This window comes from Dipteris shenzhenensis, chromosome 33 (genome assembly GCF_047967505.1).
Source record: "Dipteris shenzhenensis isolate YYH24624 ecotype China chromosome 33, Dip_SZ_1.0, whole genome shotgun sequence".
In the NCBI taxonomy this organism is placed as follows: Eukaryota; Viridiplantae; Streptophyta; class Polypodiopsida; order Gleicheniales; family Dipteridaceae; genus Dipteris; species Dipteris shenzhenensis.
This window is the reverse complement of record NC_141628.1, coordinates 27,367,031-27,427,978: the sequence shown is the minus strand read 5'-3', so window position 1 is coordinate 27,427,978 and position 60,948 is coordinate 27,367,031. Positions and strand designations below refer to the sequence as shown.

The 60,948-nt window shown below is 42.8% G+C and overlaps 1 protein-coding gene across 2 annotated transcripts; it reads right to left on the bottom strand.

The window, feature by feature from the left end:
- Positions 1-4,260: 4,260 nt before the first annotated feature.
- On the bottom strand, positions 4,261-33,642 carry LOC147879908 (aldehyde dehydrogenase family 3 member H1-like). Of its 2 annotated transcripts, XM_087371688.1 has the most exons (11): positions 33,275-33,642; positions 22,831-22,923; positions 21,328-21,396; positions 20,979-21,075; positions 6,939-7,145; positions 6,212-6,327; positions 5,977-6,081; positions 5,592-5,764; positions 5,189-5,279; positions 4,930-5,079; positions 4,261-4,704 (listed from the first exon to the last, which is right to left on the bottom strand). In XM_087371688.1, exons 1-11 carry the CDS (start codon positions 33,467-33,469, stop codon positions 4,468-4,470), a joined length of 1,533 nt encoding a protein of 510 aa, XP_087227814.1. In that variant the 5' UTR covers positions 33,470-33,642; the 3' UTR covers positions 4,261-4,467. The 2 variants fall into 2 exon arrangements, with proteins under 2 accessions (XP_087227814.1, XP_087227815.1); XM_087371689.1 differs by lacking the exon at positions 22,831-22,923 and having other exon boundaries at positions 4,262-4,704.
- Between the last annotated feature and the right edge of the window lie 27,306 nt (positions 33,643-60,948).

Sequence of the window (60,948 nt, the reverse complement as noted above, 5' to 3'; positions counted from 1 at the left end):
GCAGGAAAAAAGTTGGTTTTGGAAAGGGGTAAAAGGGGGGGAAAAGTAATTTACATGGAAAGAAGAGAAAAAAGGATAGTATGTGTGTGTGTGTAGTCGGCCAGTCCACAAACCCACAACAGGCCCGTACTTCACAATCTATGTAAGGGTAGTAGTCCACACTATAGATTGAGATGGACCGCTGCCCATACATTATTTAGGTAAAGTTCTATTAGAAGTGTCTCATATATGCATAATTTCAGGACTTTATTTGGAAAATATTACATATCTAACGAACGTCTGTTCTTCATTACTTCCAAATGGCTGCTCATGAAATCTCCCTCCAGGAACTTTAGAATGATGCCTCGGCTTCTTTTCATCTTAAGCTCATTGTCTTTGCATTTTTTCATCAGCTTTCTAATTTGTACAAAAGCACTAAAGTTTTCATCTTCTGAATAAAGTATCGGTATTACTTGTGAGAGGATGACCCTTTGTGAAAATGACCTTGGTCGATTGCTATCTACCCAAATAAATTGGCATACTTTGTAATCCAAGTCTTCAAACTTATCATACTTGTTAGTTAGGGCTACCCGTTATCACAATGTACTACCTAGGGTCTTGATACTCTGAGTCTCATAGACCCTATCCCCCTATATAAAGAGACCACCACATGCCCCCATCTAAGGCCTATCAAAGGCCATTCATCTTGAACCATTGCCCACTTCCCCTCCTTTCGCTTTAGGAGGGTGTGCCTCTCTGCAAAAATTCGACACATTCCTGCATCTAGATCAATATTGGGAAATAAAATAGAATGATCCTAAAATAGAATCATATAGATCAATATCAAGCAATAAATAGAATCGTATTAAAATCAAGAAGCAGGACCTCACACACTCGTCCTTTCATTGAAGTCCCCAACTAGAAGGAATTCCCTACAGGGCAAGAACCCATGATGTTTGCATGTAGGGTGGTGTACAGTGCATGAGGGAAATAGCAAACAACAATGAAGAGGTCCTATCGAGATATGTGTCGAACCCTAATAGTAGAAATTTGTAATGTGTGTCCCATTTCTTGATAGAGATCATCCTCATGAGAGATGACCTATATGCCATTGCCACTCCTCGTGATCACGAATTCCACCAATCTCCCATAGCAGACTATATCTCATCCTGTGTATGACTTAAGAAATTCCATGGATCTGACCATAAGGTACCATTATAGTTTTGAATGGTGCAGGTCAAGGTCTTGCTACTCTTAGTCTCATTATACCCATCCCCCTATGATGGGGACCACTAGATGCCCACTTCGGGGAATCCATCTTGAACCAATGCCCGCTTCCCCTCTTTGTGGGTGATGTACTACTATATGAGGGTGTGCCTTTCCTTTACCTATAAGGGTGTGAGGTCCTCATCCATATGAATCTAGGGGTGGTCTCGTAGCGTGATCAACATATGTAATGCTATGAGGCAAGCTTGAGTGTCTTTGAATTAGATTACAAGAGGTGGTTCCTAGGTGGGGTCACACCTTATGTGCCATGTGCCTCCGATCCCATGCTCTTGGAATCCTAGGGTGAAAACACAAAGCTAGTCGTGTCATCAATGGCAGTGGTGGAGGTACGAGGAATCCTCGTAACTCTGATGTTGTGAGCCTTCCTAGCTCTTTGCTATTGCTTAAGAGCGATGGCCAAACAGTGGCCTTTTCAAGCTCTTGTGTTGCAGCATCAAACCATCTAGTGGTCTCCTTGATGGCCAACTGTATGGTGGCTATTTGTGTCTCCAATGCTGGCCAACTACTCAAGGCTATCACCATCTGATGGCATATGTCAACAAGCTCCTTATGGAGCTATAACACCTCTTAATAGAGGTTGTGGAGATATCTATCTTGCTCAACCTCTCATGCACGAAGGCAATGAACCTCCATGACAATCTGCTCCTATGGTGGAATATGGTTGCAGTAATGGGTGGATGTGGGAGGGCATGAAGGGGGGCTGAATGAGAGGGAAGGAGATAGGGCCACAGGGGTGGAGATGGAACACCAAGGAGATGGCTGAGGTGGAGATGATAGAAGAGTGAGAGGGGTGGGGGGGACCTCTAAGAGAGAGATGAGAGAGAACCTGTTTGTAGTGACTAATATGGATAGAATTGGATGTGGGAGGGTTAGGGAGGGGGATGAATGAGTGCTAGGGGTGAGAGAGAGAGAGAGAGAGAGAGAGAGAGAGAGAGAGAGATTTGTTACTAACACCCAATAAAGACCAAAAGGATCTATGGGATTGTAGAATGCCAATACGTCAAAATCCAAAAGAGTGCTTATAGCATTCATCCAAGAATTGCAAATTATCAATTCCAATAGAAAGTAGTATAGCAAGTAGCCATCATTTAAGAGGTCCAATTTGCTATAGGGGGAGATGTTTACAAAAGTTGGATTCACTTATTAAGGCTTTTCCCTTCCCTAGACACTGCCACCTTGTTGCCCTTCTAGCATGCTCAACCTTTGTAGACGTGGCATGGGTTCAAGGAAGAGACAAAGAAGAAGAAGAAATCTACATCACATCACAATAGCTAGCACTCCGAGAGAGCCCAATCAAATTCATTGTGTACATTTGCACAAAATTTCAATAGAATCTACAAACTTGAGTGAAAAGTATTATCCGACTTCTGCTCTAACAAAGAAATATTTAACTATAGTTGTGTCAAAACATTATGGTACAAGTCTCACTAACAAGGATAATACGGCAGGTGAGACTTTTGATGGCTTCAATACCACATCATTTCTTGCCGAGTGACTGCTCCAATCACAAGCTGCATTTTTGGCACTACAAATTCCAAGGAATCAAGCTAGGATCGAGTAAAAAAACATTGCCTAACATATGTGCAACTTCGAATAGTTTGGGAAACATTGATTAAATGTATTTACCTAGAGCGTATAATCCAAATTCATTAGTGGTATTTCCCCTTACAACACTTACGTCATACATACTATTCATGATTCTTGTATACAATTAAAAATATGGGCTACAATATGCAAGAGGTATTTTGAAGTCTTTGTATTATGCAGGTCTTTAAATTCTACAAAGACAAGCTTTAACATGATACTCTTGCCTCTCTTCCATTGTATTGATGCCTTTTTTGCCTTCTCTTCAATCTCTTACTTTCGACTCCTCTCTTCTTTCTCTATATAGTTCTTGTCTATTATGAAAAATATTGTCTATAATATGCAATAAAGGTATTATTATGCACGTCTTTAGACAGTACAAAAAAAAACCTTTAACATGATAACTCTCATGTCTCTTGCACTGTATTGATGTCTTTTCTTGCTTTCTTTTCATTCACACTCCTCTTCTTTCCCTTCCTCTGGAACATTATAGTCAAACGTTAATTGTGGAATTCCAAAAAAATAAATAAATTTGTTCTACCCTTTTGTACTTTTCTTGAAAGTGTAGATGTGTATTCCATAATGAATCGCCAAGAGCTGAAATACAAATAATTGTTGTATGTAGATTAAACAATCAAACCATATTGTTAACTAACTTACATAATCTTTAATGTTACTGATATTTCAACGACTCTCCTCTCAATGGTATGACTGAAGCACTCATGGTATGGCTGTAACCTTCAACTTTACTTATACTTCTACTGATGGTATGGGTGAAGCACTCATGCAGATATCTTAGGAGTACCTAGTGTGCCTAAAATGCCATGGTTGCACAAAATTCATCCCATCAGGATGTAGCAACCTATGGGAGGAATTCAAACTTTGGGAGTACAAATCAAAATTTCCATTCACTACCCTCCCTGATGTTTTTGATAGATCTCTCATCCTTAAGCCTATTGAAAATAGAGACAGGGCAAACATGGGCACATGCAAAGGCACTCCATGAGGAGTGTAAATAAATGCATAGACAACAGAAATTCATGGTTGCCTCTCTCTTATTGTAAGAGATCACTCTTGGTTTAGAACCCAAAGGCATTGCATTGCACCAGTCTTTGCAACAATTTCTCATAGAGCTCCTACTAGAGACTAGGAGATTGCCTTTAAAACTCCCCAAAAGACAATGAAAACCAAGGTTTTGAAGGCCTTTGCCTGAGGCATTTTACATCAGATGCACATCCAATGCCTTATAAAACCAAAAACTGTATACCAAAGCATTTCCTTTGGCTTTGCCACCTTGTATACTTCGGTATTAAAATAAAATTTGATCTTAATGGAGCCTAGTGTTGTGCACTCTGCAAGTTTGAATATGTGATCTATTACATCAGAACACACAAAAAGAGAGCCTTGTTTATTGAATAAAAAATTGCCTTCATAAATATCAAATATGAGTGCAAACATAGAATCTTGGAAACCAATTTTCTCTAGCAACATGATTTATTTGTGCTATGCTCTGTGCCTGTCTCTGTTCATAAGTTGAGGCAATGTTAAAGACAAAGAGGACCCATTGCTGTTCCCAGAAAACTCTAGGGAAGTTCTGGACAATCAGTCACAACTATTTCATTTTTTCAAGCCTAACAAAACTAGTAGCACTCTGAGATAGTCAAAACGAAGCAAAGCCCTCAGAATCCTTTGCTTCAGTGGTGTATATGGAGGATATCTCGTTGAAATATCGCTTGAAAATCCCCTGTACACAATTGGTTTCATGTGGCTAAATCCATCAAAGCTATACTTGCCATGATATGCTCCAATTCCACTATCTCCAACACCTCCAAATGGGAGAATGCCTACACCAAACTGCAGTTCAACAGCCACTATAAGAGGCAAACCAGTGCTTATTTTTGGCAGTGTATTGCAATTCAGCCACATACAATTTTGTTATTGAAGTCTATGGGGTAACAATGGGTTTCCTGCCCAAACAGGGGTGTCTTTGAATTTTCTTTTAAAAAATAACTTAGGATTAATGTGCAAAATAAGAGAAGTAAACACAACTCGCAATCATAAGGATGCTCAGAAGCTTACATGCACCACGGCATCGTTCACAATCATGGATCCTGCAGAAGTTTCAGTGGCCACTTTTTCCCTTAATCTCTTGTCATTTGAAAAAAGATATAAGGCCAATGGCTTTGACCTTGAGTTCACAAAATCTATGGCCTCACTCATTTCGTGAATCTACTGACAGCATAAGCAACAAGTTCAAAACATATTTTTTTACAGAAAATGTTTTAAAATAAAAAGAGGAACAGTGCCAACATACAAGCTGCAAGGGCAAGAAATAAACCGTCAAAATTGGGAGTATTGGGCCAAAGATCTCTTCTGTCATTACTGGAGAATCCAATGGAGGATTGAGCAGGATTGTTGGCTCGATGAAGCTGTAAGGACCATAACATAGAGAAAACAACTTGACGATTAAAATACAGCTATTACAAACATATACAATAATACATTCCTGCAATCTAGTTAGGCCCCCTGATTCTGACCTAATGTGGTCAACTTGAAAGAATTCAATTGACAAAACATGATGCAGAAATCAATATTATCTCATACCCAACGAAAAATACAAAATGCCAAAAAGTAACAAAAACTACAGATTCCAGGAAAACTGTTATTGTGTGAAAACGAAATGTTTTTCTAGGGCCACTTGTAAGAAGCTTCCTCATCAGTAGAAAAAGAATAAATCATACAGTGTTGCTTCATCGCATTGACCACCATGAACAATTGTTTTTGTTGTACTTGGATCCTCCAAAACATTCTTAAGACGGAGAAAATGCGGCTTGTTGACAATCCTGGTAAGATCAGGGGATTTCCAGGGATTCAAGCCATAGAAGTCCTTTAGCGTTTTCTTTAATACCGTGATCTTCAACACAAACAAAAAATGATTAAAACAACGCCCATAAATTGTACTTCACCAAATTTGAGGCAAGTTTTACTGCCTCCAATGCCATATACCTACATATACACCAAATCTTAATTGGATGTCAAGGATGTGAAGCAAACAAATCATATCTCAGAAACCACAACTTAGCAAGCAAAGTCACATACACATCAATATAGCCAATGGATTGTTACCAATGATTGAACAATCTCTTCATCAGCAAGGATATAGTCCGGAGCAAGGCATGCCTGACCACAATTGATTCCCCATTTACCACTAGCAATTCGCCTTGATGCAACCTAATGTGGCAAGAAGTAGTCAGAACACATCTGACTGGTAGACAGCATTATCTACTATCTATACAAACCCCCCCTAGAGTAATCCATTTTGACTTGCATGTAGTAAGCTTGCAATGTAGAAGAAAAATACCCCGAAATCAGCTGTCGCATCGACAATGGTCGGACATTTTCCACCCAGTTCTAGTGTAACAGGTGTAAGATGCTTCGCAGCAGCTGTCATAACTATTCTTCCTACTTGAGGGCTGCCTACACAAATGGTAGAAGAGAAACTGCACTTATCAGAGCAGCACTGTGCAATTGCAGAAAATCACAATATAGCATGTGTGGAATGTGTTACCGCAAATGCTTTCCATGAAAGAGAACTTATCAAATAGACTTGCAAAAAACCCACAAATACCTTCATAAGAAAAGAACAAAGCCACAGGAGAGAGAGAGAGAGAGAGAGAGAGAGAGAGAGAGATGATATTAACGTCCACTGAAGACCTAGAAGATCTATGGGACTGTAGAATGCCAATACATCAGAATATATTATCGATTCTAATTAAAAAAAGTATAGCAAGTAGCCATCATTTAAAAGGTCCTATCAGTCATGGATGGAGAGTCTTTCACTTTGATTTACACGATTTGAATTTGCTGATTAAGGCTTTTCCCTTCTCTAGACACTCCCATCTTCCTGCCCTCCCAGAATGCTCAACCTTTTGGGTGTGGCAATGGTTCAGAGAAGAAAGAAGGAATTTAACATCACAGCACAGTAGCCAGCACTCAGAGAGAGAGAGAGAGAGAGAGAGAGAGAGAGAGAGAGAGAGAGAGAGCACTTAAATTCAACACGTGTACATTTGCACAAAATTTCTACCAACCTGTGTAAAAAATCTTATCCCATCTCTGCTCCAATAAAGCCGTACTCTGGGGTATGCCACCTTCCACTACTTTCACTACAGTTGTGTCCAAATATTGGGGTACCAGTCTCGCTAACAATGATGACACTGCAGGTGAAACTTCTGATGGCTTCAATACCACAGCATTTCCTGCCGCAATTGCTCCAATTACAGGATCCAACGCCAGCGCTACAAAATGCCAAGGAATTAAGCTTTGCATCAAGTCAAAAAATATTGGCTAAACATATAATGGTCTGCGAAATAGGGATTTATTTTGTGACTAAATGTACTTACCATAAAGCCTATAAACCATCTTCATTAGTGGTAGATCCCCTCAGAACATTCCATTATACATTGGCACACAACCTCATGTTCTTGTATGTAATAAAAATAGGGGCCACAATATGCAATAAAGGTATTATTATGCATGTCTTTAGATTCTTAAGAGACAAAAGCTTTAACATGATACTCGTGCCTTGTTGCATGGAATTGATGTCTTTTTTGCCTTCTCTTCATCCTCTTACTTTCCACTCTCTTCATCCTCTTACTTCCCACTCCTCTCTTCTTTTCCTTTGTCTGGAACATTATGCTTCCCTGTTACTCTTCTTTTTCCTCATCAAATGCATATTGTGAAATTCCACCACAACAAATCTCTGCATTCGACAATAAATCACCAACAGCTGAAATACGAAAAGAGTTGTCTTCTGTAGATTAACCCTTCAACAATCAAACCATACAATTAACTACTTTAATTTTATTGACCCTGCTATCCCTCTCCTCTCAATGGTATTGCCACTTGAAGCACTCATGAAGTATCTTGGTTGCACAGATTCCCATTCCTCTCTTCATCCCATGATGTTGGTGAAATACAAAAAGAGTTGTCTTATGTAGATTAACCTTCAACAATCAAACCATACAGTTAACTATTTTAATTTTATCGACCCTGCTACTCCCCTCCTCTCACTGGTATTGCCGCTTGAAGCACTCATGAAGATATCTTAGGAGTACCGAGTGGTGCCTAGAATACCATGGTTGCGGAGATTCCCATTCCTCTCTTCATCCCATGCGGATATAGCCACCTATGACAGGAAATCAAATTCTGGGAGAACAACATTTCCATTTACTGCTACTACTCATGTTGAAAATCTACACCTGTGAGCCCCAAATGAGGATTGCAATGGGGCTTATACCTATAGGATGGATGGTGTAGACTGTGCCACATGGGCACATGTAGGGGAATTGAGAGAACCTGCCACATGGGCAGCAGACAGGCTGCCATGTGGACAGCGATCGTATGTCCTTCAGGGGCAGCCACATGGGCCACCAAACCCACCAGAGCTGGTTGTCCTACGGTCCTGCATTAAGGCTGCGAATAAGCCCATCATTAGGGCTGGCTGTGGGGCTGAAAGACGCCCAATCATGTGACATGGGCCCGTCTACATTGCAGAGGAACTGGTGCAGAGCCAACAAGGGGCTACATGGAAGGGCCCTTACAGGTCCTGGGAGGGTCTGCAGCAGCCTGGAGCAGGTCTGCAGAGGGCAGAACATGTGCAACAGGGCTGGACCAGTGGCATACTGCCACGTGGCAGGGTGGCCAGCAGCAGCATGCAATGTTAATACACAGACTGTAGTCAGCCCAGCCCATGGCAGGATGGCAGTACCTGCATCTGGTTGGCCAGATCATCAGTCTGGTCGGCCAAACTGAGAAGGCTACAAAGGCTATAAAACGCTGGCCACATGAGGGTGGCATTCTTTTGTTCAATCAGGAGCAGGCCCTCATCCATTTGGGGTAGTCCTTGGTGCATACCTTCAGCAGGAAGAAGAGCACAAGTCTGTAGGAGAGCAGGAAGCAGAGCACAAGTCTGTAAGCAACAGACCAGGGTATGCTTTCTCTTTGTGCATTAATATGGATTTCCCATGTGTGCTGTGGACACAATGTTTCTGCAAATGGAGAGTGAAAGCCTTCCAAACATACAAAGGGGGAATTGTCAAGGCAGAGGCATTCGGAGCCATTTGCATGTCTTCTGAAAATGTTAGTGCCTTGGACTCTGCGGAGATTGCGATACTGAAAAATGCAGGCAACAAAGAGGATCTTCCAAAGGTGGACTATTGGCATGTTATTACTGGATAGGGAACGTGAGGGACTCACATTACCTTGGTTGGCTCAGGATATATACCTGAGTGGAGCTCAATGAGAGCTTGGTTCCATAGGCAGCTGGGAGAGGTTCTAGAGCTTCTGAAAAGGGATCAGTTGGTGGAGAACTATGTGGAACAGCCATAGGTTCTCACTTTACAAATCCCAAGGGTCAAGGTTGCAGATGCTACTCGAGGATGATTGGGTTGAAACAAACCTAGGATGAAACCTTTTTCAGAAACCAACGTTAAAATCCTACTCTCAACTTTACTCTTTCATAAGCTCTCCCTCTCTCTACATATGCACTAGGGCCCAGGACAAAGCATCGGGCTGGACCCCCCCGAAGGTTTTTATTCATCAGAGAGAAATCGAGTACAAGAGTTCAGCGTAGAGCTGTCTCTACAAAATCCAAAATGTGAATGAACTTACATGAGCTCTTAGGCTCTCTTTTTTTTGGCAACGAGCCACTTGTCAAATTCTACATTACTTTCCTAATTACATGCCACTAAGGGCAACTCTGGAGTCTTCGAAGCACTTGGTCACGCGAACAGCCTCCTAGATTCTTGTTAGGCTCCATTGCGCTTAGGAAAATAACTCTTCCTAGTATCTGCAACAATTCCACCATGGCACCCATTAATTGTTAGCGCTTTTGCATGCAAATAATACACTGTGGACTAATTCTAGTCACGGTGGGCGTCCCACTGAACACATGTGTACACATAACAAATATAAAAATATATATTTATTCTCTGGTTGACCGAAGTCAACGCTCTTGATCATAATTAAGGAGCTTTGACCAAGGGTCGAGGCACCTTAATTATAGTCAAGTCTCTCCAACTGAAGTTGGCACAACTCTCCAACCGAAGTTGGCATATCTTGGTTACCCGTAGTTAACCCTCTTGGCACATGCCAAGTCTCATTGACCGAAGTCAACACTCTCTGACTATAGTCAGCTCTGTGGTTCTCTGGTTAACCGTAGTTAACCCTCTTGGTAATAAACCAAGTCTCCCCGATCGAAGTCAGGCTTACTTGACCGGAGTCAAGTATCTTTGACCGTAGTCAATTCTTTAACCATTAAAAGAACTCTTTGACCATAATTAACACATATGAAAACTCTTTAATTATGATCAGATAAATGGTCAGCTGTACTTTGACTTAGGATATTTACATTGTGGTGACATCCCCTCGGCTTCTATTCAGTTGACCTCAACTGAAAAGCTTCCTTGTAAACATCCAAAAGCTGTGGATGGTCGGACAACATGTCTTCATCCATCCACTTGGCATCCAATGCCATATAATTCTTGAATTTTACAAGATACCTGTAAAACTCCTTGCCCTGAGGGCCTTTGCGTACAGTATGGTACACAATCTGCTCTGGCTGAAGGACCTCCTCTAGCTTATCCACTTCTGGTGGATCCTCTGATACTGGCTCTGTACGCTTTGGCCCCTGAAATTTCTTTAGAAGACTCACATGGAATGCATTGTGAATCCTCCAATGCTCTGGCAATGCCAACCTGTATGCAACCTCATTTATTCTTTCTGTAACCATGAAAGGGCCATAATATCTAGAAGATAACTTTGCATACACTTTCTGTTTGCCTTTAAACTTGCGGAGCCTAGCTTTCTCGAACTTTAAAAGTACCCAATCCCCTTCCTTGAGATGTAACTGTCTCCTATGCTTATCTGCAGCTCTTTTATGCTTCTCTTGACACCTTTCAATTGCTGTCCGGACTTGGCTATAAGCTGTTTGGAGGTCTCTCACAAACTGATCAGCTGCAAATATTTCATCCTTGGTCCTTAGGATAGGTGGCAGAATTACCTTCCCATAAATGACCTCAAAGGGGACTTTCCCTGTAGAGCTGTGTACTGTATTATTGTAACCAAACTCTACCAATGGTAGGTACTTTTTCCAGTCTGAACCTTGGTCACCCACGTAGCATTTCAGCATATCCAATGCTGTAGAATTTGCTACTTCACTTTGACCATCTGTCTCGGGATGAAAAGAAGAAGAAAAATTCAGATTCGTCCCCATATTATCAAATAAAGCTCTCCAGAATAGACTGGTCATTTTGGGATCTCGATCACTGACAATGGACTTAGGCATACCATGATGCTTAAAGATCTGTGCCATGAAAAGCTTAGCCATATGATCTGCCTTTATGGTTTTACGAACCGGAATGAAATGAGCTTGCTTGCTAAATCTATCAATGATAGTCCAAATCCCATCATTCCCCGACTTTGATCTTGGCAAATAAAAAATGAAGTCCATTGTAATACTTTCCCACGGTGCCTGAGGCACGGGAAGAGGCATAAGTAGGCCAGGTGCCTTCCGTCTATCATACTTCACTTTCTGACACGTAAGGCATTCAGTAACAAACTGATGTATATCTTTTCGCATCCATGGCCAAAAGAAATACCTCTCTAGTGCTAGAGCTGTTGCTGTAATTCCTCTATGTCCAGCATAGGGAGGTGCATGGCATTCCTCCAAAATCTTTTTCCTCATCTCCTGGAGGCAGTCATCTTTCATTAGATACCCATCTTTCAGGGAATAGTGACTAGTGGACTGCCCCTCTTGCATTTGCTGTAAAATCTCGCCGAAATCTGCATCATTAGCATATTGCTCCCTCATGCCTTCCAGGTCCTGATGATAAGCAATAGTCACATTGTTGACCTGGGGTCTTCGGGACAAGGCATCTGCCACTCTGTTCCGAACTCCTGGAGTATGGACAATCTGAAAATGATACATTGACAACATGTTTGCCCATTTCATATGCTTCTTGGAAAGCTTTGTCTGAGTCAAAAAGTATCTCAGACTTTGGTGATCTGTTTTAACTGTAAAATCTGCACCCAAAAGATAATGCTTCCATGTATGGATGGCATGGATTACAGCCAATAACTCTTTCTCATAGGTTCCCAGATATCTCTCTGCATCCTAGAGTCTCCTGCTCTCATAGGCCACTACATGACCATTCTGAGGCAATGCAGCCCCAACACATTCCCCACAAGCATCACAATCCACATCAAATGGCTAATACAAATCTAGAACTATTAAGATTGGATCTGTGGTCAGCCTCTCTTTGAGTGTGATGAATGCTGTCTTTTGAGAAATTCCCCATCTGAAAGCTACATTTTTCTTAGTAAGATCGTAGAGTGAAGCGGCTATATCCGCAAAATGCCTGATAAATCTTTTGTAGTAAGAACACAAGCCTAGGAAACTTCAAACTTCATGGACAGTTTTCAGCTCTGGCCATTCGTAGATGGCACGGATCTTTGCCGGATCCATCTGTATCCCATCTTTGGATATTATATGCCCCAAGTAATAGATTTCTTCCAGGAAGAATTCACTTTTCTTGCTGTTTGCATAGAGCTGATGATTTCTCAGCTCTTGAAACACTATAGCAAGATGTTCCTTGTGCTCTTCTTCGGACTTAGAAAAGACAATTATGTCATCGAAGAAGGTACCAGTAAGCTGTCTGTAGGGTCAGAAGATATGATCCATCATCCTATTGAAAGTAGTTGGGGCATTTGTCAATCCAAAAGGCATCACCAGATATTCAAACAACCCAAAAGTAGTGCGGAATGCTGTCTTGTGCACATCCTGAGGCTGTATCCTCACTTGGTGATAACCACTCTTTAAGTCTATCCTGCTGAAAACTGAAGCTCCATTTAGCTGATCCAACACATCATCAATGCGTGGAATAGGGAAATTTATTCTTGATGGTCATTTTGTTCAATGCGCGGTAATTGACACATATACAGAACGAGCCATCTTTCTTCTATACTAGCAGTACAAATACTAGCAGTACAGGGGAACAGAAAGGAGAAGAACTGGGCTGAATCAACCCCTTGGGCGACAAGTCCTGCACCTGAGTCATAATCTCTTCTCGCTGAGTTGCACTAACTCTTTATGGGGGCCTATTGGGTGGCTCGCTGCCAGGAATGAGTTCTATGCCATGATCCTCAGGTCTCTCAAGGGGTAGCTCCCTTGGCAAAGCGTCAGAAAAGCAATCTGTAAAATTTTCAAGAAACGGAAATTTATTCTGATCTGTCTCACTTATTTCAGCATGCATTTCCACATCTCTCTCTTTTACAAAAATCATGTAAGCTGAAACTGCAGACTTTATTTCTTTTCCAACCGAACTATTTGATACAATGGGAATAGTTTCCCCTCTATTCCTAGCAACCACACGATATATTTTGCCCCTATGTACAAACTCCAGCACTCTTTCAGGAAGAGTCAACTTCACTACCTTGCGATGAAACCGAGACATACCCAAGACTACATCATGATGTTTTAGTGGAGAAATGAAGAAGTCTTCCTGATCCACATAACTCTGTACATGAAGTCGGAGCTTCCCTATCAAGGGAGCGACTGGCACAGGGTTCCCACAGAACATCTAATCGGCACCCAAAGCCCTGCCCAACTCCTTCGTCTTTATTCCCAGTCTCAGAGCTAGGTCCTCTGATATGAAATTATCAGTAGCCCCTGGATCAAATAAAATCAGCGCTTGCTGGTCTCTAACTTTGCCCCATGATAGCAGCAATTCTCGTTCTTCAGGGTTTGAAACATGACCCAGTATGCCAGGAATTCCTCCTGCCATTGGCTTTTGCGATCCCCGTGGCTTCTCTGCCTCTTTTGCCTTTGAAGTTGAAGGCTTTTCTGAGCACTGGGCAGCCACATGCCCCTCTTTGCCGCACCTGAAGCATTTACCCTCTTTCCTGAAAGTTTCAATCTATTCAGGGGTAAATTGTGCTCTTCCCTTATAGGGCTTTTGCACCTGGTTTCCCCTTGTCTTCTGAGGCTGAAATCCCCTCTTCTAAGCCTTGGGAAACTCTCTTGTTTCCAACTTGGGGGCCACTGGCTTTTTATCCCTCGGCAACCTTGCCTGTAGTCAAGGCACACCAGTAGGATCCTACATGTACATGAGACTAGCCACATTGGCTGAATGCATGAGATTAGATATTTTTTTAATATCTTTGGTGTTCACTTGGGCCTGTATCTTTGGAGTGAGTCCTGCCCTGTACTTCCTGAGTTGAGTCTTGCCAAAAATATTCTTGAAAGGCGAAACTTGCAAGTATGTGTCCCAAAATTTCTAGTTGTAAGACTCAACTGTATCTTGTGCTTCCATATGAATGCTCTCCCAACCCAGAAGGACATGATCCCGAAACTGTTTGGGAATAAACTGTTTATAGAAAGCCTTCTTGAAGTCCTTCCATTTCCTGGGGGCTACATAGTTGGTAGTTTTAGCTATCCACCATGCACTGGCTGTACCAGTCAATGTAAACCAACCATACGAAGCTTTGAGGGCTCATTGAACTTTTCCAGGCTAAAGGCAGCATCAAACTGCATCATGAATTGCATAGCCTTTTCAGCTTGGCCATGCTGACCATTGTAAGTGGCAAATCTTACTGACTTTCCACCGTCCTTGAATTCTTTAGTCTCTGCCTTCCTACTGGACTTCCTCTTCTTCTTTTTCTTCTTTAACTCTAAAGATCCCGAAGAAGGAGGTGATGTCGACGATGAAGAGGTAGAGCTAGAAGAGGAAGACGAACTAGATGAACTGTGATGATGCTTCACCTTCTTCTTCTTGGGAAGAGGACTTACACTTTTCCTCTTTTTACTCACCACCACTTCTTCCTGATCTGCTCTAGAGGGAGGCTTCTTTGGCTTTCCCTAAAAAAGATGATACCATCCTGCAAAACAAGGGATCGCTTGTTGCCTCTCCCAACTGAGTAATCAACTCTCTGTAGGCATTCTCTTTGTTTATCTGTAAAGCTTTAGTCTGCTGTACCTGGTTAGACTCTGCCATTCCCTCATGGAATGATTGGGCATGCTGCTGTGAAGCCATCTCTGCAACTTGTCTGAGATCTGTAACTCTCTCACACACACTGTGTAAGCAACTGATGCACTCAGCTTTTGCTTTTCAGAAAGAAAGTACCTCAACAAGAGGTGTCTTGCATTCACAACTTATGCCAGTGCCGGGCTGTCTATCAACTCAAGGCATAAACTCAAAGCTATGTGCCCCTTTTCTGGCTACTGCAAATGACTTCAAAATGCATCTGTTTTTCCCTCTTTTCTCTGCTCAAAGGCATGCATATTCTTTTTCTGCAAATCTCTGATTTTACTGTGTTTCTGCTGGTTTTCTGACAGTAAAGTCTGACAGATAGGTGAAAATTGATGGCCAAAACTGTCTCTGCAACTGTCCTTTTTTTTTTTTTTGGGGACAGTAACTGGATGAGGTAACCGGCTGGTTACACGAACCAGCTCAGTCCTGTTCTGGTCTGGTTACATTGACAGACTAGTTAGTCTGTAACTTGGCCACTAACTTAACCAAACTGGCTGACTGAGCCAGTCAGACAGTCTGGTTGGGCCAACTAACTGGACCTCTGACTGGGGTTAACTAACCAGAATTAACTTAACCACGGGCCTGCCATGTGTCTTGCCACATCATCTGTTGAACTGTCTGCCACGTCAGCTAATCTGTCCATCTCAGCTGTCTGCCAGCATGGACTGCCATGTCATCCACACGTGTGCCACGTCAGCCTGCCACGTGTCACACAAGCATGCACATCTGCCCAAGACTACCTCTACCATGTGTGTGCCACGTCAGCAGAGATGACATCAGCGCTCCACGTCAGCATCAACGCAGCACCCCTGCAGGCACCATGATGCTGCGCGTGAAGAACAGGAGTCGCCGTGACACCCGTCTACAAAATCCCGGCGGGAAGTGTTCCGTCAACGTGCACCTGCGTGGAGGTGTGTTAGCGCTGTTCTCTGGTGAAGGTGCGTCAGGTCCGTTTCAAGGAGCAAAGCTTCTATCGACCAGCGTAGCTCTTCGTCACCAACAATCTTTGCATACACAGATGGTTCTCTTGGCCTTGTCTGGAATTACGTGGATATAATGCGTGCCCACTGTCGTTGGCTCTCCGTGTCACGTTTGCATGGAGGCATCGATTCTTTTCCTCACAATTAACAGCAGTGCTTTGTCTGCATCAGGCGAAAAGGGGTGTGCGAAGACCAAGGCTGCTGGGCTCTTTGTCTCATGACCTCGCTCCAATCAGCTAGCTTCAGAATCCCTCTAGCCCTTACTACTGGCGCATCTTGCAGGCAGCCCAGTTAAAACTTTGACAGGTGCAATGATCTTCTAATCACCCAAGGACTTCACGTCCACAAACCTTCTTGGATCGTCACAGTTTGAGGAAACTGTGGGACCATGCTCTAATACCAATGAAACCTTTTTCAGAAACCAACGTTAAAATTCTGCGCTCAACTTTACTCTTTCATAAGCTCTTCTCTCTCCCTCTCTCCCTCTCTCTACATATGCACTAGGGCCTAGGACAAAGCGTCGGGCTGGACCCCCCTGAAGGTTTTTATTCATCAAAGAGAAATTGAGTTCAAGAGTTCAGCGTAGAGCTGTCATCCAAAACGTGAATGAAATTACATGAGCTCTTAGGCGTCAAATTCTAAATTACTTTCCTAATTACATGCCACTAAGGGCAACTCTGAAGTCTTCGAAGCACTTGGTCACGCGAACAGCCTCCTAGATTCTTGTTACGCTCCATTGCGCTTAGGAAAATAACTCTTCCTAGTACCTACAACAATTAATAAAAGCGCATCACCATGGCACCCATTAATTGTTAGCGCTTTTGCATGCAAATAATACACTATGGACTAATTCTAGTCACGGTGAGCGTCCCCACTGAACACATGTGCACACATAACAAATATAAAAATATATATTTATTCTCTGGTTGACCGAAGTCAACGCTCTTGATCATAATTAAGGGGCTTTGACCAAGGGTCGAGGCACCTTAATTATAGTCAAGTCTCTCCAACTGAAGTTGGCACATCTTGGTTAACCGAAGTTAACCCTCTTGGCGCATGCCAAGTATTGTTGACCGAAGTCAACACTCTTTGACCGTAATTAGCTCTGTGGTTCTCTAGTTAACCGTAGTTAACCCTCTTGGTAATAAACCAAGTCTCCCCAACCGAAGTCAGGCTTACTTGACCAGAGTCAAGTATCTTTGACTGTAGTCAATTCTTTGACCATTAAAAGACTCTTTGACCATAATTAACACATATGAAAACTCTTTAACTATGATCAGATAAATGGTCAACTACACTTTGACTTAGGATATTTACATTGTGGTGACATAGGATGCTTTGTATGTTGTAGGGTTTGGTCTATTTCTAGTTTCTGAGTGAGACGATTGGATGGACCTGTTGGTGCTTGGGTATCTCAAAGACTTAGGAGTGGTCGTGACTTGGACCACGGATTGTACCAGTATTCCAAACTAGATCCGATTGTTTGTGTACGATGCGGAGTAGGACCTAAAGACACTGGAGCTCAACATGCGGGGTAGGACCTGGAGATACTGGAGCTGCAAGGTCGTGGACCAAATGACGAAGACATCTGCATGGGAGCTCATGGAGTAGGTCTTCAACAGAGTGGGTATTGGGTATATTTAAAATCTAGGGTCAATGCCCCAACTATGAGCCTTGGTTGTCCTACAGTCCTGGATTAGGGTTGTGAATAAGCCCATCATTAGGGCTGGCTGTGGGGCTGAAACATGCCCAATCATGGGCCCATCTAGAGGGTTAAGAGTGCCACCAAGGGGCACCTACATGGCAGGGCTCATACAAATTCTAGATGGACCTGACAGGTCAGCAACAACCTAGAAGAGGTCGATTGTGTTGGAAAATGGAGCAAGGGTTGAGAACACGAAGCAGGAGCAAGCTGAATTGAGAATTCAGCAAAGAATACACTAGGGTAGTCATAGAGACAAAACCCTAGAATGGACCCCAACTAGGGTCACTACACATAAATCACCCACAAACTTGACCACATACTGTGATTAGAGGAAAAACCTTATAAAGGAAAAAGTGCTTGTAAAGTACATTGGCCACTACCTTAGAGATTTATATTTTTAACACCCCCTTGCAGTGACAATGTCCAATGTACAAGGAATAATATCGATCACCAAACGGATAGAAGTTCAAAGCTTTGCCAAAAGCCTCAAGCTTTTCATGAGATAGAGCTTCGGTCAAAAGATCTACCATATTTTAATGTGCAGGGCACAAGACCAAGCTGATCTCCCCTACATGTAGTCGGTCATTGACATAGTGATAATGCATATCAATGTGTTTCGTATGTGCATGAAACACATGTTTCCGCACCACTGCAATGGCACTCTGACTGTTAGTTAGAATTGGAGCAGGCTCCTCCAATGATGCATGTAGATGCCAACAACATCTCAACCAGACATAGTCCATTGTGGTTGTGAAAGCTGCCCTATACTTAGCTTCACATGATGAGGTAGCAACTGTTGATTGCATTTTACTCAGCCAAGATAGGCATAAGTGTCCAAGGTAGAAACAATTACCACTGATTGACTACCTAGTGTCAAAATCACCAGCCCAATCCGAATCAATGATGAGGTAGCAACAAGTTAACCCCCTGGGAAATAGAAAACCAAGAGAGAGAGTATCTGAAAACACGCTTCATAGCCTGCCAATGTAAGTCTTTGGGCTGTGCATAAATATGCTCACCTGGGACATTGCATACTGAATGTTTGGGCATGTATTACACAAGTAAATTAGGCATCCTGCAGTGGCATAAAGGGCTCACTATCATTATGCATGCATAACTTAAGCCCTGGCTCCATGGGATGAAATAGGCTTACGATTCTCGGACTCCAGCCGTTTAAGAAGTTTCCCAATGTACTTAAACTGCGACCAACCAATGCCCTTGTCATCTTGTACAAATTGAATGCAACTCCAAATTAGACATGTCAAATGTCTTCTGCAATTCAGCCTTAAAATCTGCAATTTTTGACGATGATGAGCAAATCACCCCCTTGTTTCTTGACATAAAGGCTGCTTTCATTTGGACTATTCTGCAGATCTTGCCTGGTAAAAAAAGGCATCAATCTTTGCATACCAAGCGTGTAGGAGCCTACTTCAAGCCATTCAAGGCTTTCTTTAGCCTGCAAACTTTGTCTTCCTTGCCAGGTACAACAAAACCAATGGGTTGAGACACATAAACCTCTTCCACGAGGTCCACATTCAAAATGCAGTTTTAATGTCCAACTAATTGATATGCATCCATGAACTGCAGCAATGGCAATCACACAATGGTAGTCATACAAGAAGTGGGTGCAAAGGTATCGTCATAATCCTACACCATTTTTCTGACATATCCCTTTGCAACAAGACACACTTTGAACCTGTCAATAGATCCATCTGACCTGCATTTCAGTTTATATACCCAATTTGTACCTATTGCTTTCTTGTCCACAGGCAAGTCTACCAAATCCCAAGTGTGGTTTTTTTGAATGGAGTCAATCTCGCCTGCATCCAATCCACATTGTCACGTGCGTCATCAAAACAATCAATTCACCAATTTCCAGCAAATTATTGGGCCAAGCTGAATCAAAACAGTTGGCATCCTTAGTCTCTCTAGTGTCATGACGTGTGCAATAAGGAAGTGGTGCAGAAAGCTTGCTCTCCTAGAGAGTATGGAGAAGTCAGGGAGGGCATGTCCTAACTTCCTGCATTGCTGAACTTTCTTGTGCCACAACATCCTCAACTTCTTACTGAGTGAAAGGAACAGCCATAGGCGGCTGAACTGAGGCATTAACAATGTGTGTCCTGCTGAAACTTTTGATTTTCAACAGGCATATCAGCTCAAATATCAGAAGAAATGGGCAGCAGCCCTTCAAATGCACTCAATAAACCCTAATTTTATCAAATACAGCAAGGATTTCTCAGCAAAAATAACATTCTATTAGTGAAAACCTTCTTGGTAGCCGGATTGTAGAGCCTGTAACCCTAGCTTTCCTCTCAATTCCTGAGGTACATGTGCATATGCTACGCATCCAGATGTGCGGAAGTAAATGACATAGGGTCTTCTTTCATACCAATCCTGATACGGGACAATCATAACCTTAAGTGCTTTGGTGGGACACCTATTCAAAACATGATTACAGCACGTAATTGCTTCCATCCAAAACTTGTGAGCCAGCCCTTTGGCCTTAATCATGCACCTAGCCATCTCCATTAATGACCTATTCTCCCGCTCAGCCACTCCATTATGTTAGGAGTATCGTGGACCATTCATTGATGCATGATGCCTTTCTCACCCAAGAAGTTTGCTAAATCCTTGGACATGTACTCCCCCCCTCTATCCGAACACAAATGCTCTCACAATATATATCCACACAGCCATGCACACTTGAACCATCCATTCAGGATAGGAAGGGCAGATCGAATCCATAACAAAGGCTAGCACTATAGGAGAAGGCCCATCAAGAAGTAGTCCACATTCTTTACATTCACAACTGCTTGTGAAGACTATAGTACTTCACTTTAGTCTCTCCCAAACCAGCATTTCTAAGCAAAAGATGCTTGAATCATAAGGTCACCTCCCCACTTGACAGTCCCCACATGAGAACAACATGGGGGAGGTTGACATACAGCATGGGATGGGAAAGAGGAGGCTGGAATGGAGCTGACATGTGAGCAGAAAACTGGCTGCCACATAGGCAGCAGAGAACAGTTCTCCTTGGATTAATTTGTGGGAAGCCACATGGGCGCCTGGTTAGCAATTAGGGTTGACAGTAAGCCCACATATAGGGATGGAATAAGGACTGTTATTAACGACCTCATGCTGTCCCCAACTACAAATTATAATTCCTTCATAGCTCCTACATTGCTCCTAATGATATATAATTTGCCAATTGACAACCTTGAGCAGCTGAAAATGTATTAAAAGAAACAAAAATCGTTCTTAAGCACTTAGCTCAGAGGGCCAAGCTGCCATTCTTTTAGATGCTTACAAGTCAGATAAATTTTGTTTGTTTGAGAAATAAAAAAGCGATTAACTTACTTAGTGGAAAATTCCAAGCAGAAAAGATGAGCACAACACCAAGGGGCTCTGCAATGATAGCGCTTGAACCAGGTAGCAGAGGAAGAGGCAGTGAAACCTGCACATCATAAAACCTAGATAAAGAGGAGAAATGCAAATGAATCTGACATATGAAACAATTGCTCCATTCGCTTGCATACTTCAGTCAGTCTTATTGTTGCATCTTTCAAAGGTACCTATTTAGCAGCACCTTGTCGCAGAGATATAGAATAGCACTATATACAAACTCACAGGTTGTCAATCAGCCAATCTACTTATACATTGAAAACACCTAAGATACCTTGGCTTCACGTGAAGACAAAGGCCTCACCTTCTGTGGTGCCATCCACTTCTTTAAGTTGCCTCTCATTAGCTCACATGAATTTTCAAGAAGTGCAATCTGCAAGCAAAGAAGATAATTTGTAAGCGTAGAGCTAAACATTATTCATATCAAGGCATAGAAGGAATGACAAAACATTGAAAATCTCAAGGCTTCACATAAACCAGGCCAAGAAAGACCATGTTGATGTCATGGTTTGCCATTGTTGCAGGTATAACTAGGACAAGGACATAGACCCTGATTAGGTCACTCACAAGATCTTATAATCATGTGCTCTTGAGCTACTTCCCTAGGCTTCCTGTTGAATACCTAGTCAGGCAACTCTGTTGCACTCTGTGTTCATCCACTCTGTTTAAAAAGCCCTACTTTGGTAGTATTTGCAACTGCATCAATCTCTCCCTGTGCCTCATCCCCATCATAAAAGTGGCACACATTGAGCCTTGAGAGATGAATTGAAATCACACGCCCATGTAGGGCTGAGATGAATTCACTAAAAAAACTACAAGTTGAAACAACACTACTGTAGGACTGTCTTTACAACAAAGACAAACAAGATATTGATGACATTAAAGTGACACCCACACTTATCTGTACCAACTCGAGCATAAACTGCAAATCTGCATTATAGCTCATGTGAGGCTGGAAGAACCTATACCTTCCTATTAATCAGTTGGCTGACAGGAGGGAGAACACTTTCCGAAACCAAAAACTATGTCTTGATGTTGCCAGTTGGTTAATGCTGCTTTTTGAGAACCTGCAATGCTGAAATTAGAAAAAAAGTTGATGATTGTGAGAGATGTTTATGAACTCTTCCAAATTCTCCATGATCGACTGGAAATGAAGCAAACCTATGACACAAAGGTGACCAAATCCCTAAAGCTCCATCTAGATGTAACCTTGGAACCTGAGATTGCATCTAAATATGGAAGAACTGATGAAGAAGTGGCTGAAATATGACAAAACAGTGAAGATGATGTGAAAGAAGAGCCCATTGGCTGAAAGTCAGCAGAAGATAAAATGCAGACTTCCTCGCTGAATTGAACCGACTCTAATTTGTTGAAGCCGAGTCAACTCTTTCTCTAGTAGAAAGAAAAAAAGATTGAAAACTTCTTGCCAAGAACAAAAGCTTTGGTCTGACACTAATGTAATACGGAGACGAATATACAGTTGGGAGCTAGTCAAACAGTAGTAACTAGTGGAATAGTGGTTCTGATATCATTGTAGCAGGCATTGATCTAAAAGATGAACATTAATGAAAGGGTGTCCCCTTTCATTGTGATTGCAAGGGTGTCCCCTTTCTTGAGTGCTCCACTCCTGCTCCGCTCCACCTCCGCTACTGCTCTGCTCTTGCTCCGCTCCACCTCCGCTTGGCTCGGCTCCTGCTCCACTCCACCTCAGCTCCTGCTGCTCTAACCTCTAACCTACCCCCCCCCTCCTCCTAGCCTCTTGCCTAAAATTCCCCCTCCCCTCCAAGCCTCTCCCCTAGCCTCTTACCTCCTCATTGATTTCTGTCCCCAGGACTAGGTGTGCCTCCCACCAAGGGGGGGGGGGGGGCTCATGCTCCCACTCCCGCTCCTGCACTAAGACCTGCACAAAGGATACAGGGATCAGTCCAAAGAAATGGGGAAAGGTGGCAAAGATACGGATAAAGCCAAGAAAGACGACAACAAAAACAAGAAACAAACACAGCTGAAACTTGAGGATGTGAACACGTGCTACAACCGAAGTGGACTCGGAGTTGACAGCAAAGCAAAGACGGGGTCAAACTCAGCTTCAGCTTCAGCTTCAGTTTCAGCCTCAGTCCCCGCTTCAGTTTCACTTTCAGTCTCAGCCCCTGCTACATCCTCATCTTCAGCTTCAGTTTCAGCTTCAGCTTCAGCCTCAGTTTCAGTTTCAGTTTCATCCACAGCCTCTACATCCTCAGCTACAGCTACTGCCAGCGACATACCCATACCCATGACATCGATTGCTTCACTCTCCCCCGGGATAGAGACCTCATCTCTCCCTTCCTCTCCCGCTACAGCTCTCTCACCGATTATGACACCTACTTCGGAGGGGTCATACACTGCTCTGCATTACGCCTCGACCTTTCTCTCCCCTTTGCCTCTCCGTCAGCCTATGTTCCCACACCCTGCTGGGATTGCCTCATCTAGGACACTATCATCTCCATATCGTACCCAGTTCACCCAGTCATCACCCAACCTCCAACCTCACCCTCACACTTTCATGCCACACTCCTTCCAGTTTCCGCTAGGACACAGACGAGCTGACCCATCAGAGGCTTGGGAGAACTTGCTGATGGAGGTACATAGTATTCGAGAGCGCGAGATGGAGCTGTCACGCTTCACACAGGAGTAGGCCCACTTCACCCAGGAGCAGGCGCGTCTCATACAAGAGCAGGCTAGTGCTATTCGAGACCATGCTCATCTCATTCAGGGACTCAAACAGGACATCTCGCAGCTCCAACAGGAGGTCAATGCGCTATACGCACTGTCCCAGGGAGCACTCCGATTGTGGAGGCACAGATTGCGAGCATGCAATCTGCAATTGAGGAGACGTCCAGATGGGTCGACGTAGCCAAACAGGAACCTGCAAGGGTATCCATTTCGGCTACCCTCTTGGAGCAGCAACAGAGAGCCAGTAAGGCTCTCAACATCAGAGTACGTGGGATCCCACGCACTGAGGCTACACCAATGAATGATGCGACGGCCTTCGTGGCCACTACTTTGGGGGTGACTTGAGCACAGGATTGAGAGAGCATGGCAGGTGGGGAGAGACCCAACCGAGAGCAGCCCTTGATCATACGGTTCCATGACGCTCAGGCACGACTTTCGACTTTACAGCGCACGTCAACACTACGAGACCAGCCAACGATCTCCATGAATGAGGACCTCACTCCACTATAGGTTAAGGAGAGGCAGTTCTTGTTGCAGCAGCGAGATCAAAGGCCCGCAAGGAGAGGAATTGGGCAGTAGTACGAGATGGACGACTCCTTACAGGCCCCCGTCGGGCACCCACCTCCCCTCCCACATAGGGAGGCGGGGTCTATGAGACTCAGATCTCCGAGACCCTATCCTGCACCATTTGGACCTATAATGGTACCTTATGGCCAGAACCAGGGAACTTCTCGGAATCCTACACAGGTCGAGACATAGTCTTTTACACAGAGACACATAAGAGTCTAGAGCGTCCTACCGGTTGTCAGGGGTACACTTGGGAGTCTGCTTACAGAGGTGAGACTAGAGACACAGGGGGGGTACAAGGATTAGGAGGAGCATTAGTTCTTTAGAGATACACCCTTATGGGAACCATTTCAGTAGAGCAGAGGGATACACACTCTAGGTTCCTTTGGATCCAGACCTGACACGGGGACAGTTGAGATCTGTTTGTCGCAGTATGCTACTTCCCTTCCGAGACATCCCACTTTGCTAGAGATATTCGAGATGAGGTTGAGACATCCCCATTTGCACCTTTATCAATCCATTGTTGACTTCTCGAGCCGCGGAGAAGTCCTCCTAGTTGGGGACTTTAACGCGAGGACAGGGGCCCGCCAGGTACCACTCCTCGACTTCAGAGATGATTCCATTCTACTACCAGATATTGACCTTGAGGATACAGGCCCCCGTCGGGCACCCACCTCCCCTCCCACATAGGGAGGCGGGGTCTATGAGACTCAGATCTCCGAGACCCTATCCTGCACCATTTGGACCTATAATGGTACCTTATGGCCAGAACCAGGGAACTTCTCGGAATCCTACACAGGTCGAGACATAGTCTTTTACACAGAGACACATAAGAGTCTAGAGCATCCTACCGGTTGTCAGGGGTACACTTGGGAGTCTGCTTACAGAGGTGAGACTAGAGACACAGGGGGGGTACAAGGATTAGGAGGAGCATTAGTTCTTTAGAGATCCACCCTTATGGGAACCATTTCAGTAGAGCAGAGGGATACACACTCTAGGTTCCTTTGGATCCAGACCTGACACGGGGACAATTGAGATCTGTTTGTCGCAGTATGCTACTTCCCTTCCGAGACATCCCACTTTGCTAGAGATATTCGAGATGAGGTTGAGACATCCCCATTTGCACCTTTATCAATCCATTGTTGACTTCTCGAGCCGCGGAGAAGTCCTCCTAGTTGGGGACTTTAACGCGAGGACAGGGGCCCGCCAGGTACCACTCCTCGACTTCAGAGATGATTCCATTCTACTGCCAGATATTGACCTTGAGGATGCGGCAAGATGCATGGTCTTGACAGATGGCCCGCTGCCTCAGGTGGTCTCACGTGCTTTCCGCATGGGGGAGGTTCTAGCATTGTTGATTACATCATGGGATCCCCTACGCTCACATCTCGCATCATTGATTTCACTATAGCACCTCTTCCTCTAGGGGCTGATCATACCTACCTATTCTTTAGCATTTCCACCCCCCGTCGCACCATTCCCTCCACCCAACGAAGTTCTTACTCCACCTATCATGATATACGCTTCGACCGCGATCACTCACCTATTTACTCAGGCCCTCTGTACATACTCCTCACTTATATTGACTTCATACCCCTTTTAGAGGACCGAGCTGCCCTGATCACCCGCTCACTACACGAAGCTGCCCTTCACACTTTCCCTCACACCACTCGCTCCACCCGCCCACCACCACCTGGGACCGTATCTTGTTGGTACGATGATGAGTGTAAGGCTTTACGCCATCATCTCAGACTCGCAACCAAAAAACATCATCTCAGACTCGCAACCAAAAACATTCTTTCGAACGAACTAGAGACGCTATGCGAGTATCGTCAGCTGGTACGTAAGAAGAAACTAAATTTTGCTCGCCGGAACGAGTAGAAACTACTAAACATTTTGTTCGGTAACAACTCTAAGGACTTTTGGCGTAGATTTCTTGAGGGGCGGTCCCCCTCACCACTCACTAACACTCAGGTCTAGTATAATTACGCACACACACTATATGACATCCATGATCAACCAGTCCCTAACTTCTCACATTTCCCATGCCCCACTTCCTGTGCCCTCTTCACTAAGAGGGGGGTGAAGCATGCTGTGATGAAACTTCATAATGGCCAAGTGAAGGATCATGAGGTCCTATGCCCTGAGTTCATTGCATATGGGATTAACCTCCTAGCCCCAATCTTAGCAAAGCTTTTTAATCAGGCTGTCTGTTTGGGGTTTCCACGCACCTGGACCATTAAGACTATTTCACCCATACACAAGGTAGGGGATCCTATGAGCTAGGAGAATTACAGGACCATTATGATTGGACATGTCATGTCCAAGATTTATGCATCAGTGCTTGATTCCGAGGTCAACCGATTTGCAGAGTGTAGAGGACTTAGAGCAGCGGGACAAGCTGGGTTCCGATGCTTTAAGAGAGATTCATGGCGCTTTAAGTGTAAACTACTCGGTGCTTTCTATCAATTCAGACAATGGATTTTGCAGAGGCATTTGAATGAGATGATTGCGAGTTGCCAAACACATATACTTGAACTTAAGAGTTTGCAATTAAGCTCGAATTAAGACTTACACAGCTTAAACACAAAGTGACATCATTGGAAAATGCAATATGATTGAGGGGCCAAGACGGCCCCCCCCCTTATCCAGGCTCACTTTATTCTTGAAAATGGAGATACAAGACCAAGGTGCAATGCACCTTCCAAACTAATGAACTCAGTGAAAACCTAGGACCTAGATACAAGACTCAAGAGCATATGTACAAGGTAGACAACAAAAAGGAGGACTCCAAGCTCAGGTCTCAACTCTTGGCTTGCCCAATCCACAAGGAAGAAGCCTGCAACAATCACCACTTACATCCAACATTAGAGACAAGCACTAGTTTCTAGAAAGATAGTAGAAACAACATGAAATAGTCCTGTAAATGAGATAAACTTGACAATACAGGCTCCCTTCATGACTTGACCCTTTTGTAGATGAAGTCCTTGATGCCTCTGAACCTACCTTGGGTGAGGAGAGTGTGGAAATGGGGCTGGAATGAGAACAGCTTAGAAAAACAGCCTGTAGGCTAGAGAGAGAAAGCTTTTAAGGAGTGATCGCTGTAGGGAGAGAGTGCCAATGCTGATCCCAAGGGAGGAGATGTAAGAGAGGAGCTGCTGCTGTTCCAGAGGTGCACATAAAGGCAAATTTCTGCGAGGCAAATGGGCTGGAACAGTAGAGAGAGAAATTCTGCAGTAGAGAGAGAAAGACTGCAGCAGGAGAGAGAAAGGGGCTGTGGCTGCTCCAGGCTACGTGAAGGAGAGAGGATGCTGCTGCTGTTCCAGAAGAGCTGAGAGGGGGCAGATTTCTGGAGAGGAGGGGCTGGAACTGTAGAGAGAGAATGTGCTGTTGTAGAGAGAGAAAGTGCTATTGAGGTGAGAGAATGGCCTGGGGAGAAGCTGGCTGCACCCAAGGAGCTGGAGAGGTTCTGCTGCATCATCCAAAAGGAGGGAGAAGAAAAGTGACGAATTTTTCATGTGAGGAATGAAGGGGAGAGGCCTTCTTTTATAGGCTCAGCCCCCCCCCCAGGCCTAGAATGGAAGGTGGACACTTGTCCCAGATTTTTGGTGGGCTGCAGTCCCAAAGAGGACAGCCCACAACCTGCCCCAAATCTACCAGATTTGGGGCCAAACACTTGGCCTGCATGCCCTGCGACTTGCCATGCATGCTGCCACATGTGTGGGACAGGTGGACTGACCTGCCAGCTCAGATTCCATGTGGCAGTCTGCCACGTGTCAGCTGCCACGTCACTCCCAAAAACCCTAAAATTTCAAAGTTGTCAGAATTCAATTCTGATCGCACCCACGGGTTCCTAACAGCTTAGACTATCTATTGGCGTACTCTAAGGTCATAATTGAGACATACTGAGCTCATTTGTTTGTCGTCTTATCTTGTATCTCCATTACTCTTGGCATGCTGCCAGGCCCACACCCAAAGCTCAAGGAACATTCTCTTGAATGGTTTCTAGGTCGGTATGCAATCTGTGCATTTGATTGGTCCCATGTTTGGGTACTCAGGTGGGGTGTGGTTTCCAGATGTCCCTCTCAAAGAGAGGCCATCACTCTTGTGGGTCACTAATGCCCATAACCCCAAGCAAGGGGGTCCACCCTCAAATGCTAGACCTAGTCCCCACTGTTCGTAACTGAACAGTAGGAAAACATTTCATTTCTTAATAAGCATACTATTGAAAAACAAAAAGAAATAGTACCAAGCAAGTGGATACATGTTGAAGCAGGATGACATTAAGAGAGTCACAGGCAGAACCCGGGCAGGATCTGGGTGGACAAACGAGATCATGAGCACTATTAGGGTCAAACAAGGGTGTCCTTTATCACCTACCTTATTTGGCCTCTACATAGACGAGCTCGAGACAGTGATGCAGACACAGGGGGGGATGGATATTCTCTTACTGGCACGCTGATTCGGATTTTGCTGTATGCAGATGATGATGTGGCTCTTTTGTCTTCCTCCGCAGAGGGGCTCCAGAGACACCTTGATGCACTACAGTCCTTTTGTGAGTCTCATGACTTGAAGGTCAACCTGGGTAAAACCAAGGTTATGATGTTCAACACATCTCGAGCCGTCATGAGTCAGGAGCTGTTCATGTTTGACAGGTCACCTGTTGAGATAGTTTCATCATACACGTATCTTGGGGTTGTCTTCTCCGGACCCATCTTCACTATGAGACCCGCGATGCATGCCTGTTTGAGCACAGGGTACACTTCATTAGCCAGACTAGAGAGGCGGTGATTCCTTAGTCTGCCCAGCGGGGATGTATGGCAGCCCTTGTTGGGAGCTAGACTTGTCGGATATAGAGTGGGCTCGTGTGGAGCGGCTACAAGTTCTCATGCTATCACGAATGATCCGCAGTAAGCCATCCGTTCCGCACTAGATCATTCAGGCTGAGTTTGGGTCATCCCCGTTACAGCTAGATGTTGCATTTCAAGTCATCACATATCTCTACCGAGTCAGGAGTATGGGGATTACACTTCTGGACGTAGCAGGATGCCATGGTTAGCATTGTCCTCTTCTATGACTCTCTCAGCAGGAGGGGACCATAGGTGCTGGTATGCACACACAGAGAGATGGTTTGAGCGACTAAGGATCCACATGGATAGACTCCCTCCCTACTAGTACAGTATGGACGCTCCGTTTTCTCCCCTTCGGCCACGAGGTCAACCAAGTCATTCGCGAGGATCTCTTACAGCTACACACATTTTGGACTTGGGTGGGACCGAGCGAGCTTCCAATGAAGCTCAGCTTCTACAGGGATTACTGCTTGCATATTACAAAGGGGGGGTTCATTGACCCACCAATATAGACACAGATCCACTTACCCCACTCACTGAGGATCTCTATTGGGCAGTTTCGAGTCTCTTCATATAGACTTCGTATTGAGAGCAGTAGAGCAAAGGGCCTACCCAGGGAGAGGCACATATGCACATTGTGTGACACACAGGAGGTTGAGACGGAGGAGCATTTCATCTTCACGAGCCCTGTTTACTATGAGGTTCGAGGGTGGTTCTACTGCCTCTTCAGGAATAGCACTAGGGTTTTGTCTTGTTTTCTCTCCTATCCAAACTAGAGGTGCTTGGCGACTTTCATTCATGGGGCAGTCAAGCACCGCGAGAGGCTACTTTGATCACAGAGACAGGAGCAGACCTCTCTCTTGACAGACCCCTCACAGAGCTCCATCACGGAGTTCTTCCTGCCAGACCACAGGGACCCCCACACGGCGAGACCTCGATATGATCGTGACCCAGAGCCAGCGACTCGACAACTCAGATAGAGGGTTGACGCACAAATTACACATGGGGATATCCCCTCTTTGTTCAGAGTCAGAGCCCAGCCGACAGGGGTTACTGCAGCCCTTGTTAGACGCAGAGTTATGACCAGGAGACGTTACAGGGCCAAACCTGTGAGTGGCCGACACCACCCTATCGCCGGGTTCATGCTGCCTCACCCACCTTGATGTCCTTATTAATGTTGATGATGATGATGACGCTGCTGAGATTGATATGTACTCGACCACTGACATGACTATGTTGTACTTAGTACTTAGTACTACTATTTTGCATTTTTTGCATTTCTTGGTGTGGATGCTCGTTTAGTAGCTCCACCCTCACAGTCTCATAGATCCATCGGTCTTCCGAAGACTTTAATAAACTTTCTTTCTTTCTTTTTCTTTCTGATACTAGTTGTAGCAAACACTAAAACTACAATTCTATTCCTAAGTATGCACGTGCTACCTGCTTTATTGTGTAATGGAAGAAATACTTGAATGCATTATATGACTGAACCGAAGGCAAATAGAGCATATCATTAGATTGCAACTCCCCCCGCCGCCCCCTTTTTCCAATGTCCTTATTTCTGTATTTGGTTGCAATCCCACCCCCTTCCATAGAGAAGATTTCACTATTCCTTAGAGCACAATACAAGAGCCTTCCACTGTATCCTAGCTCAAGGTCTGCTCTGTTGTTTTTAGAATAGGCTTCTGTAAAACCCGTACTCGAACTGATTCTCTAAAGCTCCAACTCGTAATTGGCAAAAGAGAGCCCCTGCTAGTACCCCAATTGTGCTCTAGACGGGCATACTGTTGAGGCATCTGTGAAACTGAGAGCTACACATTGAAGTGAACAGAATCTCAAAACTCAGGCTGTATCACCAACAGTTAGGTCTATGCACAAAGTTGCCTCTTCTTGAATGGTATTAGGTGAACAATGCTTGGAGGACAGAGCTGGAGAATACGACTATTACAGGATAGAAATGGCATGAGGAAACACCACCTTATTCTTGACAGCATAATGGGACAGCAAAGAGACACCCATAGAGAAAAAACAAATATGCCAATAAAGAGAGAAAAGCAGTTGAAATACTTGCCCACATCATAAATATATGCCTAACAGTGTTGAGAGTTATGTAGCACAAGGCATGGTCAGAACATAAGGCGATTGTCAAACACATTAAGGTATTTGGATGCATAGCTCATGCCTATGTATCAAAGAGCAAAGAGAAAATATATATACCTTCATAAGATTTGAATGTATCCAATCTTACAAATTAAAATTGTTTATAGAACAAGCGAAAGAACAAAGGAAAGAAGGAAGTTTGTAAGCTCCTTTAAACAAAATTATGAATAAACGAGAAATATATGCCTTTGCAAGACGAGAATATATCCAATCATACAAATTAGATTTTTTGCCCGAGTCCTTGTGCTCACCATGGAAAGGCTTAGGTACTCATGTTCACACAATCATGCACGCAGGCAAACGTAAACTGACCTATGGCTATTTTCCAAAGGCTGGTTACTGAGTAATAATTATGAAATTAAATAGCCATAACTGAAAACTAATCTAAGACCGAGGACCACCATTTACAGCCCTACAGAGGTAAACTTTGGTATATTTTGTTATTCTAGTGATGCTTGGTTTGAAATACAATCTATCGAACCCCCTATCTGGAACTCTTAAATATACAAAAATATTTCTGTAGGAGTATCCAACAAAATGTTAGAGATTAAGGCATCTGATGTGTAGAGGAAGAGAGGGCTTCTTTGTGCTTGAGGAGTTTGATGATGAAGAAAAAGAGGTAGTTAAAGAAAGCGTGGAGCCCAAAAAGGGAGAAAGGAAGGAGCTTAGAAGGCGGTACAGATCCGAATCTCCCTGTGGACCAAACAGATACATATAAGGCATACAAGACCTACCCTTGCTCCACTGTCAAAGGAGGCCAAACAAATACGTACATAGGACTCTACCCTTGCTCTTCCATAACCCTCTCTTCCCATGGAATTCTGTGCCATCATTCTGTCCCCTTCCCAATGGAGGGAACCAGTTCAGTATCCTTTATCTAAAACCTCTCATTAAATTGAGCTATGCTATATCTTGAGCTTATATCTGGGATTGACTTGCTGCTTCTAATGGCTAAACTTCCTTTGAATCTGCTCTCCCTATTCTCTGTAAGCTTTAAAAAGGGTAAATCCAAATACACGAGTATCTTCTGGAAGTACAACGGCTTATGATTCTCTAAGTTCTTTCAGACCACTAGTACCAGGGATTCGAAGCCTTGAAAGCGTTTCAGCACAGTGCGAGTTTTCAAGACTGGAGCCATAAACCACTCGACCACCTCTCCTCTCCTATCTGAAACTGGGTAATATCAATTCCACAGGGAAGAAATAGATCTTAAAACTAACCAGTATGCTTCTTCCTGATGCTCCTCTTTGTTCACGTCTTAGGCGTGGAGGCCATCCCGAACTTCTTATTGTGATTCTCTTTTCTCTATTATCGTGGTGCACTCGAGAATGGAGTCAATCCTAGATTCTCCAGGTTAGAATTGTCTATCTTTAGGGGGTGTTTCATTCGGATACTGGGGGAAAACAAGAATGGATGAAAACGCCTGTTAGACAAGCCAGCCGGCTCTTGGGCATTCTCCGCCCAACCAGAGAGGACATGTGCTGGCGGCCTCCTGCAGGGAGGGGTAGAACAGTGACAGTAGCGCTGAGTGCTGCAACTGCACCTAGATTTTGTTCCGATGCTTCGTTGAGAATTTGGGAATTTTGTCCATAAAACCGTTTGATCACATGCTTAAGTTGAACTGGAGTTACAATAGGTCAGTAATGTGCATACAGCTGAACTTAATCTCATGAGAAATATGGGTTCTCATTCAGATCGCACCGCTTCTTCGCGAATCTCAAATCCTAAAAAGTGAGAGCGGTCCACCTGGAATTCCAGCTCGTGGAGTGTTCGTAAAGAGCTTCCCGCTGAACAAAGACTTCTGCCAACTCAATTATACGTGGAAACTCCATAATACACAATAGCATTAGCATGGGAAACGTCGCCATCCAGCATGAAGTCTTCATGCTCGGTGTTAAAAGGCACGAAGACTTGTACGAGACGCTTGAGAGACTTGGACAAATTCATGAACTTGAGGGACGGTACCTCGGTCACGTAGGTCTCGAAAGCAGATTTCCCGAGATCTTCTTTCACAGCATCACCAAGTTCTCCCTCGTGTTCCCGGAGAAGGGTGCTGATGGCTGAGAGCTGCTGCAAGCGCCATGAGAGGGGGCGAGTACGCCCAGTAACGAAGGCAGCGTGAAGCTGTTGGTTAAGCGATGCAGCGTCGAGGTAGCCCATTGCAAGCAGAGAAATGAGGAGGGGAGAAGGGAAGTGGCAATTGAAGAAAGCGCAGACGTGATGGTGACACGCATGCAGAGGCGGCAGCAGCAGCAGCGGCGACGGAAGCGAATTTCGTCCTGACGCAAGAGGCTGGCTTGCTTAAGTGAGAGAAAAGTTGTGTGTCTAGCGCTGCCATACTTTTAGTTAGATAGATCAATGCCTACACCTGCATCTCGACCGTTGGATTGAAGATCTTCCAATCTTCCTGAACTGCCAAGCCATTTTCTAAGTGGGAAAGTGGTCCTCCCCCACCTTCCCTACTCCATGAATGTACACCAAGCCTATCTTTGTCATCACCTTCGTCTTAAGGATCACTTTGTTATGGTAGAGCGCATAGTACACGAGCAGTTGATAGAGTATGCCTCATCACCTTCGTCTTAAGGATCACTTTGTTAGGGTAGAGGGCCTAGTACACGAGTAGTTGATAGAGTAGGCCTCGTCACCTTCATCTTAAGGATCACTTTGTTAGGGTAGAGGGCTAGTACACGAGTAGTTGATAGAGTAAAATGTACAAGCTTAGTGCTAATATTGGTGTTATTGTCATTCAATTTTGCTTTTACCATGGCTATTTCTTTTGATTCTCTAGCTCTCTCTCACCATCAAGAACATGCATTTTAAAAAAGAGAGGGATGGTTCGATTAAATCATGAGTTTATAGGATTTTAGTCTGATTGTGCTGTAAAAATGAAACTTTATATATTCAATTCATGGATAGGAAGCTATACCCTTTGAAAAACCCAACGTAATGAAAATTTGAAAATTAAGAAAGTGAAAAAAGTAAAAAATTTGTAAAATGAAAATGAAAATCCATATGTAAAGTATGGGGAGAGGCGGCGGCACACTTCCTCTCTGGTTATTTATAATATGAGAAAGCATGCCCCTCTCTCATAAGCTTTGGTTTCAATTCTGCTTTTACCTTTACTTTTAGCTCTATTTTTTGTTCAGTTTTCTATTGAGCTTTGCTTAGTTCAGATCTCGAAACTTTACTTATGATGGTTTTTGCTCGTATGCTCCTTTTGTAGCGATTGTGTTTGAATGAATACCTACAGAGCAATGGAAACACATTTTTATTGAATGAGTTCAAATTTTGATGATAGGAAAGACCAGTTTCACAATAACATAAGTTATTTATTATTAAATAATATGTAATACTATTGTATTTTTGGTCTATTTTAGTGAATCCCAAAGAGAAAGACGGATCACTGGATGCAACCCAAAACAAAGTTGGTGCTTTTCTCCATGCAACTAAGAATTGGAGAAAAGCAACCCAGCAAAAAGCCAATGCAAACATGAAGCCAAAAAATACATATGGAGAGAAATAGCCTATTGTACACAGATGCTAGATTCAAGAGCAAGAGCAATAGGGCTGGCTAGAGGGGCGTAATTGGATGCATAAACATGCTAGCCATAATGGACTTGGTTGCTACTCAAGGAAGCGTGGATAGTTCCTATTGCAAGACAATCCTAGGACGGGGCATTTATGAAAGCTCTATCCATACAAATCCAAGAACAACTTCTCAGCAACACCATAGGATAGGTTAAATCTCAAATTGAATGTAGAAATTTACAAAATGCAAAAGCATATACCCTTGAAGGTTAGGATACACATATTTGAAATAATTGGTGTGAAAAGTTTCATGTAACAAACAAATAGACATCCAGAGACCAGATTTTGAGAAATAAAGGTAGGACATCAACCCTATATTTTAAGAACCATATGATGAATGTAGCTTTTCAAATTGCTCACTCTTAGGGTCTTATTGAAGAAATGAAAACATGCCATCCTGATAGGATAGTCCAGAACACCAAGTCCTAAAGTGGGAATGATGAACTGATGTAGTCGCTGCCAAGTTAAGGATATTATTCACATCACTGACCATCTTGATGAGTGATTTCATAAATTTGAGAAGACCATTGATAAGGGGATAGCACCAAATTTGGGGAGGCAATTTCTTGTGGCAAACCATGGAAGAAAGGATTTTGTCAAGAAGCAAGGTAAAGAAGATGGAAGATGAGTCCCTCAACCCTTGACCTCCATGATCTACACGGAAGACGAGTTCTCTACCATGTCATCTACCTTGAACCTTGGATCATCCTTCTAGCCCTTGAACCCCTTCTGAACCCTGGAACCTCTTTCTAAACCTTGGAACCTCCTTCTAAATCCTGAATCTCCCTCTAACCCTTAAACTCCTCCTAAACCCTTCAACCCCCAATGAAGGAGAAAGCCCACCCCAATCATGATGATGCACGTCCCTTTCACACATGCATGCACTATGTTTGCTTGCCACACTTAAGCCTACATCTCTCACCGGAATACAACCTGAGGTCCTAAGCTACACTTATACTACAAACGACGACATCGATATATCTGTAGGCGACAAAAAGCCTCGAAACCCTGCATGCTGAGAATACCCTGTGCTCTTTTTGCAGAAGCCATGGGAAAGAGCCAACATTCGGCGCCATTGCAAGGGAGACTAGCGCCTCAAGTAAGGAATAAACATACGCAAGTATGTGTAAAAAACAAACTACTACAAACTTTCACGAACATAACACTCAAGGGCAAGGAGAGTTTTTTTTTTTTTCCCAACTCTAGCCAAACATATCAATCCCAAGCATCATCAACCTTGGGTTACTACCTTAAGAAATTTTCTTTATTTCTTAAAAAGAAGCCACTTGAAGAACAAATCAGGTTAGGTAATGGACACCAATGTGTAGAGCTCACAATTTTGAACATTTTACCTTTTTACAAAAGAGCAATCTGAGCTAACCATGAAAAGCTATGGCCCAAGAAGAGTTTAGGGTTTGACACTAACCCTAAATTCATTCCTATAAAAACCCACTCCACCCCCTCATTCTTCTTCTTCCACATCTAGCCTCCATCCTCTTCCCCATTCCGAGTCCTACGTAAGACCCTCCTCCCTCTCCATCGACCACCACTCTACTCCCATCCTCACACAGTGAGTTATTTCGAGCCCTTCTCGTGCAGCGATAACCTAGCCATCCACCCACCATCCATTTGCTCTCAACAATCATGTTACATCAAGAAATACTTGGGAGCACTCTTAAGGAAGCTTTTGGAGGGGAAAAAAGAATGGAGAGGACTCATTGGAGGCCATGATATTCACAGGCTCTGTGAAGTCCCATTTGCTCATTTTTTTGATGGAATAAAGAGCATATGTGAAAGACAAAAAAAAGGGTAAAGGGGCTTCACAAGAGGCTGCGATATCACGGCCTCCTCTGCCCTTATTTTTGCCTTTTGTGGGAAGTGTCAACATGGGGTGACAACACCAAGGGATCTTGTTACATAATTAGTGTAGCCATCTAATTATTCATTCTCTATAGACCTGGGATTTTATATTCACATAATCACGTGAATTTTATTGTGATTACGTGTCGTGATAACGTATTTCATGCAATCACGATGGGTATAATCATGCCTTTATGCTATTAGGTGGCCCTGACCTAGAAACCATATACATACCGCCAGTAGTATCAATACTGTCGATGGTATCCTAGTATCGATGGTAGTGCTAATACTACCACCGATAAGGCCGACAAGAGGTACTATTATAGTTTTTCCACTTTTGTCATAAGGTATGATGGTGGCATGACTACGAGCATCCTTGAAGGTTCTAGCCTTTAGTGTGGCAGCTCCTCGCAAAGCAATTTTACACGATCAGGTGGCATTTTGCCTACCACCATACAAAGGAGCATATTATCGCATTATTAATTTTTTGGAAATGTTATGGCTTAAAATATATCACTGCAAGTGAAAAGCAAGATATTCAATGTAGCCATTAGAAAGGAGACTTGAACATTCAAAAACTGTTAAGTTTAATTTGTTGACCAAAAATACTAGTGATATTAGTTTTGAAGCATCTAAAGCTTTCTCAATACCTCGTCCCTCATGTCTTGCCACTTGCCTACATATTTGTGCCTCTCTCTCTCTCTCTCTCTCTCTCTCTCTCTCTCTCTCTCTCTCCCTCTCCCCCCCCCCTCCCTCCCTCCCTCTCTCTCTCTCTCTCTCTCTCTCTCTCTCTCTCTCTCTCTCTCTCTCCCTCTCCCTCTCCCCCCCCCCTCCCTCCCTCCCTCTCTCTCTCTCTCTCTCTCTCTCTCTCTCTCTCTCTCGCTCTCGTAATACTAATGTAAACTTGTAGAATACCATTGCACCTTGCCTCTCTCCTTCCCTACCTCCCCCCCCCTTCTCTCTCTCTCTCTCTCTCTCTCTCTCTCTCTCTCTCTCTCCCTCCCTCCCTCCCTCCCTTCCTCCCTCTCTCCCTCTCTCTCTCTCTCTCTCTCTCTCTCTCTCTCGTAATACTAATGTAAACTTGCAAAATACCATTGCACCTTCTATCGTTCCATCCCACCATTTCTTCTACTTCCCTTCCCTCAACCATGCCCCTTTGCCTTCCCTCAACAGAAACCTACATCTCAACGGTTGCTCCTTGCTCTCCTATCTTGACGACCAAGGATCAAATTTGCAACCACGCATTGCAGTTTTGTCTCTTGCTATCACTTGAATGCAAATTTTGCAAGTTGTTGAATCTAAGGATGAGTATGCTGGTTGCAAGCTCCCAAAGCCGTACTTATCAACTTAGCTTAATAGTTCCGAAGAAGCCAAGGAGCACACCAAAAATAAAATGAGGAAAGCTCTATAGGCTTTTTGTCTCCACTTTCTTTTTTTCCAAAGAGCCATTAGATCATTATGAAAGCCAATCGTTGTTGCATGTGCACGTGGATTGAGGAGAGACCAACTATTCCCAAAGACAATAATGTAGACTTTTCCCTTAGATGTCCAACATGCAATAGTTTCTCTTTCAATTGCATATGCAAATCTTTTGGCTCCCAATCATTGACCGAAATACACAATGGCAATGTTTCACATTCACTTTCCTATGATTATGAAAAGATCTCTAGAGTGTATTTCTCCAACATTAACCAAGTTGTTTATCTATACAAGCAACGATTGCATGTTTCAATAGCTCTAGAACTTAGCCTTTGCTCCTTCTCACTTGTAGGGGAGCAATGTCATATTCTAGCTCGAGTGAAGCTAATTCATCATATACTCCAAAAGAAGTGAGTAAAAATGAACTCCAAGCTATTCATACTTGTTGTAATACAAGCCATAGCTGATTTTGGCTACGAAATTCATGTGACTTACCACACATTAAATGGGTGATTGTTAACCATACTTTATTACTATTTTAGACTTTTAGTCTTACAAGGGACTATTGAACTGGATAAGACATAAAGTCTTCACACGTGCACTCAAGTGGTTTAATGTAGATCAATCCTAAGTAATATTGACTACGTGTTATTGCAATCAAGAATATAATAAGTCACTTGGCAAAAGATCTAAACACGAATATCAATGCTAGCATCCATTCTAAATAAATGCAATTGCATTTCACCATAAGAGGGAGGGACAAGTGATGCCCAAGAAACTAATTTAGAAAGACCAAGGCCATGAGGTCTCTAGACATTGTTATGTAGGCTATTGTGAGGTATTCATTCTTAGTTTTTGCTTTGACGATGAGCTTGCATATATTAAGAGGAGTGCATATTGGATTACAACGATTAGAAGTATCATCAAATTTATATCTAAGAGACGGACTAGATTACAAAGGGCAAGGTCCAAGGGATCTACACTTTGCTTCTATCATCATCATAGTGTAACATGTAAAGATAGGATTGAAAAAGCAAGCACATACCTTTTCTACACTAGTCACATTGCAAATTATTATTTCTTTAAGAGTTGTGGATTTATTTGGACAAAACTATCACGAGGGACCAAGTTGAGCAAGCATCCCAAATTACAATTTGCATGTGAGTGTGGATGCTGATGACTTGCTCCACAATGGAATCTTATGTACATTGTCAAGCAAAGATGACTAAAACACACAACGAGTAAGTAAACTATAAGAAATCACACTCAATGGGTATATTGACAAAGGAACATCTAATGCAACCCAACTAGTGAGTCTATCATTCTAGATTCGAGAATAAAATGGACTACAACCAAGCACATTAGAATCCAGTGTTAGATTTTTGTAGGGATATAAGGAATTCATTGGCTATAGTAGAATCTAGTGTTATGTTTATGTAAGGATGACATCATGAATTATATGAGGACTTCATTGGCTATAGTCAAAAGAAGTTATTATGTAACTTGTTCGCCAATCGAGACCACATATGGATGAAATTCCTGCAACAGTTAAACATGACATAGTAAAACCCACATGCTACTATGGCTTACACAGTTTATAGTAGTCGCTTTTAAAAACGTTGCGTACATAGTGGCACTTATCACCAAAGAGACCGTCTAGTTACTTCTACATTTAGGATAGAATATCATGCATTACACGAATGTAAGGAAGCTAGAAGCCCATCATAGTGAGGCTATAATGAAGGTTCAAGTGCCAAGACATGAAAAATTAGAAGCATCCCTTATATGAGATGAGGGGAAGCAACATCAATGCAACCAACCACAAATCATAGTGAGGCTATAATGAAGGTTCAAGTGCCAAGACATGAAAAATTAGAAGCATCCCTTATATGAGATGAGGGGAAGCAACATCAATGCAACCAACCACAAAATGGACCCCTATAGCTCTATATGGGGGAGCGCTAGGGAGCCATGGGAGCTCAAAATACTCTTCTATGCTAGAATGCCATTGGGATGGAACAAGTGTGTGTGTGTGTGTGTGTGTGTGCGCACGCGCGCGCGTGCGTGCATGTGTGTGTGTTTACATGTTCTACAACAACATCTTCAGACATGTTTCCCTACTGCTTACTTAAGTTGGTCTGGCTATTTGGGGTTCGTCATGCCAAGAAAGGGCATGTTCTTTTCTTTCATTGGGTTTGGGAACTATGGACTCTATCAAACGACTAAAACCATAGGTTTTTTGGTCATCCATCCCTGGCTAAGTATCACTTCTTTTAGGCAATCTTTCTCTGATTGCCTACATCAATGAGATCTTGATTATCCTACATTTTGTCATATAAGGAGATCTTTTAATGTTGTAGCTGCATGTCCTTTTCTTAGGGGCTATTCTTTGTAATATAATGACAAATGGATTTCATTAAAAAAAAGTGTTTATTTATGTGCATGTGCCCGAGTGTGTGTGTTCATGTGTGCGTGTATCAATATCAATCCTTTATCCATAGAATAAACATATCCATAATGGTCTTAAGCCTTTGAGATCACTCTATATATGTCTATATATATAATATCTACACACACACACACATGCACGCATAGTCCCAATAGCAAGATCTTTCCAAGTCAGGGCCTTTGTAAAAAATACCATATCTGTTGCATTATAAAGAAATACTATGTCTATTGCATGTCTATAAAACCATAAGTAGGGTACTCATGTAGCAGTCCTTCAAAGTACATTCACCAATTCAGTTATCCAAGAGTGAGTCTTGTGATCTAGGGCCATAAAACATCCTAGACTAAATTGAGGCTGAATTTTTAGATTCTAGACCCATGTTAGCCAATTTATGAGCTCAAGTTGAAAGACCTATCCTTTGATCCAAATTTAGCATCATGAGATATTCCAAGTACTTACAAGTCCATGGCCAATCTCCTTGACCCCACAACAACCTTAGGGTCTACCAAACCTTCTATCAAGATTAGACATAATAGTAACCAATACATGTGGCTATCCCACACGTTACCATGTCATTTATAGATTTGTCCAATAGTGACCCAAAAATCAAGCACAATTGTATATGGCATCCAATAAAGGGGCCTTCAAACTTTTAGTTTGTAGAATTTCCAACAGAATTCATTCCATACATCATTCATTATTCCCAACCTTAAAGTCTTATAGCAAATTTAGGCATGTAACAAAAAACTTTGTTGAAGCATAGAATAAGTTACTTTATGATTGTTGAGAAAACCAAATTTCCAAGATAAGTTAAGATTGTTCCATCCATTGTTAACAAATACAACAAGTCCTCATCTTGTCTAATCCATATTTTTTTTTCTCCAAAGTGTAGCTACAATTTCTAGCCATTAGATGAAGAATCCATACCATCCTCTAGCCAATCATCACCATACTCTATTTCGTGGGGGCATAAGAAGGGTACTACCAAACTTGGCACTCTTAGCAAAATCCAATTATAAATATAACTCTATCATTAGTAAAATAAAAGAAAGGGTTTTATTGTGTGATTTCCTTAGGTCCTCAACAAGATCAACATGATTTGAATTTCCATCCAAGCCTAACGCCTGGCTAACTTTTTTGCTCCAAAGTCTTCTATCAAGGTTGTAATTCCTATGTGTGGGACGACCACTAAGATGTCATTCGACCTCTAAACTGACTTGCTATGCAATAGTGGGTCCCAACCTTAAGTTGGCCGCCTACTTAACTTGATTTGGCTAGCTTTTATGTCCTGATCTAGCCTATAAAGTATTGTGATATATGCTATTGCTGCTACAATATGGTAGCCTTTGTTGAATCTTTGCCCTACTTTGGCTACTCTATGCTCTACTTTGCCAACCCAAAGCAACCCTAAGGCTAGAAGCATGCTTGCCTCATCCCAAGGATAGGGAATGCACGTGACAATTGTAATTGTTACTTGCATGCCGTCAAAGGCACTAGTCCAACTTGACCCTCTCCAATGTGTCTAAACATGCAACTAGGTACTTCCTTGTTTGTCGTAAAGAATTGGTCCCCCCACACCTCCTCAATAATTATCATATTTGAAAAATCATGCTAGCTTCAACACACATTCACAAATTTGCCCCCAAGCTTACTTTAAATTAATCTATTTTCTCTATAAACTCATTAATTCAAGTTGTTCATTCTTTCCATCTAATTTATTTCAGCAAGACTTGCTAACAATCAAAATAAATCCATCCTTGACTAAAAACTTTATCTCAATATAGTTATATGTGCAAACAAGGCACATAGCAATGTATTCAAGAGTCATAGGACAGACCATTAGCATAAGTTATGGAATGGAAGGTCACAGTTAGCCTTGCAAATATATGTTCATGATTCCATAAATTTTAGTTTCTTAGTAATAACATGCATGACATAGAATTGATGAATCCAAAAGGAAAAATAAGAGAGCCATAAGCCCTCTTAACTGAACCATTCCTCACAGTAGCAAAATTTCCTATGGAGAAATTTTGATGATTTTTTTGATAACCTCATTTGAGTCCTTGTCAAATGTGTAGAGACAGCTTGATTCACCAATTTTCTTGGCTAGTAATTGAGACTCATCCACTTCATGGTTGAAATGAACATGTGTTGCATTATTGATGTCGAAAATTATATTGGTATATGTGTTTAGGGTTAAAGATTCTTGGCATTCCCAACATAGGATTGAGAAAATTTACAATTCTAGACAATAAGCTTATCAATGGTAGATTACTATACAACCATAAGAAAGAATACAACACAACTCAGTGCCCATCTATGACATTATGGCCCAAATTAGGTGGAGCCAATACAACACTCCAGTACTCCATATAAAGTATTTAAGGAGAATCGTGTTGTGTAGCCCATAAATACCATCAAGATTCTTAAAAGATCCACTACAAGTTATAATCCTCACTACCTAAACTTGAAGATGCCTCGTCTCATTTGAATCAACAAGAAGACTAAAACTTCTTATGTCAAACATTGTACAAGCAATGTAGCTAATACTAATAACTCCAACTTATGCATATGAAGTTGCAAGGTTTCTGTATACCTGGTTGTTGATGATGAGTCTTATCAATTGGAAAATAGTAATGTGGCTTCCCCTTATGTCATTGCAACCATGGTCATCACAAAGTGATAAAAATTCTCACCAAGAGCAAAGGAAGGTAGGTCAACCCATAATAAGTGCATCCAATGTGAGGAAAGGAAGCTCAAACTCAACCAAAGAATGTAGATGAGCAAGGGAAGGCCACGTGGTCCACCACGAGAAGAGATGGCTTCATGATAGAAGGAAGGAGATGAGGTAAGGGAATACAAGGAGTAGGATATCAAAGGGAATCCCTAACACTTAAAAATAAATTTGCCTTTTTCTAAGTAAGGAAAGGGGTGAGTGCATACATGTGTGTGTGTGTGTGTGTGTGTTTAGATTAAAAAGTCCCATAAATAATTGAGCCATACAATTAATTCCATCAATTGGATAAAAAGTTTAAAAAAGGAAAACATATGAGGAAAAAATGTTTTTGACATCCAAGTTAAAAAATGCAACTAGAGTTTGCAAAAATTTCAATCAAAATAAAGAATTTTTTAATAATATTGAGTTTGACAAATTCGAGGTCGGGGTCCCCACTTACCTGCCACCATCCAAACAAATTAGGTGTTAGAACATCATAGTGACATTTGGGTAGACAAGTAATGCTTGTTTTCCCTAGCTTGTTATCGCTTTACCTAGGAATATTGACAACCATATGGATTCTTAAGTGAAGTTTAAGTCACAAGTGGAGTAAGGAGTGAATGAGTGCATGGGTTAAGAAGGAATTCTTCGTACACATGCCTCTCTAAGATGATATCTCAAGCTCAGAGGAGTCTATGAGCTTTGATGGAGAAATGGGTTAAAACTCAAACTCCGGGGCCTCTATGGCTCCCAACTCCAATTCAGTCAGATCCCATTCCTCCACATCTTCAACCATGGTTTTACGGCTCAAGGAATTGATATCCAACATAATCCAAAGGTTTGGGCAGTCTGACGCCGACATGGTAAATCCAGTTGCAAGGCAAACTAAAGTGCTAGAGGAGCCAGAAGGTCCTCAAACATCATTTGTACCAGAAACCATGCAGAGTATTCCCATTCCTACCATACCTCAATGAATCCTACGAAACTGCATGTACAATTCTATGAGGGAGAACTATCCTTTAGTGGCACTTACGAGCTAAGGATGCCAACTAGCTATTGATTACCAAATCCTACGGCACCAATGAGTAAACAAAGAGACCTTAGGGGGGACACATTACGAAAAACAATGGCTTCTCACCCCCCTCTATATCCAACTTGGGGAGGAGGCTCAGATGACACTCCCTACCCCACGGTAGCACCCTATAGTTCGATTACCAATATAAGTGTGCCTATGCCTAGGCTATTGCCAATAAGGCCAAGCCCACCTTGATGCCAGTCCTATGACTTAGTGGGTGAAGAACTTCCAATACCACTTTTTCACCTCTAGTGCTGCCCACCTATGGGACATCGCCCTCCTCACCAGCAATTCCTCCTATGCCACAAACAATGCTTATTGATGAAGCCATAAGGATCCTAGTGCAAGCACTAGGAAGGGGAGCCATACTACTAACCTTTACTAGAGGGGATACTAACTCCTCTAGGAGTAAATCAATCAACATCGCCAAACTCATCACTAATTTCTTGGAGAAGGAGATTCAACATCCCATGTGGAAAGGTTTGAGCAAATCTGCAAGACCTTTGGAGACATCAGTGACCTAGACAACGTCAACTCCTTTGGACTACGCCTTGATGGCAAGGTAGGACAGGGATATAGGGCACGTTAAGGAAAAAATCAATTGTAACACGTTAAGGAAATCATTTATAGTGGGGTTTGATCCCAACGGTCCCAAATGGATCCCTATTAAACAATTGTATGAAGTTAAGCAAAAGAAGATGGAGTCCCTTCATGACTACATTGCCTGGATTAAACATCTAAATTCATGGTGCAAGTCACATGAAAGGACAAGTGATGCGCACAGTGAAAACATTCCCAGTAGTGCTCCTTCTTCCATCTTTATCACCTTCCATATCTAAAGCAACATATCCTTGTAGAGAAATGTTTAAACCTTTAAAACATAATGCATGAGCAGTCATAGCTCTCAAATAACTAAGAATCCACTTTACAGCCATCCAATGTTCTTTACCTAGATTATTCATAAATCTGTTCACAACTTCCACTGCATGTGCAATATCTCGCCTTGTGCATACCATTGCATACATCAAGCTACCAATTGTTGATGCATATGGGACCCTTAACATATAGTCAATATCCCCCTATGTCTTGGAAGACTTGCATAATCTAAAATGATTAGCCAAAGGAGTAGAAACAAGTTTTACATTTTGCATTTCAAGCCTTTCCAATAACTTTTCAATGTACTCACTCAATGTCAACTTGTGGTTTTTACTATCTCTTGTTATTCTCATGCCAAGGATTTGCTTTGCAGCACCCAAATCCTTCATTGCAAAAGTATTTACCAACTTCCTCTTGAGCACATTTATATCCGACATGCTAGAGCTTGCAATAAGCATGTCATCAACATAAAATAACAAGATCATGTATCTACCATTGTTTAGTTTTTGAGAATAGACACAATGGTCTGAATGACATTTATAAAGCCTTGTTCTGCCATAAACCTCTCAAACTTCAAATACCACTGCCTTGGAGCTTGCTTTAAACCATATAGACTTTTCTTCAACCTACATATGAATTCCTCCTTTCCTTTGACCTCATATCCTTGTGGCTACTGCATGTAAATCTCTTCCTCTAAATCCCCATGAAGGAAAGTTGTCTTTACATCTAATTGCTCAAGATGCAAGTCCTCTATAGCCACAAGACTCAGAATATTTCTAATTGAAGTCATTTTAACAACATGAGAGAATATTTTATCACACTCTATACCTTTCTTTTATGCAAACCCCTTTACAACAAGCCTTGCCTTGTATGTCCTTTTTCCTCCATCCTCTTCCTTCACCCTATAAACCCATTTATTCTACAATGCTATTTTTCCCATAGGCAAGCAAACCAAATCCCAAGTTTGGTTTGGAGCAAAGAGTCAATTTTCCTCTTCCATGCCTCACTCCCACTCCTTTTTGGAATCTACCTGCATTGCTTCTTCATATGTTTCTGGTTCACCAAAATCGGTCAACAAAACATAATCAAAAGAAGGAGAAAATTGTTCGCGTGGTCTACTTACCCTCATAGACCTTCTAAGTGCATTTGGTGGAATTTGAAGCTCTTTGCTGCTCCTACTGCACAATCTCATTTTTTGCAACCTTTGGAATTTCATCTCTTGTGATTTCATCAAGGGTTGTGTATTCTGTGCCTGTATTTTCTTTCTTCCTTTTCTATACATAATAGTCTCATTGAATACATCTCTGCTCCTAATGATTTTGTTACTTTCATAATCCCATAGACGGTAACCAGACTCACTATCTCCATACCCAATAAACATGCACTTCTTGGATTTTGCCTCAATCTTTGTTCTTAATTATTTATTCTAGAATGCCACCACCTAAGGAACTTGAAGGTGATCTATTTATCAAGTAAACCATTGTACTTACTACTTCAGCCCAAAGCTGTAAGGGTAGCCTTGCATGTAGTCGCATGCTACTTGCATGCTCCATGATTGTTCTGTTCATCCTCTCCTGACACAAGATTTTCTTGTGGCGTTCTTGGAGTTGTCTTCTCTATGCGAATTCCATTGTATCAATAGTAACTATCAAACTCTTTACTATAGTATTCACCTCCATTGTTAGATCTAAGAGCCTTCAACTTCTTTCTTGCCTCATTCTCACCCAAAGCTTTCCATTTCTTAAAAGTTTCAAAGTCATAAAATTTTCTTTGAATGCAACAAACCCAAGTTTTCCTAGTTGCATCGTCAATAAAAGTAACATAATAGTGAGAACCACCAAGAGATGATAAATCAGTAGAACCCCATACATCCGTATGCATAAGCTCTAGCTTTTCTCTCTTTTTTCTTTCCCAACTCTGAGAAATCTAAATCTCTTTTGTTTTCCATAAACACAGTTCTTACAAAAATCCAAATCAACCTGCTTCAAACCTGGCAACAATTTTCTTGAGTGAAGAATTTGCATCCCCTTCTCACTCATGTGTCCAAGCCTATGATGCCGCAAAGTTGTTATATTCCTATAGAAGCTAAAGCAGTATAGGAGTAAGCAATACTAGTACATAAATACAACGTACCTACCTTGGGTCCTCTTACTACTATTACCATTGACCCTAATGTGACCTTCCAAAAAAAGTTTGCAAATGTGGTTGTGCAAGCTTCATCATCCAATTGTTCTACTGAAATTAAGTTTCTTCTTAAATCAGGAACATGCCTTACCTCCTTTAATATCCATTGGTTTCCATTCTATAACTTTATCGACACCTTGCCCTTTTTAACAACCTTCAATGCTTTATCATCACCTAAATGAACAACTCCAAAATCACCTTGAACATAGCCTTGAAAATATTTCTTATGAGGTGTAGCATGAAATGAAGCCCTTGAGTCCACTACTCATGCATCAGTAATAATGTCCAATGAAAGAATTAAGGCATCTTGCAACACACTACCTGCTACATTTGATTCTTGCATATTCTCTTATTGTCCATCTCCTTCCTTTTTCTTTCATGACCAATAGTCTTTCTTTAGGTGTCCTTTCTTCCCACAATGCCAGCACTACAAGTTTCCTTTGGATTTGGATTTGCTTCCAAATCACTGACTTGTCGTGATATCTTAGGCTCTTTCCTCTCTCCCTTTTCCTTCCCCTATTCTCAAGAGTCAAAGCATTACTTGATGTTTCATCGCTTTTCCATCGCATTTCCTCATTTCACTGCTTCTCCATCGCATTTCCTCGCTAAGGAGAACACCACCAACATCATCAAACTTTAAAGTGTTGCACGCAAAAATAGAGTTACTCATAGTCATGACCAAGCTATCCCAACTTTCTGGCAATGAGCACAAAATCAAGAGAGCTCGAACCTCCTCATCAAATTTTACTCCTACAGACTTTAGTTGGCTTATATTTGTATTGAACTGATTCAAATGATCAGCTATTGACCCACCTTCTGACATCTTTAGATTGAATAGATGCTTCATAAGAAATACCATGTTCGAAGCTATTGTTTTTTTGTACAATGTATCTAGTGTGCTCATCCACTCCTTTTTTGTCTTGTGTTCAAGAACATTGAAAGCCACTGATGCTCCCAAACATAGTCATATTATTCCTAATGCCTTTCTTTTCCAATGCTGGTAGCTTGCCATTGAACTTCTCGATTTTTAACTCGCCTTCTTCTGTCATTGCTCCCACTCAAACCAAGACCTCCTTCCTAATGAGTCAATGGACATTACTCAAATAAATGTTGTAACACCAGTTGTTAAGAGCAACACAATAACTAAGCAATAATGCATGAAGAAAAATGCATAAAATACACAATACAAAAAGTACACAGAATGGAAGAGACAAATAGACACCGATATACATGGTTCACCCAATGTCGGCTATGTCCACAGAGAAATAGCCAGTCCTGCATCTTTCTTATCTAGCATAAGTGAAAAACATACGAGATACAAGTAGTATATCCACTGCTCTCCTGCTATGTGAGCCACACCCTTATCTTACAATTTTGACTGCATAACTCATAAGCAACTCATGCATTAATTTTCATTTATTTTTGACCCCCTAGTGGTGTCCTAGGGGGGGTGTTGCCCCCCTACCTCCCTTAAACATAGAATGGGTATAAGCACACCTGGGTCCAAAGCACGGCCAAAAAAATATCTAAAAAAAGATCAAGCTCCACGTACAATAGTGTAGCTCAAACTTCCTTAGCGCTCCCACCTGGCCATACTCTTTTTCATGCTCCTAGCTATCTATGGGTCAACATCATGATGCCTCTATCGTGCCTTTTTTCATCAACAAACCTCTACTTAAAAGATAGCTCATGTGCTTGGTTACTCTTGTTAGGCAAGCACTTTGCCCATGTAGCAGTCCTTGGGGAATGGCCAAGTATTTACCATCAAGAAGTTCAATGGCAATGGGTATCGTGCATGGCAAATGCAATTGAAGTTCCTCTTGATATTCAAGGGATTGTGGCCATATGTTAATGGGAAGAAGATGTGTAAAAGTGGAAGAGCATGTCATGTGTCACATAGGGGAGTGTACCGGGTGCACGGGTCCCACTCCCCATTCCATAGCCATGTACATGTCTCTTGGTGACTATGACTAAGGAAGGGTGTTGAAATATAAGGTCTTGTGTGGTCCTAACACACACTCCTTGGTACCTTGGATGACCACATGAGGCCTCATATTTCACCAGATGACACCCAATCCAATGATGGAAGGAGTTGAATCCATCATTATGTTTCACCTAAATGAAAGTCTCATACATCATATTGATGAGCTCTCAATGACAAAGCAAAAGTGGAATCAAGTGGAAAAGCTTTATGGGAAAGAAGGTACAAACTCAAAAAATGAATTCAAAATTGCATTTTTAAGCCTTGAATTTGCAAAAAAATTTATCAATACATTGATTTCTTGCATGAAGGGGATTATGGTCTAATTAGCATAAGTGAAAATGCTAAAATCAAGGAGTCACGGTGCTCCTTAAACCTCTCACCAAATCATACACTACATTGGTGACAACTTCAAAGAACCCTCCTAATCCTACTCTCATGGGAGTCATCTCATCTCTCCTTGATGAGGAGAAACGAATCGACTCCATTGGAACATCATTATTGGTATAGGAAGTGTTGTTAATGAAGGTTATACTCTAATTTTGGCTCAATCAAATGCTCCTATTGTAAGAGAAAGGTACGAATTGAAGATAAGTGCTTCAAGAAGGATTCAATCACAAGAGAGACTATTGTGGTGAGCATGGCCAATTTAGTAGGGGGTGTACCACTAAGAAAGAAGAAGGGAACTTCACATCTACCAAGTCTTCTTCTTTACCCGATACACCACTCTAGTGATGTTATTTTTTGTTTTAGTTAGTATCAATCTAATCTTGTAATAAGCATATTCTATAAAGGCTTTCCCTATTTTATAAATCAACAAAAGTAGTGCAAAACTTCTCTCTCATTTTGTGTTGACCGAGGGTATTGAGATATTGTTTTCAATTTGATTGGATGCTCCTAGACTGGATAGGATTTTATGGTCACGGTTGCCCATGGTACCTTGGTGTAAAATGGTGAAGGAGCCTTATCTTTACAAGGTTGTTGGATAATACAAATCTTTATCTGTTGACTTTATGCTTGTGTGTAAAACCTCTCTCTCTCTCGTACATAGAACAAATTCTGTAGTAATAACACAGACACAATCCGATTTCATGTGCACAGATTTGTCTTGTAACAAACCTCCATGATTATTAATCTACTTTCATCCACCAATCACGATGCACCTACCTCCCCTCACAACACCTAGATGTATCATTTGGTAGGTTTCCCAAGTGAGGAATGTCCATGCCCTACTATGTTCATGCTTTCCACACCATGACTCTTGATAATGACCCCATTCTGTGTGAGTTTCAAGTTTGTCTAATGGTGCATAGCCCTTGTTGCTAACTTCCTATGTGTAATTCTATTAATGATTGTAGGGCTACTGTGTGTGTGGATGTGACAAGTCCATGTTTAATCCCCATGCTTTGCCTTCCCCTTGCATAACTACCATTGAGTTGTCCATCCCATAATTTACTGTGCATCAAACCTACTATGCTTTGCCTCCTTAGTTCTATAGCTACAAAGAAACCCAATAAAAACTTACCCTTACACACCTATGACTCAATTGTACATCCCACAAGAGTCCCACAATTCCTTAAAAGGCACATATATGTTTCCTCCACCATTAACAACTCCTTTCAAGAAGAAATGTGCCATTGTGGCTTAGTTATGTTGTAGTTCCCTTGAGTCAACATCCCTAAGGTAGGCTTTCACGACATTTTACATGTTTGTTGTGCATATCTAATGTGATTGTGCAAGGTTTTGCTAATGTCTCATTGTGTTTCCTTTCCACTAGCTTCAAACTTTCTGCTCCAAAATATGTCTATCCATATATATTAAATTGGAACATGCAATTGTTTTATGCCATGCTCGATCTTCCAGACATGTTATGCATTATTCCTCCACCTTTCAAAACACTATCCTAGGCTAGTTGACACATTGCCCCAAGCCTATGTGGTTAACTCAATTCAGACATGACATCCAAAATTGCTCCAACATTGACAGGAAGTGCTATTGGAAAAATAATTTTGCATCTTCATAAATACTCCCTACCTTCCCAAAAGAATAATTTGAGATGATGTGCCAAAGGCAACAAATCATTGAATAGTAGTACTCAACAAATGCTATTGGATCAACCATTGTATAGTAATAACGACACCAAAAAGAGCTCAAGTTGAGCAAAACTAGATAGAGAGAGACATGGACATGGCCATTAAAGATGCTTAAAGGTGTGTCTTTATGGGAGTTTTGTTATGACATGCCAACTTTGGCCTTGTGTGCTCACATGGAAGGAATAACACCAAAGCAACAAAGAGGGGTGCAATAACATGTACATGCCAAGAAGAGAATGCCCTATTTAAATGGTCATCAACATGCAAACGCTTGGCCACATAGTCAAATTGCAAGAGCTTGCTTGAAGTTGGCTTCACAGTCGATATATTGATAAATACTAGTGGGAATCCCTTAGACCATAAAATTCAAAGTTATTAGAGCCTCAAATTTCACGTGGCTTGTTGGGTCCAAAAGCTCAAATTTGTTGTGGCTTAGGGTCCCAGTAGATCAAGGGTAATCAACCTATCATCAAAGACTTTATAGACTTTCCATTACATTCTTGGATGTCATATACAACGTGCATCCAACATGTGGAATGGGGATGAGTGGTGTGCAAGGCTCAAAGGACAAGAGCATCAAGGCGCTTTCCACCTAGAAATGCACTCGAACTATGTATAGGCTCATTCATCACAGTCAAGATTGGATGATTATCCTTCTCTATGTGAATACTAAAGGTATGACATTGCCTGGGTATTAGAGTTTCAAAGTCAAAGGTATGTGCATAATTAATATGGGGGTGCTGATTTCTCTACATGGTCAGAGACGGTTGTGATTGAGGCATCTTTGATTCCTTGGTAATCACGTGAAGCTCGATGTGGTTAAGAACTAATTCGCAAGACATAAGTTTGGAAAACAAATCTTGCTAGCATTGAATCGAGGCTCTAAGTATGGCTTGGTGGGAGGCCAGTATTTCATAAGAATGTTATCCCCTATAAGATAGGCATACCCACAATATTGATGTCACAATTGTTGCATGCCCTGAGCAGATGGGGTAGTCAAGATGTACAACTAAAAGTGGCTACAACATGGGAACATACAAAATTTCCTATGTACTTGCAGGTAGATGTACTTTTGTAGGATGTGACCCTAACATTTTGAACATTCTAAAACTTAGAGCAATACATTATGAGCATGATTTTGGAGAGGAGCAATGAAAGTTGGGGGTTCCAAAAAACTTAAGGACAAAACAAGAAGAGGAGAAGGATGCAAGAAATGCTTGCAAGCTTTGGTAGATCGAGCTGACAGCAGGGCTCAGTTTGATGTGAGACTCAAATGAGTCAGAGCACCCCATCATGGGAATCAAAGGACATAACATTGACATAGATACTTGCTAGCATTGCAAGATGAAGAAAGCCATCCGTTGCAAGATCAAGCCATCCAGTGTCATGACCTTTAAAAACTTTTATCCGCATTTCCAAGCAATTTAAAATATTCAAACAAAATGATCACACATGGGAAAGCCCGACAAAGATTCAGACAAAATCCTGATCTCTAAAGTCGGTTGAGCAAGCTAATATTGCAACCCACTATTCATTTAAAAAATCAAAATAAGGAAAGCCAACTAAAAGTAGAAACCCTATTAAGATAGACTTCATCCAAAAAGTACAACAGCATAGCTAGTTACAGCTCTTGGTAGAGCAAGCTTTTGAACAACAAATGAAGAGTCCATAAGATGCATCACTACACTTCTGAGTATACGTGTCTACATGTTTTTATTGCATTTCACCATAGCTAAATTGCTTAGTAGAAAATCACACTCTTGTAAAGATGATCCTTCAATTGAAATCCACATTAGAGCATCCATGCTCTTTCACTCTAGCTTGTTTCTTAGCCTATTTTTAATGATGTTATGAATGCTAAAGCTATTGCATTACAACATGGCAATTTCTACAACTCAAAAAGCATGGGATACTTCTCATGCAACACTTCATTCTTGCTAATAAAGCATCACGTGTCTTTCAAAACTTTGCCTTTCCAATCCGATATTGCTTGTATCTTGAAAATGTGATATTCCCTCTTAAAGGCTCTTCCATCAGTCACATTGTACATGCATACCATTTGCTAATGTGGCATCATTCCCATACTATTGTTCCAACACTCCTAGTTCTTGTCCTCCATTCCTTTGAGCTCTTAAGTTGAAGGAATGTAGAGGGAGCAAGGGCTTTGAAGTTCTCTAATAGAAAATCTAGTTGGCAAGTTGCTTCTAACCTCAACACAAAATGCACGTTGAAATTCAAGAGCTTCTACAAGGTCACTTCCAATAACACATCTATCTATTCTCACTCTGTAATACATATCACCTTTCAAAATCCCTCCTTATTGTGCATAACCTGCCATCTTGACATCCAAATTCAAGTATAGAAGGAATGCCACACCCATCATGACCTTGCATGTTTATATCGATGTATTGAGCACCCATGAACTCCATCTCTTTCATAGTCATCGTAGAGGCCACAAGGCTAGGAATAGTTGTCACATCCATGTAATGATTTTGAAAAGTATATGTCAAGCTTGCAAGATGATCCATAATGTCTCCCAAAAAGTGCAGCACGTATATGAACTTGAAATTCGCTAACATTTTGAAAGCTCTCACATTTTCTTCATGCAAGCATACCAAAAGTGGCTACAGCATTGCACAAAAATTTTTTTATTTTTCCTTTAGAAAAAGGTAAATTCTATTAAGGTTTGAAAAGAACCATACAACTAGCTTCCAAAAGGAGCCATCGATGAAAAGGAAAGGTTGCCAGCTCTATAAGAACAAGCATCTGTTTCTAGATCTCATGGCTCATTGCCTATAGAGATTCCAGAACAAGAGCTAGCAACCACAGTGGTGGTCTATTTACCTAGTGAATACCCCTCATATAAAGTGTGTAGAAACTCATGTCAGCCATATCTGGCAGAAGCGCTCTCATCTCTTGATAGTCACTCTCAAGCAAAAGCGCTCTCATCTCTTGATAGCGTACGATGCTAGTGCGCAAGGTGAAATCATCTAACCTCCCATCACCCGACTGTAGTAGTGAGCCACCCTGGCATTCCAGGCAGTGATGCTCAAAATAGTCTCCTAGACACCATCCTCCGAGAGAGGTGTCGGGAGGAAAGTTGGGTCATGGATCTCAATCTCAAAGACCTGATGTCCCCATATATCCTATAGGTTGGCATGATAGGGTCGATCGCAAAGGCATGACCTCCCTCTGTGAGCCAGGCTGCCATCCCCCACATGAAGTCCCTACTTATCCTTTGTGTACTAGCCACAATCCAAAGGGACGCCAGCCATATCCATTATGCGACAGAATGGCCCCATAGATAGTGCAGAATCATCTCTAAGACTCCATCATCACAACCCATGCATCTGCTATCTATCCACATATGTTCTAGCCAAGGGTCAGCCCCCATGCACCAACAACCAGAAGAAATAAGAAATCTTCTCACAAGCTCGTCAAAGGCAAGGCCAGAAGCAACCTATGACCTCTCTCGGTACATACTACTCTAACCAGTGTCAATCCCTCATGGGGGACCATGCTATTGCATTAAGCTATAAGCAATGCTCGATGCGAGTAGTGTACAAGAAGAAAGAGATCTCCTCCACTCGGTTTGATTGCCCTATGTAGGTGGGCTAAAACCAGTCCCCTAGATCCCACTAAATGTCACACAAGGGCCTCCCAAATCCATAGGCACCACACTGCTCCCTCCGAGGTCGATAAGAGTATGGAGTCAATGTACGTCTGCCTCCTCCTCTGTAGCCTTTGTAGTGAGCCTCCTAGTCCCACCCTATAGAAACAAGACTGGGGGAAGCCAAGAGACTCCTAAAAGAAGCATATCCAAAGTAATACCCCTGTCCGTGAGAACTATCTTGACCAGCAATGAGGGGTCCAGGAGCTCCATAATCCCTCCCACCAAGAGTATAGAATTGCCTCCTCAATATCTTGTATCTTGGTGCCTCGTCCATCGAGATAAGAGAGAGCCTATTTGTAGGCCTCTGACTCTCTAGGAAGTCGTCTCCATGTCCCAAAAGATCTAGGTGGTCCCCTGTCCCATTCTGCCCATCCGATATGAGTCTTTTGCCCAAGCATGTGCCCCTCCAAATCTTTGACCTCCAAATGCTAGATGAGCAGCTATCTCTCAAACTCCTTTTTGCCAGATGGCCTAGCCCAAACAAGTCCTCTTGCTAATCTCTACCACACTTTGTAGAGAATCCTCATCAACGGAGAGCTCTTCCCTGTCAATGGAGCCTTAGAGAATATCCATCTATATGACTGTTGCCATTGTCCACCGATGTGAGGCATATTCCTTAGAAGTCCCTTCTGGAGTAGGAGCTTCTAAGGTTCTACCCCTGAGGTAAGGCCTCTCACTATCACCTTGTCCAAGAGGGCTCTACTCTATATACCTAGATTAATAATGCCAAGTCCACCTTGTTCCTGGGCAAGATCACTGTCTGCCAGGCCACCTTCTTGGTGTTGCACGTGCTATCCAATCCTGACTATAGAAAATTATGAGCTAAGTGTCGTAGCAGCCCCATGTAGCCTAGGTGAAAGAACTTTCAAGAATCGATGTACCAAGATGTGGCAAGGAGTACTTGGTTCACCAACTAGTGCTCAACTTGCTAGAGAGAGGCTCCAGTATAAGAGCTTCCGCTGAACACTCTCCAGAACTGGGCTAACTTGTTGCCCTATGGAGATGTCAATGCCTACCTGCTGTGATAGCCCAAGTATCTCTAAAGAAACCAACAGATTTGGTCCAACTTATGTGAGCTTCGGACACCTCGCAATAAATGGACAATGCTCCTCTAACCCTCTCTAAGCTAACTATGGAGCCTTCAACATAGAGCATAGTATCATCAGCAAACTTCAAATCTAGGATCTCCTCCTCCTGCCGGATCAGTAGCCTCATCCCTGTAAGGCCAAGTGCCTACAAATGCAAAAAATAGCCCAAGGCTTCTGTGACAAAAAAGAAAGAGATAAGGGGCCAGTGAGCTTCCTTGTCTCACTGAACAGGCTTTCTTTCTTTCTCTCTCTTCAAATTAAAAAAAAAAAAATCTACAAAACTTAAAGAATTAATCAAAAAAATTTACAAGTACCTGGAAAAAGTTTGTAACTTTGCTCTTTCTTCCTTGCTTTCTTACTCGTCCTTGCTTTCTTGCTTCAATGAATGAAATGAGGGGAGAATGAATGAAGAAGGAAGACTATATATAAGAAAAACTAGGTTTTCCTCCTCCTCTCCTATTGGCTTTCCATTCCTCCCCTCTCTCCTATTGGCTTTCCATTCCTCCCCTCTCCCATTGGCTCCCATTACTCCCCCTCTCCCATTAGACCCCCATCCCTCATCCCAATCTTCCATTGGCCCTCCCCCCATCCATTTCTTCTTCCTCCTCCATTGCCACCACTCCCATCCCACATTTTCACCACGTCCCATACTCCTCCCATTTCCCCATCCCACCCTTCCATTTCCCAAAATCCCATATTTCCCCATCTCACCCTCCTCTTTTTAATCCCCTATTAACTCCCCTCACTCATTTCACTCCCTTATTATCCTACTCCCCTATTACCTCCCCCTCTCCCATTCCATTCCTCCCTCCCCACTCTCACTTCCACTTCCCATTACTCACTTGCCATTTGCAAACTATTAATATATTATTATACTATTTTTATACTTATTATCATACACCCCTATTACCTCCCATCTCCCAAAGCAAAAAAACCACTCTTGTATGGCCCCCAATGATCACTTGGCTAGAGGTGCCTGCATGAAGAGCTGAAATCCATCTAATCCATCTCTCTGAAAAGCCGAGTCTCCACATAGTCCCCTTTAGGAAGGACCACTCAACTCTTTCATGTGCCTTCTTAAAGTTCAGAAGTGGGTTCATGAGAGGTTGCACCTCCTCCCTCGCCCAATCTACCACCTCCCAGAAGGTGAAGATATCATCCAGGATGTTGCTCTCTTAGACAAAGTTGGTATGCATCTCATGGATGATGTCTAGAAGATGGGATCTCAGCCACATGCTCAAGACCTTGGCCAAGATCTTGTAAGCTGTGTCAAGGAGGGTAATCGGTCTCCATTGGCAAATATCGTATCTATATCCTCCCTTCAGAATCAGGCATATCCAACCCCTACTCAATGGGATCTATATCCTCCCTTCAAAATCAGGCATATCCAAGCCCTACTCAAAGGGATCTTGAATCAAAGATCTCCTGGCAAGCTAACCGAAATGGGGTGGAGATGTGCTCCCAAAATCAATGAAAAAAGTTGGGGTCAAGCCATCCTCCCCTGGGCACTTCTGAGGTGGAAGTGCCTGTAAGGCCTCCCATAGCTCCTCATCCTTGAAGGGCATCTCCAAGCATCTACTAAGACCTTGTGAAACAATAGTGGGGACCTGCTCCCAAATTGCCTCTTTAGCCAGAAGCGAGGTGGATGAGGTCTCCTCTAACTAAAAATGATGGCAATAGAAGGCTATGGTCATCTCAAGGATCTCTTGGGGGTTTGAGTACATTAGCTCCAATGAGTCCCTAAGCCTCTGAAGTTGTATTCCTTGCTATCCTTGGTCATGTGGTCTAAAAGAACTATCTAGTCAACCTGTCCCCTTGTTGGACCCATCAGGTCTGAGAGTAGTGGTAAGAGAACTCTGCTCTGTGGACCTCGAAGTCCTATAGCTCTGAGCGTGCACTCTCTTAATGATCCCTGAGCCACTGGGACCTTAGGTCCTGCTCCTTGAGCCACTGGGACCTCGAGTCTTGCTCCCTGAGTCTCTTGATGTAAGGTCTCTATGCAAAGCCTACTCTCGCTCCTGAATGGCATGGCCCTGCAGTTCTTGGCTACTCTTTGAATTTGCTCTAGCCAAAGGAAAAGTGTAGACTACCTGCAAGCCTAGTAAACTCTGGCTCACACCAAGGATCCTTGCCACTAATTGCAAAGATGAACTGCTCCCACGTACTCCTCTCCGCAACTGGCATCTCTGCAAAAGAGGCATCTCCTTGCTTATCCTCCATCAACTCAAGGTTATTGAAGTCCCCCCCAACAATCCATGAGTCCACCTCTAGGAGGCAATCCGTGAGTTGCTGCTAGGAAGCCAGACGGTGTTGCCTACAAGCAGGTGCATACACATTCAGGATACTAATCCGAGCCTCTCCTGCCTAAAGGCCCACCCAGACTATGTGGCATGGGATAAGATCACCCTGTGCAAAAACCTCTGAGGCCATCGTTTGAGGAACCGAAATGCATACCCCACCACTCCTACCAACTGCTAGGGACCAAAACTCTGAGGGGCATAGAGAAGACAATGGCGACATGCTATGTCTATTGTTGAGAACATGTGCTTCTGAATCAAGAGAAGATCAATTGCTCTACAAGCAAAGCTCATTGCAATTCCTGGCATAGAATGGAGTCCGTGCACATTCCAACTCACCACCATCAAGCTCATGAGGAAGGGACAGAAGGCAACAAGGCTCACCTATGCATGCGAGCCTGTCTAGAAAACCAGATTTAAGCGACTTTGCTAGGGTTTTATGGCAAGTAATCTGTGTCCACTTGCCGATAAACCAATGTCGCCGACGACTGGCTCAATCCTGACCTTCCAAGCCCAATACTACAATAAAAGAAACATCTACACCAAAGAGGTCAACACACTACTGTAGTGTCTAGTAGTGGAGCTATGAGCAAACCACCACTGAGGGCAAACGGATCATAGCTATATGACCAAACTTGACTCGGGCTTTACTAGAGAAAAGCCAAGTTGAAAGTGCGCAGAACTGCCATTGGCCAACCAGAGATCCACACCCTATGGTGCCAACCAATCGTCCTCATATGATATACCTGGTGCTCCATCATCCTGTCAAAATCCTGTCAAAAAGCAGAAGGGTCCACTTCTCCACCCTTGTCAAGGCAAAATGGAGGACCTAACTGGGTGGGTAAGGGATCCCACCATGCTAATGCCCCCGTTTTGAGGCTGGAGGATCAGGATGGTCAGCAACTCTAGGGGCATCAGGTGCGCATCTAGGATATCCAAGTAGTTCCATGGTCCCAGCTACCAAAACTCCCTCGGCAAAGGTTGGCCTGCATGCATGTGGAGGTATGAGGACTCTGCCATGGGGCCCCTCTCCCCAGAGGTATGAGAAGAAGATGTATCATGTGTGCCCAAAGCACTGCCTTGTCGCTATGGAGAAGACGACGTAGAGGCCTTCGCCTTCCCCTTATTCATAGAATAGGAGCCCCCTATCAACCTGGCAAGCTACCCAAGGAAGAGGCCTTAGGTGAGGCTACTACTATCTAAGAGGGTGCAGAGGGGGCTGGGGAAGGGGGACGGGTGATGAGGGTAATCATTATAGGAAGAACAAGTGGCGAGGTCTGAGGCAGGGAAGGCAGGTTGTGGAGAGGGGTAGGTGGATCTGAGAGTGATAGGGAAGGAGGCTGGGCGTGGTTTGTCATTGTCTCAATTGTTGATCACTACGGCAGTGGAGCTTGTGATCCCTACAGCTCCCTCTCCAATCTTTGTGGAGCAACCGGGGGTACTGGTGCTCTAAGAGTCTCAGATGTCAGCCCCTGGTGCTGTGGGGTTTATGGTAGTGAACAAGAAGTCACTCCTCCAGAGCGGCTTGAAGAATGTCATGAAGTCGAAGGCTCTCCCTCTAGGTCCCATGGTTATCCTATCTATGGTCCCCTGACTTAGCCTGTGTTGCTTCCTATGCTTGCCTCTTGTGGTTAGTGTGATAACATTGATTCTTTTTGGCCCATTTGCGCTACTTCTTTTTCCCTACCTTGGTCCACCTTTCCTCTAAAGGCTCAACCCAAGGGGTCTGGGACTCGACCTATTGATGCTAAGACTGCTGCTGATATGTCTGCTTAGGTGGTCTCCGAGCCCACCCTCTCTCCTATCACTATGCTTCCCTGGTGACTTCTGCAAGGAGGGGTGCACTCAGCTCAAATATTTAGCTAATTGCCCCTTCTGTGAGCATCTCAAACATTGTCCTGGAAAATCAAAGACCTCCACACATTGGGGTAAAGTACCTCCCTCCAAGGTCTCCAAGAGAATCTCCTCGAGCAGGGTGTTTGAGCCCTCTACCACTAGCCTGAGTCGAGGGACTCCGTCATCTATCAGCATTGCTGACTCTTACTCTAAGGGGTACTCTAAAACAATGCCAAAAGCCCTACCTATATGGAGGGGAGTATGGTCTTATACTTTCTTGGAAGCCCCGAGAAGCAGAGCATCATAGGAATCCGGGGGACATGGTGGGTTGTGAATCCATGTCCTCCCCCATGATTCCATGATACTAAGGAATAAGGTACACCAAATAGGGGCCCAGGAGAACAGGGCTCCTCTCCACGAGAGCAAGAGCAGTATCCAGGGAGCCAAACTGGAGGAGGAAAAAATTGTGTCTATAGATAGTGACCTCTTGAATGTGGTCACCAT

Bases quoted from the DNA above. Each gene is read 5' to 3' on its own strand.
- LOC147879908 (XM_087371688.1), bottom strand. From the start codon at position 33,469: ATGGGCTACCTCGACGCTGCATCGCTTAACCAACAGCTTCACGCTGCC. The intron at 22,924-33,274 runs GTACCGTCCCTC...TCCTTTGTGCAG, and splicing joins TCGAGACCTACGTGACCGAG to GTCTTAGTGCAGGAGCGGGA. The intron at 7,146-20,978 runs GTAAGTTAATCG...GGCATTTTGTAG, and splicing joins TGCTTGGAATTTTCCACTAA to CGCTGGCGTTGGATCCTGTA.